Here is a 72,089-nt window from a genome sequence, read left to right as displayed (position 1 = left end):
CGGGGTTGTCTGAACCCGTTTCTACGAGGAAGTACGGCGAGGCAGCATGGCTATCCGAAACCAGTTTGTCGAGCATGCACAGTGAGGCAGCAGGGCTTCCCCGAAGCCAAGTTTTGAGCACGCACAGCAAGGCAGCAGGGCTGTCCGAACCCAGTTTGTGGAGCACGCTCGGCGTGGCAGCTGGGCTGTCCGAACCCAGTTTGTCGAGCACGCACGGTGAGGCAGCAGGGTTGTCGAAAACCCAGTTTGTCGAGCACAGACGGTGAGGCAGCAGGGCTGTCCGAACCCAGTTTGTCGAGCACGCACAGTGAGGCAGCAGCGCTTTCACGAACCCAGGATCTCGAGCATGCACGGCGAAGTAGCAGGGCTGTCCGAACACAGTTTATAGAGCACGCACGGCGAGGCAGCAGGGCTGTTCGAACCCAGTTTGTACAGCACGCACGGCAAGGCAGCCGGGCTGTCCGAACCCAATTCCTCGAACACTCATGGCGAGGCAGCAGGGTTGTCCACACCTAGTGCTCGAAACTTGGGTTTGGGGAAACCCTGCTGCCTCACTGTGCATGCTCGACATACCGGAAAGCCCTGCTGCCTCGCCTGTCTTAACCCAGTTTGTCGAGCACGCACAGTGAGGCAGTAGGGCTTTCCCGAACCCAGGTTGTCGAGCACACACGGCGAGGTAGCATGGCTGTCCGAACGCAGTTTGTCAAGCACGCACGGCGAGGCAGCAGGCTGTCCGAACCCAGTTTGTCGAGCATGCACAGCGAGGCAGCAGGGCTTTCCCGAACACAGGTTGTCGAACACGCACGGCGAGGCAGCAGGGCTGTCCTAACCCAGTTTGTCAAGCACGCACAGCGAGACAGCAGGGCTGTCCGAACCCATTTCTACGAGCATGCACGGCGAGGCAGCAGGGGTGTACGAACCCGGTTCGACGAGCACGCACGCTGAGGCAGCGGGTCTGTCTGATCCCAGTCTGACGAGCACGCACAGCGAGGCAGCAGGGCTAACCGAACCCAGTTCAATGAGCAAGCACAGCGAGGCAGCAGGGCTGTCTGAACCTGGTTCGACGAACACGCACGGCGAGGCAGCGGGGCTGTCTGAACCCATTTATAAGAGCATGCACGGCGGGGCAGCAGAGCGGTCCGAACCTGGTTCGACGAGTACGCACGGTGGCGTTGCAGGGCTGTCCGATGCTGGTTCGATGAGCAGGCAGAGCGAGGTTGCAGGGCTGTCCGAACCTGGTTTGATGAGAATGCATGGCAAGGCAGCAGGGCAGTCCGATACCAGTTTTTCGCAAGGCGAGGCAGCATGGCTGTCCGAACCCAGTATGTCGAGCACGCAATGTGAGGCAGCAGGGCTGTCCGAACCCAGTTTGTCCAGCACGCACGGCGAGGCAACAGGGCTGTCCAAACCCAGTTTGTCGACCACGCACAGTGAGGCAGCAGGGCTGTCCGAAACTAGTTTGTGAAGCACGCTCGCCGAGGCAGCAAGGTGTCCCAACCCAGTTTGTCGAGCACGCACAGTGAGGCAAGAGGGCTTTCCCGAACCCAGGTTGTCGAACACGTACGGCGGTTCAGCAGGGCTGTCCGAACCCGGTTCGACGAGCACGCAGAGAGAGGTAGCAGGGATGTCCGAACCCGGTTCGAAGAGCACGCATGGCGAGGCAGCAGGGCTGTCCGAACCCAGTTTGTCGAGCACTCCCGGCGAAGCAGCAGGGCTTTCCGAACCAGTTTGACGAGCACGCACAGTGAGGCAGCAGTGCTGTCCGAACCCGGTTTGATGCATAGCACAGTGAGGCAGCAGGGCTGCCCGAACCTGGTTCGACGAACAGACACGGCGTGGCAGCGGGGCTGTCTGAACTCAGTTTGTCGAGCACGCACGGTGAGGCAGAAGGGCTGTCCAAATTCAGTTCGACGAGCACGCACGGTGAGGCAGCAGGGCTGTCTGAACCCGGTTCGATGAGTATGCACTGCGAGGCAGCAGTACTGTCCGAACCCGGTCCGACGAGTACGCAGGACGAGGCAGCAGGCCTGTCTGAACCTAGTTTGTCGAGCACGCACGGCGAGGCAGCAGGGCTGTTCGAACCCAGTTCGATAAGCAAGCACTGCGAGGCAGCAGGGCTGTCCGAACCTGGTTTGATGAACACGCACGGCGAGGCAGCAGGGCTGTCTGAACCTGGTTGGAGGTGCACGCACGGCGAGGCAGTAGGGCTGTCCAAACCCGTTTCTACGAGCATGGATGGCGACGCACCAGGGATGTCCGGACCCGCTTCGACGAGCATGCATGGCGAGACAGCAGGGCTGTCCGAACCTGGTTCAATGAGCACGCAGTGCGAGGTAGCAGGGCTTTCCGAACCCAGTTCGATAAGCACGCATGGTAAGGCAGCAGGGCTGTCCGAACCGAGTGTGTCGAGCACGCACTGCAAGGCAGCAGGGCAGTCCAAACCCAGTTCGACGAGCAATTACGGCGAGGCAGCAGGGCTGTCCGAACCGAGTTTGAAGAGCATGCACGGCAAGGCAGCAAGGCTTTACAAACCCGGTTCGACGATCACGCACGGCGAGGCAGCAGGGCTGTCCGGATCCAGTTTGTCGAGCACGGCACCAGGTCGAAATGGAGTGCCTGCTCATCCCATCAAGTGTGGTGGAGCTGATAAAAACCTCTCTGCACGCTATAATGAGTTTAATTCTGTCCGGCCGATCTGCATAGGAGCCATACGTGGAGAGTTGAGGAGTGACGCTGGTGTCGCCACTTAATATTGGTTCTTGAGACTGTGTAAGTGCGCTTTCGGGGATAATTTGCGTTTCTCTTCATGAGTCTGACAGATCATGCTTTGCAGCATCTCCGTAACGCTCTTCAAATGGTCAAAGAAACATGTCAGCATTCATGGTATTCTATTTATGGTATTCTTGTTTTATAATAGTTTTGTATCCCTGCCAGTTCTATATGGTATGGATTCCGTATTCGCTAGCAATATTTTTGGTAGGGCTAGAGTTTTGTAATCTCCTTTTTAGGCTCGCTGCAGCTCAGTGTTTTCACTATTTCTGTGGCGCTCACCTGTGAATCAGATAAACTTGAGACCATTCATGCTACACGTTCTGTATACGTTCAGTATCCACTGCTAGTCCTATCTGATACGGGGCAGTTGAATCAGTAACAGCTTGCACTATACGTGCCTGAACATTGTTCTGCAAAATGATGGTCAGATCCAGCAGAACGTGTCATCACTTCTGTCTGTCTGCTGTTCATTTTCAGAACACAACCCACGACGAGCTTATAGACAGAAGTGATGACACTTCCTGCAGGATCTGACCGTCATTTTGCAGGACAATGCTGAAACACGTGCAGTTCAAGCTCGTAAGTTCAACTCGATTTCTAAACTGAAGACAATGTTGGTGACTACTTTGACGGTCAGTAAAACCTTGAAACACGTATCTATTTTGTACGAGCTGTAAATAAATAGTTGCCACTATTGAAGTAACAATCCTCGTAGATAACTGCATCAGCTCCAAAATTTTGAGTTTATTACACCGCCCAACAAAATTAAAGGATAACGTTTTCGAAATCCCTTAATTCCCACCCTTTGCGACGCATGAGTTTGAAGTTTGGATCAAAGGTAGGTGCAATCTTCCTCTGTAATGGTGCAGAAGCTTGGCGCCCTGAGACGTAACCCTCGGGATGGACGCCGCCGCTAATTTCTGGGTATCGAGACATGCAGAAAAAAAGGCCGCAGCTCAAAAGTTCATGTGAGTTATAACTTGGTGCAAAGGTGTCATATTTGCATCAAATTTCAGCGCAGTTCTCCCCAATGCCACCGTGGACGTGTCACATGATGGGAAGGAAGTCACAGCCAATCTTACGCGCATTTCACCCCACCTTCTGACGTCTCTGCGGTGGAGGTTAGAACCGCGACGTCCAGCGCTGAAAGCACGCTGTTTTCTTATGAGTGCCGAGGAAAACGTAACAGGCACACCGCCGCTCCAAATAGGCAGGAAAAGGCCTCAGGGATCGGCATAAAGGGCGTGAATGAAACCAATCGTTTCCCATGGGCGTTGATTTCGATATATTTCGCGGTGAAAACTACAGTCCACAGCGCGGTGAGCAATAGTAAGACTTTTTGACCGCCTTTCAGACTGCTGTCAGCCTTCTCTAGGCACCTTGTGAGGCTGCATGCCATTTAAATGTGATCGGACCGCTTTGGAGGGAAGCGAAACAGCAAATTTTGGTCTCGTGTTCACTTTTGAAGAACGGGGTACCGTTCAAAACCAATCGATAACATCTGAAGGAGATCCGTGGTAGCAAAGGTTACTTATGCATTTTCGTTCCTCATTTTTCGCACCCCCCCTTATGCCGCGATCTCCGACGGGGTTCAACATTAGGATGTGGATGAATAAAATGTCAAAGGTTCCACTCCCCCCCACCCTCCTGCATTCCCCCTCGCAGTTCTGGAACCCGATGTGTACTACAAACGTGTGAGTACGTTGTAAATGTAATTGATGCCGTATTCCTGGACTTCAGGAAGGCATTTGATACGGTTCCGCACTTACGTTTAGTGAAAAAAATACGAGCTTACGGAATATCGGACCAGGTTTGTGATTGGATTCAGGATTTCCTAGAAGAAAGAACACAACATGTCATTCTTAACGGTTCAAAATCTGCAGATGTAGAGGTAATTTCGGGAGTACCGCAAGGAAGCGTGATAGGACCTTTATTGTTTACAATATACATAAATGACTTAGTTGACAACATCGGTAGCTCCGTGAGGCTATTTGCAGATGACACGGTTGTCTACAAGAAAGTAGCAACATCAGAAGACTCGTACGTACTCCAGGAAGACCTGCAGAGGATTAATGAATGGTGCGACAGCTGGCAGCTTTCCCTAAACGTAGATAAATGTAATATAATGCGCATACATAGGGGCAGAAATCCATTCCAGTACGATTATGCCATAGGTGGTAAATCATTGGAAGCGGTAACGACCGTAAAATACTTAGGAGTTACTATCCGGAGCGATCTGAAGTGGAATGATCACATAAAACAAATAGTGGGAAAAGCAGGCGCCAGGTTGAGATTCATAGGAAGAATTCTAAGAAAATGTGACTCATCGACGAAAGAAGTAGCTTACAAAACGCTTGTTCGTCCGATTCTTGAGTATTGCTCATCAGTATGGGACCCTTACCAGGTTGGATTAATAGAAGAGATAGACATGATCCAGCGAAAAGCAGCGCGATTCGTCATGGGGACATTTAGTCAGCGCGAGAGCGTTACGGAGATGCTGAACAAGCTCCAGTGGCGGACACTTCAAGAAAGGCGTTACGCAATACGGAGAGGTTTATTATCGAAATTACGAGAGAGCACATTCCGGGAAGAGATGGGCAACATATTACTACCGCCCACATATATCTCGCGTAATGATCACAACGAAAAGATCCGAGAAATTAGAGCAAATACGGAGACTTACAAGCAGTCGTTCTTCCCACGCACAATTCGTGAATGGAACAGGGAAGGGGGGATCAGATAGTGGTACAATAAGTACCCTCCGCCACACACCGTAAGGTGGCTCGCGGAGTAAAGATGTAGATGTAGATGTAGACTGAAACTTCGATACGCACTAAGCCTCATGGCTGCTCTAGCGCTTGAGGATTAAGCAACACCTTCGACACCTCTGAGGCGGTGTTTGCCTACCTTCAGGCGCTAGAGCTAGAGAATGTGTGCCGATGTTTCACACAGGTACGTTTGTAGCGTTCTCACCTCAGGTGTGTGGGTGGTACGCAGGCTGTACCGAATTTATTGTGAGCTTATTAAACATCTCTATTAAGTAAGCATTTTTCTGTCACAGGCTGATGCCTAGTGAAGAAATTCTGTTCAGCATTTTATTTTATTTCCTTAGTCAGTTATTGAGATCTGGAGCCCCAGTCCCTTTCATATTCCAAGTCCTTGTGTATTCATCTGTATGAAATGAGAGCATATCGACTTATTTGTAAATTAGAGCCAGTGCTCTCCTTTTCTCTTTGTCTGGAACCGAGGAAAAATTCTTTGGTTTTCTTTAAAACTGGCTCGGGGTGGAAGCTTTTACAGCAAGAGCATGCCTTCCCGCCAAGTCTTTGGTCGTTCCTTTGGGATCACGTGTAGTACCTTTGTGGTACATTCTGGAACTTTTTATCTGCTCTGAAACAACTGACGCAAACAATCGACCACACTTTTTCAGTCCCTGTGGCTGGCGTAGCTCATCACACGCTACTTAGTGGGCGTAGGCGACTGGTCGGAGGCCACCCGCCCTCCCCCCCCCCATAAAGAACCCGATATGAACGCAGCATGCGGAGGAGGTTTGTGAGTCTCGTTGAGAGAAGACTCTGGCTCCAGAAATCAGTGAGTAAATTTGCTAGAACGCAATATTAGATGTTAACTTGGGTTGAAATAGATAAATTGGACCTGGTAAAAAAAGACGCACGAATGGGCCGGAAGTCGGTAGATGTGACGCACATGTTCAAACAAGTGATCACTATTTCAGGAAAATTGGATGATTTATTCAACAGAAATAGCTCACGAATTGAGCAAGTCAATAACGCGTCGATCCACCTTCGGCACTTATGCAAGCAGTTATTCGGTTTGGGACTGTCTGACAGTTGTTGAATGTCCTTCTGAGGGATATGATGCAAAAGTCTGCCCTACTGGCGCGTTCTATCGTCAAAATTCCGAGCTGGTTGGGGGGAGGGCGGGGGTTGCCCATAATGCTCCAAACCTTCTCGATTAGGGAGAGATCCGGCGGTCTTACTGGCCAAAGCGGGGTTCGACAAGCACAAACACGAGCAACAAAAACTCTACTCGTGTGTGGTCGCGCATTATTTTACTGAAATGTAAGCCCAGTATGGTTTGCCACGAAGAGCAACAAGACGGGGCGTAGAATACCGTCCACGTACCTCTGTGCTGTGTGGGTGCCAAGGATCCCAGTGTAAAGGGTCCTGCTATGAAATGCAGTGGCACCCGAGATCATCCCTCCTGGTTATTGGGCAATACTTTTTGTACATTTTGCCTTTGTTATTTAGAGGTATGGGTTGTACATACACGAATAAGGTCGGAGGACGACAATATTGCAATTGGACAGATGAACAGCTATGCCTAGCATTGGAGGAAATAATGAATAGGAAGATTTCCATTAGAGAAGCTGCTAAAGATGAGTTCAGACAACATCTTAATTTCATTTTTTCATTGGAGCCCATGTTACGAGGGTTGTCCAGAAAGTAAGTTCCGATTGGTCTCGAAATGGTCACCACAGTGAAAAGACGATGAAGGTTTGCACAGATGTGTTGAGTAGTGTCTCCAGTATGACCGTCGGTCGCATCAAGACGCTCTATTCAGCTGTGCGCGCACTGTGCGAGTAAAGTTGCCTAGATCAACGCCCCCCCCCCCCCTCCAAGTAGGAGGGACGGCTGAGAGGCTTCACCTTAATGAATGCAGCCCACCTAACACAACTGCCACGCACTTCCTTCTTCATGGCAATTCTCATCCGCACACTGCAGGGGCAGTGAATACGGTCCTGCAGCCTTTTCGATGGGAAGTGTTCGATCACCCACAACACAGCACTACTTGGCTCGTCCTGAGTATCATCTCTGTTCACATGAAACGCTGGATACGAAGACAACACTTGGGCGCAGGCTACGTGCTATAGACAAGCGTAGAGAATTATTGGAAAGTACAGACAGCTGCCTTCTATGACGATAGTGTTCGAAATTTGGTATAACGCTCCGACAAATGTCTACGTCGGAGAGGCGACTATGTAGAGAAGTATCTGGGAAGTGTTGCTAACTCCTGCAAATAAAATGTTCCTGATTTTCACTGTGGTTTCCATTTAGCGACCGATCGGAACTTTCTTTCTGGACAACCTTCGTATTTTTGAAACATGCTACCTATGTTAGGTGGTACCTAGTTTCTTAGATGACAGGCAATATAAGCTCTTTCATCTTAAGATTTGCTACAAGACGCCTATTGTTACTGACAGAAATGATTGTTATGAGTGTTGCAGGTATGGCATGCGTCGCAGCACCCTTAACATCAAAGTAAAAGTGTGTTACTCTGAATTTCACTACTGACAATTTCTGTACCTAGTATTACACGAGCTCCACTGCGTTGTTGGATTGCTTCAGATTTTGGGATACTCTTGCGAATGTTTCGGAAATTGATCATTTGATAGATTCATCTGTGAGGATCATTTCTTTGGGTTTTGTTTTAATACTTCTAGGTCTCCTGCAGCTATAATGGATGGAGGGTCAGGTAATATAAGAAAACCTTATGTGCACTTCACACGCAGCCACCTGCGGAGCAACCTTAGACGTATCCTGTAGACATGACCCATGTAGAAAAGGAGAGCGGGGAGGGGGAATGAAATGCTACTGATTTCTGTACGCTAAGGTTTAAGTCCTGCAAGTCAGCCTAGCTTCTCACAAAACTTTCGAAGTCTCTGGTTAAAGCTTTCTACTCGGCTCATTATCAGAGGGCCGCCATCAGTTTCGAGGACAATGCTGGAAATTGCATCGAAACTTCATAAGCGAGGCTGATCCTCTCTTCCCTCTATCAATCGCTGGAATGATTCAAGTATGATCTCGAACCTGAGATGACATACTTCTTTTATTCCAAGATGAGTCATAATCCCCAGCTGCTTACGGACATCAACACACTCCTACCCTGCCTGTCAGCAACATTTGCAGTGAGGCTGCATGTGAATGGTGCAATGTTTTGTAGAGAAATAAACAAAACATTACCTTTAGACTCAGCTTGAAGTTCTCTTAATTTCTAGATCTGTAATATTTCTAGTTTTTTTAAACAAAACTTACAATTCTGAAATACATTTAGTATGTGCAATAATGTCTTTAATTTTATTGTTGACAGTAAAGCATGGCCCTGAACTATCACTCTGTTGTGTTCCTTCGTTAAAAAAAAAAAAAAAAAAGAAAAAAAATTAAAGAAAATAAGACTTGAGTTCAATTCTGTTTCACTCTTCGTTTTCTCGCCTTCTTCACGTAATCGATCTATCCAGTTGCTCTAACCTATCTTTAGGTCCTCAAATATGTGGTTGCTAAATAATAGTATTCCTGAGAAAACGCTTTGCGTCAGCATGCATTGTGAACCTGATTCTTTATATATATATAGCACTAACAACGAAATACTATGAAACTCCAATGTTTCCTTATCGTTTGTTAAACTGTATTTTTTGTACAGTAGTATCTTTTGCTGAATGTTAGAAACACATTTCGTACGAATATCGGGTACGATATGGAAATTTAATCCTGGTTCAGTCCTCTTTCTGGTACAAACGCTCGACACACGCGTGGATTGACACGGTTATTCCACGAGGCCGCCACGCAGCCAACCATGGCTTCCCAGCCAAACACTGCTTTACCACTGATTTCATGAGAACCGTTGGCTTGCATGACATTCCACCATTTTCTGCGCCTGAAAATCGGAGGATTTCACAATGCCATAAAAATCTTATGACTTTTAAATTTCAGTGCGCATGAATAAAACATCGTGGGAGTAGAAAAGCTAGCATATATTAATGTAACGAGAGCGAACAATAACCCCGACGCAGTTGATGGGCGCCATTGTCCACGCTGCTCTCTTCTACACCGCATTATAATGATATGTTAGTTATCAGTAAGATAGCTGCCAAATTTTTCGTTCACAATGCTTGCGGTTCTAGCAGTGTGTGAAGAGAATTTCAGTATGCTATCATACAGTCGTGGACAAAACGAGCGAGACCCCTCGCCTTTTCGTTATGCTGATCCTCACAGCTTTATAGTCTGCTACACAACGTAACAGGCAAGGTGACGAAGTGCTACCAACACACTATGCACAGGCGTGAAATTGACAAACTATCCGAACTTTGTCAGACTACAATAATACTGATTAGTGTGTTAAACACAAAACATAAATACACTCCTGGAAATGGAAAAAAGAACACATTGACACCGGTGTGTCAGACCCACCATACTTGCTCCGGACACTGCGAGAGGGCTGTACAAGCAATGATCACACGCACGGCACAGCGGACACACCAGGAACCGCGGTGTTGGCCGTCGAATGGCGCTAGCTGCGCAGCATTTGTGCACCGCCGCCGTCAGTGTCAGCCAGTTTGCCGTGGTATACGGAGCTCCATCGCAGTCTTTAACACTGGTAGCATGCCGCGACAGCGTGGACGTGAACCGTATGTGCAGTTGACGGACTTTGAGCGAGGGCGTATAGTGGGCATGCGGGAGGCCGGGTGGACGTACCGCCGAATTGCTCAACACGTGGGGCGTGAGGTCTCCACAGTACATCGATGTTGTCGCCAGTGGTCGGCGGAAGGTGCACGTGCCCGTCGACCTGGGACCGGACCGCAGCGACGCACGGATGCACGCCAAGACCGTAGGATCCTACGCAGTGCCGTAGGGGACCGCACCGCCACTTCCCAGCAAATTAGGGACACTGTTGCTCCTGGGGTATCGGCGAGGACCATTCGCAACCGTCTCCATGAAGCTGGGCTACGGTCCCGCACACCGTTAGGCCGTCTTCCGCTCACGCCCCAACATCGTGCAGCCCGCCTCCAGTGGTGTCGCGACAGGCGTGAATGGAGGGACGAATGGAGACGTGTCGTCTTCAGCGATGAGAGTCGCTTCTGCCTTGGTGCCAATGATGGTCGTATGCGTGTTTGGCGCCGTGCAGGTGAGCGCCACAATCAGGACTGCATACGACCGAGGCACACAGGGCCAACACCCGGCATCATGGTGTGGGGAGCGATCTCCTACACTGGCCGTACACCACTGGTGATCGTCGAGGGGACACTGAATAGTGCACGGTACATCCAAACCGTCATCGAACCCATCGTTCTACCATTCCTAGACCGGCAAGGGAACTTGCTGTTCCAACAGGACAGTGCACGTCCGCATGTATCCCGTGCCACCCAACGTGCTCTAGAAGGTGTAAGTCAACTACCCTGGCCAGCAAGATCTCCGGATCTGTCCCCCATTGAGCATGTTTGGGACTGGATGAAGCGTCGTCTCACGCGGTCTGCACGTCCAGCACGAACGCTGGTCCAACTGAGGCGGCAGGTGGAAATGGCATGGCAAGCCGTTCCACAGGACTACATCCAGCATCTCTACGATCGTCTCCATGGGAGAACAGAAGCCTGCATTGCTGCGAAAGGTGGATATACACTGTACTAGTGCCTAAATTGTGCATGCTCTGTTGCCTGTGTCTATGTGCCTGTGGTTCTGTCAGTGTGATCATGTGATGTATCTGACCCCAGGAATGTGTCAATAAAGTTTCCCCTTCCTGGGACAATGAATTCACGGTGTTCTTATTTCAATTTCCAGGAGTGTATAAGATATAAATGAAAGCAGAAACGCTAAGTATGAATTGTACTAATAAAAATGAATTTCAGCTTATCGAGATAACATAACTGTTTTATTAAGACAAAATACCCCAGATCGTTACGAATTAGCAAAATATTTTGCGCATTCAGCCGCGAAACGGTCTGTGTCAACGTTCAGACCAGTCATACTGGATTACCGTTGTTGACCTACCATGAAGGTGTGCAAATTTAGCAATGCGTGAAGATTCATAACGAGATTCAGTTAAAAATCATTCAGTGCCATACTTAAGTCAATTCAATTATTGACAGAAATGGAAAAGGTAGGTAGTAACAAGTATGATATTCTAAAAGATTTTCATGTTTACATCCACAGGGCTCCGGTACAGAGTAAAAGTAGGAATAAAACGTATTAGGGGAGCGAGAATTTCTTAAAATTGATTTACTGATAGTCTATCTGCCTCCATCGAGATTAGAACCGAAAACAAAGCAGACCTCCCTTGCAGCAGCAAACAGGTTTCACTACGCTAGCAGACAACCCAGGCAAACAGCTCTCTATTATTACCACAAACATAAATAAGCCGGCAATTTCGCAATGAAAATGGCAAAATGATCTGCAGTTTTTGTTTAATAGAGTTTCCTGGGCTGAAAAACACGAGTTTTCTACCTTTATGTCACCGCTTATGAAACAATCATTCGGGATGTTTATCGAAATAACAAAATACTGTTATTAGCGAGTAGGATAACTCTGCACCTCCCCAGGAAAAAACCGGCTACGCAGCTGCCAAACGTATTCTACAAAGTTTAGAATTCTCCATTAGACTCGCCTCAGCCAAAAAACGTTCATTAGCCGAAGTGTTTCTTAAGCTAACTAGGAATGGGAATGCTCGCAGTTCCAAAACGCGGTGGCATTAATACTGGGATCTGAATTACCACGTGTATAGCTAAATAGATTTTATTTGCATTCCTGTAAACGTGATTTGGATCGAAAGCGTGGCTACGAGTAATATGCTGATGTATCGACTGCAACTATAAGATTTCGAATAAAGAGTAGGGGGAATTATTTATGCGGCCATCATCTTTAGTAACTGTCGTAGCTGTTTTCGTTGTTAGGATTTCGTCACCTAAATCAGTAAAAATGGCACCCTACTAGTCTCACTTTCTTGACCGTCTATCTGTCCACCCAGCCCTTAAAACCCGTTTACCTCGAGTACGGGTAAACATAATAAGCGGAAATGTATCGGATCAGCATAACAAAAGGCGAGGGGTTTCGCTCGTTTTGTCCACGACTGTACATGCATGTATATGCAATAAGCTTAATAAGTTTTTACGAGAATATGCAGCTGTCAATGGCAGTTGCTGTACATCCAGATATCATTATTTGTTGGATCATAGATCAAACGAAATACTGGAAAACACGTACATACAGTATCTATCAACTTAGAACTCTGTTGCTCATTGATGAATAAGGCACATAATCTATTATGTGGGTGGCCGCTGCGGAACGGTCTCACTTTATGAGATTCGTAAACTTTGGTTTTCTTTACACTGAAACGCTGATCGTACTCACTGAATACGATAAGGCTGTGATCATTTAGATTTAATGTACGAACATTACTAAAGACATTTGGGCCTCTTCTGGATAGCAGACTATCGTGGGCTGAACACGTCAATATTATTACGCAAGTAGAAAAAGCTCTACATATCTTACGTGCTCTAAGTCATGTGTGGTGGGGCTCCAAACCGGACATCCTCAACATCTTGTGATATTGGAAACCCGGTCTGTATTGGCCTACAGAAGTTTTCAATTTGAAAATGTCGCACAATATGTACCACAAAAACTAAATGTACTTGAATTTCGGGATATTAGGCAGGAGCAGGAGTAATGAAGTCGTCGTCAACTAATGCACTCCTAATAGAAGCCAAAGAAATGCCTCTTGACATCCGCAGAAAACCACTTTCTAAGAAGTTTCTGTTTCAAAGATCCATAATAATTAATCGTCCAGTCATTGCTAAAGCTAAGCTTTTAGCTATGTCTCAGATTCATGTTGCCTTCGACATGAAAGGGCACAATATTACCAGTATTTAAGAAAGAATATTAAACATCTGTCAGTCAACCTCAAGTCTTTTATCTACCAGTCATAATGGGGGGGGGGGGAGGGGGTGATGAATTTGAAGCTAATAATGACGTACAATAATATAATAAGTTACCCAGAATGTGAACGGCCATATATATATATATATATATATATATATATATAATAGCTGAAAAGTGTTCATTAGCACAATTAAGTAGCATTCACACTACAAATGTAGCCGAAATTAGAGGAGCAATTAAATTTGGAACTGAAACAGGGAACAAAAGAAATTAATTCTAACTGATTCTAGAAGTTCTCTGGAGCAATGAGAGCATCGAAAGTGGAAAGCTGATAAAGGCGTACTTATGATTTAGTGGAATTAATAATGAAAACAAATAAAGAAAACAAATCCTTTCGTCTAGTGTGTCTGAAGGTGCATACTAGCATTCGGCATAATGAAGTAGTAGATGGTCTTGAAAAAGATGGCATCAAAAAAGGTGGCCCACTGTTTACACAACTTCCATATTCCAACTGTTTCCACGTTTCGAGAAAAGAGATGTACGATTATTGGAAATGCTGTGGAAACTATCGCAGCAGAGAAAGCACTTTTCGTTTGTTTCAGTGAAGCGCAATTTTCCAGCAAAATTTTGGCATGGCCACAAAAATTTCCAGAGGAAATAAGTTCCATTAACTATTAGAATAACATTGGGACGCGCATGTTTGCTTGTACACCTCTGTAGGGATTATGTGATAGACCCTCCCACACGCAGCAAACAGCCAGAAGACGTCGCAGATCCAAACCATATATTTTGGGACGTACTAAATATCATCCAGATCAAAATAAACTGTGGGGAAATCTTGCAAAAGTGTTGGTTCCCTTCCTAATTAATTTTAAAACTGATGACTGAGACTTATGTCGATGACATGCCTCGCTCAGGCCGTCCAAGGGCTACTACTGCAGTGGACGACCGCTATCTACGAATTATGGCTCGGAGGAACCCTGACGGCAACGCCACCAAGTTGGATAATGCTTTTCGTGCAGCCACAGGGCGTCGTGTTACGACTCAGACTGTGCGCAATAGGCTACTTGATGCGCAATTTCACTCCCGACGTCCATGACGAGGTCCATATTTGTAACCACGACACCATGCAGCGTGGTACAGATGAATCCAGTAACATGGAGAATGGACCACTCAGGATTGGCATCACGCCGGCCGCAGTGGCCGAGCGGTTCTAGGCGATTCAGTCCGGAGCCGCGCTGCTGCTACGGTCGCAGGTTCGAATCCTGCCTCGGTCATGGATGTGTGTGATGTCCTTAGGTTAGTTAGGTCTAAGTAGTTCTAAGTCTAGGGGACTGATGACCTCAGATGTTAAGTCACATAGTGCTTGGAGCCATTTGAACCATTTTGATTGTCAACACGTTCACTGATGTGTGATGCATGTGCTTTCAACCAGACAATCGTCGGAGACGTGTTTTGAGGCAATCTGGTCAGGCTGAACGCCTTAGACACACTGTCCAGCGAGTGCAGCGAGGTGGAGGTTCCCTGCTGTTTTGGGGTGGCATTATGTGGGGCCGACATACACAGCTGGTGGTCATGGAAGGCGTCGTAACGGTTGTACGATAAGTGAATGCCATCCTCCGACCGATAGTGCAACCATATCGGCAGCATGGACGACAATTCTGGCCTCCATCGTGCACATCAAGTGAATGACATCCTTCAGCAGAACGACATCGCTCGGCTAGAGTGGCCAGCATGTTCTCCAGACATGAACCCTATCGCACACGTCTGGGATAGATTGAAAAGGGCTGTTTATGGATGGGGCGACCCACCAACCACTCTGAGGGATCCACCCCAAATCGCCGTTGAAGAGTGGGACAATCTATGCCAACGGTGCCTTGATGAACTTGTGTATAGTATGCCACAATGAATACAGGTATGCATCAATGCAAGAGGACGTGCTACTTGGTATTAGAGGTACCGGTGTGTACAGAAATCTCGACCACCACCTCTGAAGGTCTCGCTGTATGGTGGTACAACATGCAATGTGTGGTTTTTATGAGCAATAAAAATGGCGGAAATGATGTTTATGTTGATGTCTATTCAAACTTTCTGTACAGGTTCCCCAACTCTCGGAACTCAGGTGATACAAAACGTTTTTGATCTACATCTACATCTACACCCATACTCCGCAAGCCACCTGACGGTCTGTGGCGGAGGGTACCTTGAGTACCTCTATCGGTTCTCCCTTCTGTTCCAGTCTCGTATTGTTCGTGGAAAGAAGGATTGTCGGTATGCCTCTGTGTGGGCTCTAATCTCAATGATTTTATCCTCATGGTCGCTTCGCGAGATGTACGTAGGAGGGAACAATATATTGCTTGACTCCTCGGTGAAGGTATGTTCTCAAAACTTCAACAAAAGCCCGTACCGAGCTACCGAGCGTCTTTCCTGCAGAGCTTCCACTGGAGTTTATCTACCATCTCCGTAAAACTTTAGCGATTACTAAATGATCCTGTAACGAAGCGCGCTGCTCTCCGTTGGATCTTCTCTATCTCTTCTATCAACCCTATCTGGTACGGATCCCACACTGCTGAGCAGAATTCAAGGAGTGGGCGAACAAGTGTACTGTAACCTACTTCCTTTGTTTTCGGATTGCATTTCCTTAGGATTCTTCCAATAAATCTCAGTCTGGCATGTGCTTTACCGACGATCAACTTTATATGATGATTCCATTTTAAATCACTCCTAATGCGTACTCCCAGATAATTTATGGAATTAACTGCTTCCAGTTGCTGACCTGCCATATTGTAGCTAAATGGTAAGGGATCTTTCTTTCTATGTATTCGCAGCACATTACACTTGTCTACATTGAGATCCAATTGCCATTCCCTGCACCATGCGTCAATTCGCTGCAGATCCTCCTGCATTTCAGTACAATTTTCCATTGTTATAACCTCTCGATATACCACAGCATCTTCCGCAAAAAGCCTCATTGAACTTCCGATGTCATCCACAAGGTCATTTATGTATATTGTGAATAGCATCGGTCCTATGACACTACCCTGCGGGACACCTGAAATCACTCTTACTTTGGAAGACTTCTCTCCATTGAGAATGACATGCTGCGTTCTGTTATCTAGGAACTCTTCAATCCAATCACACAATTGGTCTGATAGTCCATTTGCTCTTACTTTGTTCATTAAACGACTGTGGGGAACTGTATCGAACGCTTTGCGGAAGTCAAGAAACACGGCATCTACATGGGAACCCGTGTCTATGGCCCTCTGAGTCTCGTGGACTAATAGCGCGAGGTGGGTTTCACACGATCGTCTTTTTCGAAACCCATGCTGATTCCTGCAGAGGAGATTTCTACTCTCCAGAAAAGTCATTATACTCGAACATAATACGTGTTCCAAAATTCTACAACTGATAGACGTTAGAGATATAAGTCTATAATTCTGCACATCTGTTCGACATCCCTTCTTGAAAACGGGGATGACCTGTGCCCTTTTCCAATCCTTTGTAACGCTACGCTCTTCTAGAGACCTACTGTACACCGCTGCAAGAAGGGGGGCAAGTTCCTTCGCGTACTCTGTGTAAAATCGAACTGGTATCCCGTCAAGTCCAGCGGCCTTTCCTCTTTTGAGCGATTTTAATTGTTTCTCTATCCCTATGTCGTCTATTTAGATATCTAGCATTTTGTCATCTGTGCGACAATCTAGAGAAGGAACTACAGCGCAGTCTTCCTCTGTGAAACATATTTGGAAAAAGACATTTAGTATTTCGGCTTTTGTCATCCTCTGTTTCAGTACCATTTTGGTCACTGAGTGTCTGGACATTTTGTTTTGATCCACCTAACGCTTTGACATAAGACCAAAATTTCTTAGGATTTTCTGCCAAGTCAGTACATAGAACTTTACTCGCATAGCCCTCCTCACACTACATTTCACTTCGCGTAATTTTTGTTTGTCTGCAAGGCTTTGGCTATGTTCATGTTTGCTGAAAAGTTCCCTTTGCTTCCGCAGCAGTTTTCTAACTCGGTTGTTGTACCACGGTGGCTCTTTTCCATCTCTTACGATCTTGCTTGGCACACACTCATCTAACGCATGTTGTACATTTTGATCTTTGTCCACTGATCCTCAACACTATCTTTCCTTGAGACAAAACTTGTGTTGAGCCATCAAGTACTCTGAAATCTGCTTTTTGTCACTTTTGCTAAACAGAAAAATCTTCCTACCTTTTTTAATGTTTCTATATACGGCTGGAATCATCGATGCAGTAACCGCTTTATGATCGCTGATTCCCTGTTCTGCGTTAACTGTTTCAAATAGTTCGGGTCTGTTTGTCACCAGAAGGTCTAACATGTTATCACCACCGGTCGGTTCTCTGTTTAACTACTCAAGGTAGTTTTCAGATGAAGCACTTAAAAAAAATTTCACTGGATTCTTTGTCCCTGCCACCCGTTATGAACGTTTGAGTCTCCCAGTCTATATCCGGCAAATTAAAATCTCCACACAGAACTATAACATGGTGGGGAAATCTACTCGAAGTATTTTCCAAATTATGCTTCAGGTGCTCAGCTACAACAGCTGCTGAGCCAGGGTGCCTATAGAGACATCCAATTACCATGTCTGAGCCTGCTTTAACCGTGACTTTCACCCAAATTGTTTTACCTTTCGGATCTCCGTCAATTTCCTTCGATACTATTGCGCTTCTTATCGCTATAAACACGCCTCCCCCTTCACTTCCAGCATGTCTCTGCTGTATACATTCCAATCTGAGTTTAGGATTTCATTACTGTTTACATCTGGTTTCAGCCAACTTTCTGTCCCTAGTACTATGTGGGCATTGTGACCGTTTATTAATGAGAGCAATTCTGGGACCTTTCTATAGACACTCCTACAGTTTACTATTAGCAGATTAATATTGTTATTCCCTGTTGCATTTCGCCTACTCCTACCTTGCCGCGTCTCAGGAGGCGTCTTGTCGGGCCTAGGGAGAGATTTTCTCTAACCTAAAAAACCCACATGTGCACTCCACACGTACTCCGCTACCCTTGTAGCCGCTTCCTGCGTGTAGTGCACGCCTGGCCTATTCAGGGGGACCCTACGTTTCTCCACCCGATATCGGAGGTCGAGAAATTTGCACCCCAGATCTCCGCAGAATCGTCTCTGGTTTAAGCCTTCCACTCGGCTCCAAACCAGAGGACCGCGATCGGTTCTGGGAACGATACTACAAATAGTTAGCTCAGATTCCACCCCGCGAGCGAGGCTTTCCGCCTTCACCAACTTGGTCAACCGCCTGTATGAACTGAGGATGACTTCTGAACCCAGACGGCAGGGGTCATTGGTGCCGACATGAGCAACAATTTTGCAGTCGGGTGCACCCAGTGCTCTCTATCGCCGCCGGCAGGGCCTCCTCCACATCTCGGATGAGACCGCCCGGCAAGCAGACAGAGTGAACACTGGCCTTCTTCCCCGACCTTTCCGCTAATTCCCTGAGGGGCTCCATCACCCGCCTAACGTTGGAGCTCCCAATCACTAATAAACCCCTCCCCCCGTGTGCCTGCTCCGACCTTGCTGAAGGTGCGGCCAAATGTACACTCACAGACAGAGCGGACGATGCCACACGGCCAGGCTCCACATTGACCCTCCGCCTCGTGCCCCGCGAACGCCGCTGAACCCGCCACTCCCCTTGGGGAGAGGGTGGCCCAACCGCGCCCAGTACCCGCGAAGATGTCTCGACAGCAGGGAAAGTGAGTGAAGCATGTAACACCTGGGGTGTACCATGCGACACACCAGACTCCCCACTGCCGCTACAACCCAAGGCAGCAGCCTGAAGACAGCTGACCGCGGCCATCAACACGCTCAGCTGTTCGGGAACATTGGCCAGCTCCTCCTGCGTCCGTACACAGCAGTCACACATCCTATCCATCCTAAGGAATAAATTTACTGTAGAGAGTTAATCAACTTTTAACTAGACTGCTAATTCACTAAAGGCGGCTGATAGTTGACTAAACTGTGGTTAATAGACACTTCGTAATGATGTGGAACGTGTCAGGTTAATAAATGATGTCTGTACAAGATATTACATTACACAAAATATTGCATGTTTTTTCCCCCTTAATTTATATCTAAAAATTCAGCCAATGAGTAGAAGGAGTTGTCATCTAGAAATTCTTTTAATTTATTTTTAAATGTTAATTGGCTATCTGTCAGGCTTTTGATGCTGTTTGGTAGGTGACCAAAGACGTTTGTGGCAGCATAATTTACCCCTTTCTGTGCCAAAGTCAGATTTAACCCTGCATAGTGAAGATCATCGTTTCTCCTGGTGTTATAGCTATGCACACTGCTATTACTTTTGAACTGGGTTGGATTATTAACAACAAATTTCATAAGTGAATATATATACTGTGAGGTTACTGTGAGGATCCCTAGATCCTTAAATAGATGTCTGCAGGATGACTGTGGGTGGGCTCCAGCAATTATTCTGATTACACATTTTGAGCAATGAATACTTTTCTACTCAACGATGAATTACCCCAGAATATGATGCCATACGAAAGCAGTGAATGAAAGTAGGCATAGTAAGCTAATTTACTGAGATTCTTATCACCAAAATTTGCTATAATCCTAATAGCATACGTAGCTGAACTCAGACGTTTCAGCAGACCATCAATGTGTTGCTTCCAGTTTAACCTCTCATCAATGGACACACCTAAAAATTTTGAAAATTCTACCTTAGCTACAGACTTCTGTTCAAAGTCTATATTTATTACTGGAGTTGTGCCATTTACTGTACGGAACTGTATGTACTGTGTTTTATCAAAATTTAAAGAGAGTCCGTTTGCTGAGAACCACTTAATAATTTTGTGAAAAACATCATTTACAATTACATCACTTAGTTCTTGGTTTTTGGATGTTGTTACTAAACTTGTATCATCAGCAAAAAGAACTAACTTTGCATCTTCACCAATGTGGAATGGTAAGTCATTAATGTATATCAAGAACAGTAAAGGACCTAAGACCGAACCCTGTGGGACCCCGTATTTGATAGCCACCCAGTTTGAGGAATCAGCTGTTGTTTTAACATTACATGAACCACTTATTTCAACTTTCTGCTTTCTTCCAGTTAAGTATGAATTAAACCATTTGTGCACTGCCCCTCTCAAACCATAATGATCCAGCTTATCCAAAAGGTTTTTGTCCTATGACAACCATAGCAGATAGTCTTCTATAAAACAATAAAAAGTTCTTGTGGTATGTAGAGTCTATTAGTGACAGCACAGTTGGTCTCCAAAACCTCAAGAATGAGACATAGACCTAAACTGAGGGTAGCAAAACAAAAGCGGAAATTCTCAACACGTTTTCCTAATGTCCTATTACAGAAGAAGATCAAGGAGTACTGCTTCACACTAAGGTTCGGTATATTGCGGTTAACAGAGGGGCTAAACCTGCAGCAGTTTCCTATTCCCATGAAATAAAATGCCTATCGAGCCCTATAGCGTTGTTCAGCTTTTGGTGTTTCAGCTGGTTATCAACATTAGTGACACTAATACCTGTATCATTTCAGCTTTGTAGTGATATGAGAATTGAAGCAGTATTCCTTGACCTTCCTTTGTGATGGAAAATTTGGAATATCAACGTGACTGCTTTTTTGTGCTATCTTTAGTTGCACTTTTTGTCTCATCCATGAGGTTTTGAACTCTAACTGTGTTCCCACTAACAGCCACTTCAAACGATAATAATTTCTTATGGTTTTGTAAGACAGAATCTGCTACTGTAGTCACTGAAGCCTTTACGTCTTTCCTTCTTGTAATCCAAACGCGTTTCATTCAGTACCTCTCCATCTATGGCCCTACGCTTTTCTTTGCAAGTTATTGTACAGTGACTGTACACCATTGACAGTTCCTGTCGTCACGAGCTCGTCTACTAGATACCTACCTACCTAGTCCATGGTCACCCATTCTTTTAAACTTAAACCACAGCTCCTCTACTTGCTCGTGTTCAGTGCTAATAGCTCAAGTACCTCAATCAAATGTAACGTTAAAATCCCTTCATTTAGTTTTCTGAACATATTGGAAACTAGTCGCGTGTTTACTGTTGTGGGATCCTTAACTGATGCGCAAGTTAGCGGGCAGAATCATGGTGTTATGCAGACCTCACCTGAGTGAGTTTGTATTGAATCAAGTCAAGGTGTGTAACCCAATCTAATAGGCGTCCTGATATAAATCCTAAGTGGAGTGACGTTTCTCATGTAATTTATTCATTAAATTAATTTGATCAAAGCCCCCTTCCCAATATGATGATGGAAACGGATTCTGATGGGTGTGACTGTTTAACAGATAAATTCCGTCCTAAAAATTACTGTTACTGAAATCTGCTTTCGCAGGACAGAGCGGATCAGGTTGTGGGAAGGGGCCCAAATCAGTTGCTGTTAGTTGCACAAACATACAAACTTTATTTTGCTAAAACACTTAACCACACATGGTCTAAAGGGACGCAAAACATTACGGCTGAAACCCCGAACACAAGTTATTAAAATTTCTTTAAGGAATACACGCGGCTGAAGGCCCTACTTAAAAATGTTTTACGTAAAAGCTCGGATAAAGGCCCCATACTGAACTTAGAACAACTCAAGGCTTAAGGCCTTTCCAATAGAGCAAAATTCCTATTTCTTTTTTTAAGCGAAATTAGTTTAAACAACAATCTTCAAAGTTTTAATGTAAGACAGCTGAAGGCCTTATCCTAAAAACATTTCACATAGAAGCTCGGCTGAAGGCCATTGAACAACTCAAGGCTTGAGGCCTGAATAACAAAGATTTAAAATGGAGTGAAAACTCTTTTTTAAAATAGTTTTAAACAAATCAATCTTGAACCTTAGTTTAAGTCGCCTGAAGGCCTTGTTTTAAAATTAAAACAAACGAAACTAATAGACCGCTGAAGGCCTCGTACAGTACTTCAGACTAAAAGAAAATCACAATCTAAAACCAACAGAACGGTGGTGCTCCAAAGATCGGCCTGAGGAGGTAACTCTAACGTAAAGTTAGGTGTGATAGGCAGCCAAAAGTAAGATTAAATAATCGGATGCCAACCAGACCCAGGGACGGCTGACGGACCGACCTAATCAATTCCCTTCCGTCCGACCAACGGCACGACAACGGAAAATGTCAGAGAGGACGAAGATATAAGCAACACTACGTCTTCAAATGATGACGTCTAAATACAGCCAAAGCGCAATAACCACTCAAAAATATGAAAACATCAAAGGCTGCCGAACTACACGCCGTGCCGAACTCTGTCCCAATCGACGGGCTGACAACTCCAGTTCGCAGGCAGCATTACCATAACTGCTCAGTCGAAATGACACAAGCTAGACACAGTTGCACGAAAACACTTCCACAAGAACTCGAACAATCCTAAAAGCAATCACTGTGGAACAACAAGGACGAATCACAAGTCGAGAGATACAGAGAACCCATAAGCGGTCGGTGACTAAATACACGTCATCCGATGTGAGGACTGATCGAACGACCAAACAAGGTCGTCCCCACTCAAGTCATGTGTGTTGGCAACGGCCGAGTCATGGCTGTCCGAATCTCACTGCAGTCCATCCCGACTCCCTCATGTCTGTTCGAAACTCGGAGACACAACGACCCGGACACACTGGCTTGGACCCAACCATTCTGAGGGACCAATTGCCCATTGGCCACCCGACATATCTGCACAAGGAAGGAACCGACCCACGTCCGGCAAGATGACCAACTGAGGAGGCCCAGAAACGGTCAAAAGACCAAATACACAACGCCCGATGATACGAGCGACCGAACGACCAACCAACGGTCGTTACCACTCCAGTCTCCTTCCGTCGGATAGTGCATGTGTGTCGCCAGTGGTCGGCGAGTACTGGTTGTGCGGACCTCACTGGTGCTCCATCCCGACCCAACTCGGACAGACGACGACCCGGAGACACTGGCTCGGACCCAACCATGCACAGGGAACACTGGCCCAATGGCCACCCGACGCCTCTGCACAATGAAGGAACCGACCCAAGTTCCGCGAGATGATCAATTGAAGGGGCCGAGCAGCGATCGGAAGACCAAATACAGGTCGCCCGATGAGACGACCGACCGAACGACCAACCAACGGTCGTCCTGGCTCAAGTCTCCTTCCGTTGAACAGTGCATGTGTGTCCCCAGCGGTCGGGCGAGTACTGGCTGTGCAGACCTCACTGGCGCTTCGTCCCAACTGAACTGCCGACAGACCACGACCCGGAAATACTAGCGGTCGCTCCAGAGATAGTACGACAGTGCACTGCCACTCACGGGCAAGCAAACCAGCAACTTAGTGACGCCAGTGAATCGAATAAAAAAAAAGGAGGCGGTGACGCAGCAAAGACAAGCTGTCAAGCAATAAACGACACGAGCGCGAGCCGCGCCCGACTCAATTACATTTATTATCTTTAAACGAAACACAAAACTGATCACAAATTTGTACAAGAAGCAATCATGTAAACCAGGCATGTAAGAAACAGTCATTTGTATGAACATATACCAAACATGCAAACAGTCCTTACCTGACTGAGGTGCTGACAAGACCCTTGTACAACCGACACGGCATGAAATCTAGTGGGTGAGAGAGAAAAAAAAAGAAGAGAAATGTACAATATCGATAGTGGGTTATCGGACGCAGTGCCACAATATCACCGAAGCAGGCAAAGTGGTTCTGCGGATCCCACCGTTGAGAAACCTCAACTCGAATTTTAGACGATTGAAAAAGGAACTGCAATCGCACAGGCCGGAGCTGCTAGTATTACCGAGAGTACGGCGCAAGGCGGCGTACTGACGGCGGCTGCTAATAATGGTTGGCTACGCTACATGGATATGGGCTCTGCCATGAAGACCGATCGAAGCGTGAGCGCGAATAAGACTAAGTGTTTGTCCAGGTGGCCGGGCATGTGAAGGTACGAATGCAATTACTCTGCAACAAGGGCGGGAAAGTACGCGACCGACTCCTTCGGCGGCCAGAAACCAAAAAATTCTCGTCCACCCTGCTGCCAGAGAGCGACCGCTCCACTGCGCCAGAACTCAGCCAGTTATCGCCGATAAACAAAGATTTCGCCAGTTATGGCCTTACAACAAATTCGTCTAGACTCCCACTACGGTAATCCGCCAACCTCGATGCCAGTACCATTCCTTCCCGTCAGTTTCCGATGGTGACTGCAAATGTGTGTTGTAAGAGTTGAGCAGCTTATCACAGCCTCTGCCAAAATTTTGCACGGGAAGCTTTCTGGCGACGGGTGCAAAAGTAATATGATAATTGGAGTGCGGTTTGTGCCGTCGTTCGTTCGGCTACGCCTTGGAGCTCGGAGACCATTTCTCAGAAATATCCCAAATAATGGCACAGCCGTGGCCAGAAGCTGGTGCATTCCTGCCCAAAACATGAGGCTTTCGCGAGAACAATGAACCAGCCACTGTAAAAGTAGTGTGTGCCCATCGCTCTGGCCCCTGAGACCCAACATCAAAAGAGAAAGCCGCCAGCCATTGGCAGGTCGGGACATCGTGCGTAATTCCCAGTGACCGGTGTTTCCTCCGCCTTCTGCCCGATCGCTATTATTGTGAGGGGTAGGCCTCCCCACAGGCCAAAAGTACCCTCTCGTCTCCAACGAGAAATGAACAGAATTACGATATGCAAATATCCTAATCCCGATCATATACATACCGGTACATAGCATCTGATCACCTACTTTGCGTGACGATGTAACATGGTAGCGAAATGACATTAATTTCCATGTATATGTAAAATCAGATTTTATAAATGCAAAATAGGCTAGTTTGACGGTGTTTGAAAAGGGCAGATGGTCTACTGTCTTGCATTCATATCCACCATTCTTTAGTTCATCACCAAGTTGCGTCAGGTTGTGTTGTATCAACCGATCACTTCTTTTGCAAAAGTTTTGTCACTAATATTTGTCCTCTTCAGTTTAAATCAGGACCTCTTCATTAGGTATATGGGCTACGCATCTAAACTTCAGTAGCACCACATTTTGGAAGCTTCTGTTCTTTTCTTATGTGTACTATTCATCGTTCCACCTCCGTTCAAGGATACAATCCAAATACCTTAAGAAAAAAGTTTGTAAGGCTAAATTTTCAACATTAATGTATTTATCATTTCTAGAAGGGTTTCCTTGGCGTTACCAACCTGCATATTGTGTTCACTTTACTTCTGCTATAGTCAATTATCTGGCTGCCCAATTAGAAAACTCCATGTACACTGCTGGCAACTGAAGCTGTATCCCAGGAAGGATATCAAATACCGAAATTTTACTTAATGTGTGCATGTACTGTAGTGGTAACAATGTGCCATTAAATTTGTAGGTGACTATGGGGTTTACGAGCCGCAAAATATAGTACACAGGGTTGCTGACTTTGACAACAACTGCTGTGCCTTGGCTAGGTACAGAGTCGAATTGAGTTTGGATTACAACCAGTTCTGAGGATTGGAGTTAATATCCTTGGTGTTTTTGCAAATGAAACGAAGCATATCAGTTACTTGGCAAACCATGACCAGATGTTTTCAGTGCGTGAGAGAAGGTGGTGGCCACACCAACAGTTGAACCCCTCTGTATAGTCGCAGGTCGGGACAGAAGGTAAAAAATTTGATCTTGTGTTGTATTGTTGGAAAAGAATGCCGATTTAACGCTTTTACAAGCCGTAGGATCATCTACGAGGTATCAGTCGGCCTAGGCATACGAGTAAATTGAAAATAACAGCAACTAATTTCAACAGCAGAGATTCTAAAGTCGAGAAACAAGGTATTGTGACCTGAGGTATAAATACATAAATATAATAATTTGAAAGTCGATGATGAAGAGCCATTAAGAGTTTACTGAAGATCATGGTATTATCAGTCCTGTATGTCAACAATCTCTTTGTTATCAACCAGTATGAGCTTTGGGGTGGACTATCATCAACAGATGTTCAAAATGTTCAAATGTTTGTGAAATCTTATGGGACTTAACTGCTAAGGTCATTAGTCCCTAAGCTTACACACTACTTAACCTAAATTATCCTAAAATTAAACACACACACTCATGCCCGAGGGAGGACTCGAACCTCCGCCGGGACCAGCCGCACAGTCCACGACTGCAGCTCCTGAGACCGCTCGGCTGATCCCGCGCGGCCATCAACAGATCATCACAAATAATGTACTGTACGATCACTGTCTCTCCAACATGTATCATGTACAAGGGTGTCAGTCGAAAATGTAGTTTAGAAAACAAAGTTGATATTTACAACCTCTGTAAAGAGTCTCTAAAGAGCACTCTATAAAATTTTTCTCACCCGTCTCAGAAAAGTGCACAGTTTGAACAACCTGTCTCTTAAATCCTATTTAAGAATTTTCGTGATTCTTCCTTCTGCGCCATTAAATATTGGCTTACATGAACATTCAACAGTAAAGTTCTTCTGATCAGTTCGGTACTAGTTATATCGAGACAAATACTTTAATAATTAATACCAAAAACATCATAAATAAAAAAAACAATTTTAATAGGGAGTACATGCATCAAAAGAAGATATGTAAATCCAAGATGCTATGACACATATATTTACATGGACACACACATATATACATACTTACGAACACACACACACACACACACACACACACACACACACACACACACACACAAACACAAACACAAATTTTCTCTTGGGGCATGGACAACATTAACCCACAAATAAAGTAAATAATTATTTACATGAAAATAATTTTTTAAGGTAACGCGCTTTTAAGTCAGACTGAAAAGTATAAAGTAATTTCTCTTAGCCCCATACAAATTCCTTAGCCCATCCAGATAGTCCTAGAAATTTGTGCTTATGAATTTGTAATACTTCGACAACACTTGAAAGATAAAAAAAAGTGAGGTTCATGCAACACATGAATAATATATGAATAGTTCACCTTCTGTTATTTACTGCGTGCAGCCCATGGTTTTATTTATAAATCTTACAAGCATTGTCATAGCTATCAAAGCTTCTCAAGCACAATTCCTCGGAATTATCTGTATGGGGTTAGGAGTGTATATGGGGCGAGGAGAAATAATTTTACTTGGCCCGATTTGAAAACGTGCTGTATGAAAATTTTATTTTTAGTTAATTATGTTTCGCTTTTCAGAGTTGCGTGTGTGAAATTTCTCCATGGGTTTTAAATATTCTGATGAGATTATATTTTTTGTTTAAATAATTGTTTTTGTGTATACTATCATTTTACTCTTGCTTTTGCCTGTGTACACATGTAACTTATATTGCACAGGTTTCCTTTTCTCCTCCCTATGTCTGTCTTCTGTTTCCCCCTCTCTCTGCATAGCATTGCCCATTTGCTCGCATACAGCCACGAACTCATTATGATGCTACACGTACAACATGCTGCTCCTGTAGGGCCGCCGAGATGTCAGGCGTCACCAATATTTTTCACGTACATCCCGCCACCTACCCAACAGATCGACAAGAAAGCAAGTTCACATTGCATTGTCGCCCATTTCTGAGGTAAGCTTAAAATTTTAAATCTTTAGCTCATTGGGAAGTGCGATTAAAATCAATTGTCAAATTTATGCTGAACAAACACGCAAGAAAGCGATCTAGTAGAAACTTGTTGACATACGTCCAATCTTCGTGTTCCGACCAAAATTTTCAGGAGGACTGCATTGGTCATCAGTTGTGCGCCAGAACTAGTAACACTGTCTCACTTATGCTCTACTAGAAACCCCTTTGCTCCACTGCCAGCCTACAAGGATATGTGGCTGAAAAGAGCAAATATCTATAGTTGGCCGCTCTGCTATCGTGAATAGGGAACGGAAGATCTAGAACAATAAATAAAGTCGAAAATAAAAAAGCAGAACGTTTGGTAGCCAGTCCTTCGCAACTTTCGTATTATGGAGTGGCATTTTAGTACGTCAGTGAGAGAGACACTCGTTTCCGCAGGGGCGTGTACATTAACGCGAACATAAATATTTTTGTCAAGAGAAGAGTAATAACGCGGGGCAAACATATATCTTTCGTGAGCTAATTTATTTATTCTGTTACTCTCACCACGGAATGAAATTCGTGTGTTTTGTTCTGCGCAATGCGTGACTAAAAAATAATGAACTGTTGTCACTTGGGACAGCACCCAAATTACACCATATTTGCGCGCGCAGGGAAAAATGCAATTAGCGCTGGTAAGGGAGAGAAACAGATTAATTGTTTTATTCCCACGGGTGTTGGCAGCACGAATTTAGGGGGAAAAACATGGTTGCTTTGTTAATTGACTTTAAAATCCCTCAACACAATATTTTTAAAAATATTATTCTGGTTGGAACATCATTCATTTCATTTACTGTAACTGTACTTAATTTACATTACAGTACTCAGTAACGGGCTACGTGTAATGTACGTACATGCTACAAAAAGCGACCTGTCTTCTGCGAATCTCGACATACAGTTTCTGCAAACGCAAATATTAGGTGTGGGCAACTTAACGCTATTAAAACATGTTTATCTTAGGATTCAGAAAGTTTCTAATTTTGTTTAATGGGCATTGTTTTATGTAAAATACACACTGCGACAAAAAAGCAAGTTACGCATTGTAGCCTAAAGAAAGAAGTCGGTTTCAGACTCGTCACTGGCTTCACAGCCATACCACCTGACTGATTTCGAAGTGACACAGAGGCCTAAGTGCAATATCTTAAGCTCCGATAGTTAAAATATACACTACTGGCCATTAAAATTGCTACACCACGAAGGTGACGTGCTACAGACGTGAAATGTAACTGACAGGAAGAAAATGCTGTGATATGCAAATGATTAGCTTTTCTGAGCATTTATACAAGGTTGGCACCGGTGGCGACACCTACAACGTGCTGACATGAGGAAAGTTTCCAACCGATTTCTCATACACAAACAGCAGTTGACCGGCGTTGCCTGGTGAAACGTTGTTGTGATGCCTCGTGTAAGGAGGAGAAATGCGTACCAACACGTTTACGACTTTAATAAAGGTCGGGATGTACCCTATCGTGATTGCGGTTTATCGTATCGCGACATTGCTGCTCGCGTTGGTAGAGATCCCATGACTGTTAGCAGAATATGGAATCAGTGGGTTCAGGAGGGTAATACGGGACGCCGTGCTGGATCCTAACGGCCTCGTATCACTGGCAGTCGAGATGACAGGCATCTTATCCGCATGGCTGTAACGGATCGTGCAGCCACATCTCGATCCCTGAGTCAACAGATGGGGACGTTTGCAAGACAACAACCATCTGCACGAACAGTTCGACGACGTTTGCAGCAGCATGGCCTATCAGCTCGGAGACCACGGCTGCGGTTACCCTTGACGCTGCATCACAGACGGGAGGGCCTGCGATGGTGTACTCAACGACGAACCTGGGTGCACGAATGGCAAAACGTCATTTTTTCGGATGAATCCAGGTTCTGTTTACAGTATCATGATGGTCGCATCCGTGTTTGGTGACATCGCGGTGAACGCACATTGGAAGCGTGTATTCGTCATCGCCATACTGGCATATCACCCGGCGTGATGGTATGGGGTGCCATTGGTTACACGTTTCGGTCACCTCTTGTTCAAACTGACGGCACTTTGAACAGTGGACGTTACATTTCAGATGTGTTACGACCCGTGGCTCTACCCTTCATTCGATCCCTGCGAAACCCTACATTTCAGCAGGATAATGCACGATCGCATGTTGCAAGTCCTGTGCGGGCCTTTCTGGATACAGAAGATGATCGACTGCTGCCCTGGCCAGCACATTCTCCAGATTTCTCACCAATTGAAAACGTCAGGTCAATGGTGGACGAGCAACTGGCTCGTCACAATACGCCAGTCACTACTCTTGATGAACTGTGATATCGTGTTGAAGCTGCATGGGCAGCTGTACCTGTACACGCCATCCAAGCTCTGTTTGACTCAATGCCCAGGCGTATTAAGGCTGTTATTACGGCCAGAGGTGGTTTTTCTGGGTACTGATTTCTCAGGATCTATGCACCCAAACTGCGTGAAAATGTAATCACATGTCAGTTCTAGTATAATATATTTGTCCAATGAATACCCGTTTATCATCTGCATTTCTTGTTGGTGTAGCAATTTTAATGGACAGTAGTGTGCTCTCACACAAAATCAAACGACGTACCATGAAGGAATTATCCGAATGGGACTGCAGTCCCTAGATGCGACGTACACGTACAGAGAAAAAAATAGTTATATTTTCAGAAAAATTGGGTGATTTTTTCAGGGGAAAGAAATTCACAAATTAAACAAGTCAATAACGCGTTGGTCCACCTCAGCCCCCAGTTATTCGGTCTGGCATTGATTGATAGGATTGTTAGACGTCCTCGTGAGGAGAGTCATGTCAAATTATATGCAATTCACGAGTTAGACCGCCGAAATTCCGAGCTGGCTGGAGGGCTCTGCCCATAACGCTCCAAACGTTCCCAACTGGAGAGAGATCTGGCGATCTTGCTAGCCAAGGTAGGGTTTGCAAACAGGAAGATCAAACTGTAGAAACTGTCGCCATGTTTAGGCGGGCATTATCTTGCTAAAGAGTAAGCTCAAGATAGCCTGCCATGAAGGGTATACAAACAGGACGTAGGATATCGTCGACGTACCGCTGCGCTGTAAGGATGTCACGGATGACAACAAAAGGTGTCCTCCTATGAAAAAATAATGGCATCCCAGACCATTACTTCCAGTTGTCAGGCCGTATGACGGATGGCGATGAGATGGTATGGCACAGGTCTCCGGTGGGCCTCTAGACACGTCTTCGCTGATCATCAGTGCCCAGCTTGAAGAGGGATCACTGAAGACAATTCTAATCCAGTCAGTGAGATTCCTGGCACCAATCTACGTCTACATCTACATCTACATACATACTCCGCAATCCACCATACGGTGCGTGGCGGACCACGTACCTCGTACCACAACTAGCATCTTCTCTCCTTGTTCCACTCCCAAATAGAACGAGCGAAAAATGACTGCCTATATGCCTCTGTACGAGCCCTAATCTCTCTTATCGTATCTTTCTGGTCTTTCCGCGAAATATAAGTTGGTGGCAGTAAAATTATACTGCAGCCAGCCTCAAATGCTGGTTCTCTAAATCTCCTCAGTAGCGATTCACGAAAAGAACGCCTCCTTTCCTCCAGAGACTCCCATCCGAGTTCCTGAAGCATTTCCGTAACACTCGCGTGATGATCAAACCTACCAGTAACAAATCTAGCAGCCCGCCTCTGAATTGATTCTATGTCCTCCCTCAATCCGACCTGATAGGGATCCCAAACGCTCGAGCAGTACTCGAGAATAGGTCGTATTAGTGATTTATAAGCGGTCTCCTTTACAGATGAACCACATCTTCCCAAAATTCTACCAATGAACCGAAGACGACTACCCGCCTTCCACACAACTGCCATTACATGCTTGTCCCACTTCATATCGCTCTGCAATGTTACGCCCAAATATTTAATCGACGTGACTGTGTCAAGCGCTACACTACTAATGGAGTTTTCAAACATTACGGGATTCTTTTTCCTATTTGTCTGCATTAATTTACATTTATCTTTATTTAGAGTTAGCTGCCATTCTTTACACCAATCACAAATCCTGTCCAAGTCATCTTGTATCCTCCTACAGTCACTCAACAACGACACCTTCCCGTACACCACAGCATCACAGCATCATCAGAAAACAGCCGCACATTGCTATCCACCCTATCAAAAAGATCATTTATGTAGATAGAAAATAACAGCGGACCTACCACACTTTCCTGGGGCACTCCAGATGATACCCTCACCTCCGATGAACACTCACCATCGAGGACAACGTACTGGGTTATATTACTTAAGAAGTCTTCGAGCCACTCACATATTTGGGAACCAATCCCATATGCTCGTACCTTAGTTAGGAGTCTGCAGTGGGGCACCGAGTCAAACGCTTTCCGGAAGTCAAAGAATATGGCATCCGTCTGATACCCTTCATCCACGGTTCGCAAGATATCATGTGAAAAAAGGGCGAGTTGCGTTTCGCAGGAGCGATGCTTTCTAAAGCCGTGCTGATGCATGGACAGCAACTTCTCTGTCTCAAGGAAATTCATTATATTCGAACTGAGAATGTGTTCGAGAATCCTGCAACAAACCGATGTTAAGGATATTGGACTGTAATTTTGAGGATCCGTCCTTCTACCCTTCTTATGTACCAATGACCAACGAGAATGTCTCCGGACACAGTTGTGGGATACCAACCTGACTGTCACCCGCCATATGGCCCGACAGCCAAGAGTGATGTTCTGGGAAGCCGTTTCATTCCATAGCAGAAACCCTATGGTTGCCGCACGCGGCTGCCTTATAGCACGGCGCTAGATCGACGATATTCTACGCTCCGGTTTGTTACCCTTCATGGCATGTCGTCCTGGGCTGCGAGGGTCCCTACTGCATGTCTTCCTGCTTGCAAAATCCTGCCTTGGCCACCAAGGTCACCGGACCTCTCCCTAACTGATAAAGTTTAGAGCATTATGGGCAGGACCCCAGAACCAGCTCTAGATTTCGAACATCTAACTCTGCAGTTGGACAGAATTTGGGACGATAGCCCACAGGAGGAAATTCGATAACTCAATCAAGTCGAGTAACTCTTTGCTTATTGGCCAGAGATGGACCAACGAGTTACTGAATTGCTCAATTTTTTAAGCTCTTTTCTTGAATAAATCATCCAATTTTTCTGAAATTGTAATCATTTCTTTATGTGTACATGTATGTTACAACTAACGGTTTCCGACCCCGCCGTGGTGTATCGCCTTTTCCTTTTTTGGTGTCTTAAGAGTGTATTTTGATCTTTGGATTAACTTTTTTTTTATAACTTTTCCAATAACCTAATCTGGAAATATGCTCTCACTCATCGAGCATGCTTTCAGACACTAGCGTGTACATAGTTCTATTTCTAGAATGAAAGAGAGGTATTCGCGCGTTTGGTGTCGTCTGTAAATAGTCTTGTTGGCGTTAATGAAATCTAACGGAATGCAAGGTCATAGGTGTAAAAGTAATGCTACTGCTTGATGTGTAATAAGCTGCACTTTCTTCGACAAATTCAGAAAAACTGATGAAAAATATTTCATTATCATTACACCGAATTTGTTAGTAGCATGCAGGACCGAGCGGCAATGAATACTGGACTGGCTCCTTTTCAGTGTCATAGAGGAGAGAGAGAGAGATAGAGAGAGAGAGAGAGAGAGAGAGAGAGAGAGAGAGTGAGAGAGAGGCAGTGGGAGTACGTTCTTTTGTTACTTAAGACATGTGAGTGGAACTGAGAGGATATTCGTCATAAAAGGAATTATTCTAGGCTGCAAACTGTGTTGTTTAAATAGTTCAAAAATTCATTTTTGCATATGTCTTACTGAGAGAAGTGTTTTACAGTGGCTTTACTCTCATGGCTCGCGGGTCTAGCTTATTCAAGAGGCAGTGGCATTATCACAAACTGTTCCAATTGCTCCATCTGTATTGGCTCGTAGGCATCAGAGACGTTCTCTGTTACATTACCCGGTTCGCTTGCTTAGTTAGAATATAACCAACTCACTGTATCCACTTATTTATTCATGTTTGTCAGAGGTTAGTACAATATCTTTACAGACACACACACACAAACGCGCGCGCGCGCTCGCGCGCGCGCACGCACGCACGCTAGTGGAGGCAACTGCAGACAACTCTTTTTTTACTATTATCTTGCATATAGACAACGACACCCAAGGTTTGCATTGCTCCATAGTTATTCAAGTCAGTTCCTCTCTGTCTCCTCACAGATTGCTTACTGATGCCTGGCACTCAGTACTGTAATGTCGAGGCTTCGTTGGTGAAATGCGAGACGTCCAAGTATGCGTTTTCTGGTACCGCTCGCCTCGGAATTTGGATCCGCGCCAGACGTCATGGATGTCGAAGACCCCTAGAGGTCTCTCCACCATCGCGTCGTAAGCTGTGGCTGCGCGCGCCTCCTGGCCCGCTTTTAGTGTGAGAGCGCCACAGCAGAACACGTGGTTCCAGCGTCCAATAGCGGCGCCCCCGACAGAGTACTTAAGCGCCTGCCTCTCGCTCAGCCAGCCAGTCTAATCTCGCGTACGTCTGTGGATACGTCACCTCGCGTTAGACAGCTCGGTCAGTGTACGAGTGGACATGTTTTTTAGGTTTCCTTGTGACTCCGTTGTTCGATCTTGTTGTTGTTCGTTCCGTTCTTCGTTGGTCGTGTCCGTCCTCTCCCGTTGTTGTTCGCGGGCCTCTCCGCAGGTCCCGCCGCGCTTTCCGTCATTTTAACCACGCAACCGTCCCGATCGCAGTTACAACACCTTTAGACTTCGACTGTTCCTGCACAGCAACGGCTACAGTGCTACAGGTCACACGACAATATAGATTTTGATGCGATGACGGCATATGCCACCTGGAGAACAGTAGATGTACTGACCACTGTTTCACAGTTGTCCGCCAAAAAATAGAGTAGAGGCACAACTACCTGAGCATCATCTGTGTCTACACTTAAATAGGGAATGATCACAGCCATAAAGCTCAGTGTGGTGGAAACTTGTGAAGCAAGCAGCAGGCAACCATGCCACGGAGACGACTTCGCGCTTCCTAAAGTCAACTGAGTGAGTTTCAAAAGTGGCGGGATGGTCCTTTCAGAGAACTGTCACACAAGTTGGACGTGCTGCGTCAGTCGTGCAACGATGTTGGTATCATTTGTCACGTGAACATTCCTATATCGGTAGGCGAGGTCCTAGACGTCCAAGCGGCACACACTCCCACCAGGATCGTCGTATTGCAAGAGCAGCAGTGGCAGATCGTACTGCTACCGCAGCACAGAACAGATGCTTGTGAGTCCAAACGTGCTAACACGAAGTGTTGCGAACCGATTATTAGCAGCAGAACTACGCGTACGTATGCCTCTACCTCGCCTTCCACTCACGCTACAGCATCTACGTGTACGGATCGACTGGTGCCATCAGAGGATCACATGGAAGGTGGAACGGCGCGCTGTGGTCTTCAGCGATGAAAGGAGAGTCTGCCTGCACTCAAATATGGATAGTTTGTGAATACGACACATGCCTGGTGAGCGCTGTCTCGTAAATTCATTCTCCCAGGACATATCCCAGGTCTTGTTGTCTAGGATACGATAAGCAAGCTACAACTCTCGTTCACCTGTGGTATTTCAGCGCTCAGTACTTTCAGAATGTTACTAGACCCGTTTTTCTTCGTTCTTGCAACAAGAAGGTGATGTGTTGTTTCAACAGGATAATGCTCGCCCACACACACTGCCTGTGAAAGTCAATGAGCTCTGCAAGATGTGCAGCAATTTCCCTGGCCAGCACGATCTCCGGACTTGTCTCTAATCGATCTCTTGAGGGATTCGATGGAACAAGAAGTGACTCGTGCGACTCGTCAGTCAACAACAGAACTACGTGGACAGGTCAAGCAGGTGAGGTGTAACGGGTCCCAGGACAGTATTCGCCATCTATATCTCGATTGGATGCCAGAGTCAGCGCCCGCAATGCCGCTCCTGGACGCTACACTACGTGCTGACACAGGCATTTTACCAAGGTTCGATACCTTGTGTCTCAGAACCCCTTGTTTAATGACCTGTAAATGTAATCATTTCATGTACTCTATACGTGCTGTTGCAAAAATAAATCTTAAATGAACTGGAAACCTCTAAAAGGGTGTACTAATTCTTTTTTCTTCTGGCAGTGTATGTGCGGCGTTTCTGGCATGTCCGTGATTCATTTATTTACCACGCCGTCCGCCTGCTTCCAAGAGACATGCTATGGCAGTGCAGCGTTCTTCTTGCTGAGCCCTTGGGCACACCACTTCCCACTTTGCGTGACAAAACCGCTACATTTTCTGGCCTGAAATACTTTGTGTTGGTGCTGTACAACGTGCATGGAAGGGTACATTCCACACGTCAGTACATGCGTTCTCTTATATTTAACATTAATGAAATTCGATAAACATGGCAGTTTGCACTATTATCTGTGTGTACCCAGCTACTGCTATACAAGCAACAGGTATGAGAGACTGCTACAATAATGAAGACAGGACGGGTTTTATTTTATTTCATAACATATAGCATATCTCCCACCCAACGTAAACCATGGACCTTTCCGTCAGCGTGTTGGCTTGCGTGCCTCAACATTACAGATAGCCGTATCGTAGTTGCACCCACAATGGAGGGGTATCTGTTGAGATGCCAGACAAACGTGTGGTTCCTGAAGAAGGGTAGCAGTCTTTTCAGTAGCTGCAGGGGCAACAGTCTGGATGATTGACTGATCTGGTCTTGTAACATCAAACAAAACGGACTTACTGTGCTGAAAGCAAGGGGAAACTACAGCCGTAATTTTTACCACGGACATTCAGCTCTGTTGTATGATTAAATGATGTTGGTGCCAATCTCGGTAAAAATATTTCCGAGGTAAAATAGTTCTCACTCGGATCTCCGTGTGGGACTTCTCAGGGTGATGTCCTCATCAGGAGAAACAAAACTGGAGTTCTATGAACTGGTGCAGGGGATATCAGACCCCTTAATCGAGCAGGAAGACTAGAAAATTTGAAAAGAGAAATTGATAGGCAGAGGGAGGATGTCGTCATCAGGAGAAACAAATCTGGCATTCTACGAATTGGAGTGTGGAATGTTAGATCACTTAATGAGACAAGAAGATTAGAAAATTTAAAAAGGGAAATTGATAGGTTGAAGTTAGATATAATGGGAAATAGTAAAGTTCGGTGGCAGGAGGAACAGGACTTCTGGTCAGATGAATACAGTGTTATAGATACGAGTCTGTTTAATAATGAATAAGAAAACAGGAATGTGGTTAAGTTATTATGAACAGAGGGAGACGAAGGCCACGCTTACCACAATAGTACAAGTTTGTATGCCAACTAGCTCCGCAAATGATGAAGAGTGAAGAGGTAAAAGAAATTTTTAGATAGTAGAAGGAGACGAAAATTAAATTGTGATAGGGGACTGGAATTCGATAGTAGGAAAAGGAAGAGAAAAAAAATAGTAGGTGAATATGGACACGGGGAAAGGAATGAAAGAGGATTGTAGAATTTTGCACAGAAGATAATTTAATCATCGCTAACACTTGGTTTAAGAATCATGAAAGAAGGCTGTGTACGCGGAAGAGACCTAGAGACACCGGACGATTTCAGACTGATTATATATTGGTAAGTCAGAGATTTTTGAACCAGGTTTTAAATTGCAAGACATTCCCAGGGGCAAATGTGAACTCTGACTACAATTTATTGCTTATGAACTGTAAATTAAAACTGAAGAAATTGTGAAAAGGTAGAAAATGAAGGAAAAGGGATCTGGATAAATGGAGAGAACCAGAGGTTAATATGAAACTTCGTGGCAGATTAAAACTGTGTGCTGGACCGAGACTCAAACTCAGGAGGTCCGGCACACAGTTTTAATCTGCCAGTAAGTTTCATATCAGCGCACACTTCGCAGCAGAGTGAAAATTCCATTCTGGAGAACCAAAGGTTTCTGAGAGTTTCGGAGGGAGCATTAGGCAACGTTTGACTAGAGCAGCGGGTAGGAATACCGCAGAAGATGAATTTGTTGCTTTAAAATATGAAATACTGAAAGCAGCAAAGGACCGAATAGGTAAAAAGACAATCCCTAGTGCCAATCCTTGGATGACGCAAGACATATTGAATTCAACTGATGAAAGGAGAAAATATAAAAATGGAGAAAATTAAGCATGCGAAATGGAATACAAACATTAAAGAAGTCAGATAGAAAGGACGTGGGAAATGGCAAAGCAGGAATGGATATAGGACAAATGTAAGAATTTAGAAGCATATTTCGCTAGGGGAATGACGCTTGCCGCCTACACCGAGCGAGGTGGCGCAGTGGTTAGCACACTGGACTCGCATTCGGGAGGACGACGGTTCAATCCCGTCTCCGGCCATCCTGATTTAGGTTTTCCGTGATTTCCCTAAATCGTTTCAGGCAAATGCCGGGATGGTTCCTTTGAAAGGGCACGGCCGATTTCCTTCCCAATCCTTCCCTAACCCGAGCTTGCGCTCCGTCTCTAATGACCTCGTTGTCGACGGGACGTTAAACACTAACCACCACCACCACCACCGCTTGCCGCCTACAAGAAAACTAAAGAAGCTTTTTGTATAAAGAGAAGCAGCTGTAAGAATATTAAGAGCTCAGATCGAAAACCACCCCTAAGCAAAGAAGGGAAAGCTGAAAGATGGAAGAAGCGTGTAGAAGGTCTATATAAGGAGGATGAACTTGAAAGCAATATTATAGGAAGGGAAGTGGACGTTTACGAAGATGAGATGGGAGATATCACTCTGTGAGAAGAATTTGAGAAAGCTGAAAGATCTAAGCTGAAACAAGGACCCGTGAGCAGACTACATTCTGTCAGAGATATTGATAGCCTTCGAAGAGCCAGCAAGATGTATGAGAAGGCGAAATACCCTCAAACTTCAAGGCGAATGTGATAATCCAATTCCAAAGAAAGCAGGTGCTGATTGTTGTGAATAATATCGAACTATCAGTTTAATAAGTCATGGTTGAAAAACACTAACACGAATTCTTTATAGTGAATGGAAAAATTGGCAGAAACGGACCTCGGGAAAGATCAATTTTGATTTCGGAGAAATGTAGGAATACGCGAGGCAATACTGACCCTACGACTTATCTTAAAAGATAGGTTAAGGAAAGACAAATCTTCCTGTATATTAGTTATAGACTTAGAAAAAGCTTTTGACGATGCTGGCTGGAAAACTATCTTTGAAATTTTGAAGGTACGGAGAGCAAAAGGCTATTTACAACGTGTATTGTAATCGTACGGCATTTATAAGAGTCCAGGGACGTGAAAGGGAAGCAGCGGTTGAGAAGCGAATGAGACAGGTTTGTAGGCTATCGCCGATGTTATCGAATCTGTACATTGAGTAAACAGTAAAGGAAACAAAAGAAAAATTTAGATTTGGAATTAAAGTTCATAGAGAATGAGCATAAAACTTTTAGGTCTACCGGTGGCACCGTAATTCTGTCAGAGACAGCAAAGGACTTGGAAAAGCAGTTGAACAGAGTGAACAGTGTATTGAAAGGAGGATGTATGATGAACATCAGCAAAAGCAAAACAAGGATAATAGAGTGTAGTCGAATGAAATCAGGTGATACTGAGGGAATTACATTAGCAAACAAGACGCTAAAAGTATTAGAAGAGTTTTGCTATTTGGGCAGCGGATTAACAGATGGTGGTGGATGTAGAGAGGATATAAAACGTAGACTGGCAATGGAACGAAAAGCGCTTCTGAAGAAAAGAAATTTGTTACCATCGAATATGGATTTAAGTGTTAGGAAATCTTCTCTGAAACTATTTGTATGAAGTGTTGTCATGCATGGAAATTAGAATGTGTTTTATTCAATGGTTTATTCGTTATTTCTCTTCCACATATCCTTAAAAATGTTTCATGATGCTACGATCATTCGTTTTTCATGAGTGCCCTATCAGGTAGCGAAAGTTTGATTATAGCCACTCGTAAGGTACCCACACAGGAAAAATTACTGCCAGTGCCTTAATTTTGCGAATACAGTGATCCTGCAGATAAATGACAGGTAGAGAGAGAGGGGAGCAGTAGTTGGCATAAGTGAAGCTGTGAGGGCGGATCGTGAGTTGTTCTGGATAGCGAAAGTGAAGAATCGAGTTCGAGCTCCGCTTCGGCACAGAAATTAAACCTACCATAAAATGTCTATACAGCGCATACTCAGCTGCAGCATGAAGTATTCAGTCTGCACGTAGATGTAGTTAGGAAAATAGTAGTATGTACAGTCATGTACAACAAATCATTGCTTCTGCAGACCATCTGCGAATAAAACGGAAGAGACGTTAATACACGGCACACTGAAGAGCCAAAGAGAGTGGTACAGCTGCGTAATATCGTATAGGGCTCAGCGAGCACGTAGAAGTGGCGCATCACGACGTGGCATGGACTCGACTAATGTATGACGTAGTGCTGGAGGGAAGTGTCAACTCGAATCCTACAGGGCTGCACATAAATCCGTAAGATCACGATGGGGTGGAGATCTCTTCCGCACAGCACGTTGCAAGGCATCCCAGATGTGCTCAATAATGTTCATGTATGGCCAGTTTAAACTCAGAAGAGTCTTTCTGATCTGTAGAAATTCTGAATGTGTGGGGTGTCACATTGTCCTGCTGGAATGCACAATCGACATGAATGGATGCAGGTGATCAGACAGGATGATTACGTATGTGTCACTGTCAGAGTCGTATCTAGACGTAGCAGGAGTCTCACTCCAACTGCACACGTCCCATATGATTACAGAGTCTCCACTAGCTTGAACACTCCGCTGTTGAATTGCAGGTTCCATAGAATCATGGGGTTGTCTCCATACCCGTACACGTCCATCTCTTCGATACAACTTGGAATGAGTCTCGTCCGACGAGGCAACACGTTTTCACTCACCGACAATCCAATGTCATTGTTGATGTGCCCAGGTGAGGCGTAAAGCTTTTTATCGTGCAATCATCAAGGGTATGCGAGTGGGTCTTCAGCACGGAAAATCCATATCGATGATGTTTTGTTAAATGGTTCGCTTGTTGACGCTGGTTGATAGTCCAGCACTGAAATCTGCAGCAATTTCCGGAACGGTTGCACTTCTATCACGTTGAACGATTCTCTTCAGTCGTCGTTTATCCCGTTCTTGCAGGATCTTTTTCCGGCCGCAGCGATGTCGGAGATTTGATGCTTTACCGGATTCCTGATATTCACTGTAGGCTCATGAAATGGTCGTACGGGAAAATCTCCACTTTATCGCTACCACGGAGATGCTCTGTCCCCTCGCTCGTGCGCTTACTATAGCAGCACGTTCAGACTCAATTAAATCTTGATGACCTGCCATTGCTGCAGCAGTAACCTATCTAACAACTGCCCCAAATACTTGTTGTCTTATATAGGCGCTGCCGACCGCAGCACCGTGTTCTGCCAGTTTACATATCTCCGTATTTGAGTACGAATGCCTATACCAGTTTCTTTGGCGCTTCAGCGTGGAACGTAATGCGGAAAACTGCTCTAAGTTTTACCTTGGTGATTTAAAACAAGCAGGCTATAATCTCCTTACCACTACCAAAAGCAGTAAATCATCTCCTGCTGCAGGCTTAGTTGTCCTTGGTGTCGTGATTTATCGCAGTGATGGTGACCAACCACGATTAAAATTGAGGACAGGAGGGTGCTGCAGGTTTTTATTTCAATTCGAGTACAGACTCAATTAAACAAATATATTTTGCCATAGAGACGCATAAATACATTTCCAAGAAAGTTGAGAATTTTGAGAAATTCGAAAGCAAAAAAATGAGTGGCAAAAGAAGTGTTACTGTAGAAAATTAATGGAAAAATGTTCGGCAGAGCTTAAAATTAATAAGAAGAAAGCCACCTCTATTACTAAACAGCGAAGACAGCCATTCCGTCACCCGTTCCCAGTTGCAGGTTACATGCCAAAAAAATTATTTTCAGTTTTCATATACTTACTGACAGAATTTAAAAATTTAAAATCATGTCTTTATCTGCTCTTTAAAAGATATAATCTTACGCTGAGAGTTTAATTGAAAAAGTCAAGTATCAGAGTGAGAAATATGGTACGTATCTTGAGACAGTGTGTCTCATGGAGCACAAATTACCCAGGCCCTTATTTGATAAGGAAAGCACTTAAGTGACTTCCAACAAACTTTACACAAAATTTCAAACCTTTTCGACTATTTGTCTTGTTGACACTCTCCACAAAATAATGAAAGGTTGGTTCAAATGGCTCTGAGCACTATGGGACTCAACTGCTGAGGTCATTAGTCCCCTAGAACTTAGAACTAGTTAAACCTAACTAACCTAAGGACATCACAAACATCCATGCCCGAGGCAGGATTCGAACCTGCGACCGTAGCGATAATGAAAGGAAAAACTTATATTACTTACTAAGTTTTAGCAGTTAGTAAGACAGGACGCTTTCACTAGTTACGTCTTTGCTACTAATTCTATCCGCAATATATTTTGCAGACAGAATGGACATGTAGAACTGAATGTACCTAAAAAAATGTGTGATTGTACGACGCACAGTTCAGGAGATTGGCGTCATAAATATGAGAAGCGTGAAAAACTTTGTTTTGACCTTTTCATTAATGTATCTTTGAATAATCCTGAACTAATGAAACCTACATGATGAGGAAATGTAGATTTCGTGCCTTCAGGTATAAAGGTTACACACACTTAATAGCGAATATTTAACACATACCAAGTGGGTTGAGGCGTGAATAGTAATTTGGATTGTGGCGGGAGGCGTGATGTACTAGTCTGTGCAATGATGCGAATACACTTTGCCATCATGGCGTAATGGTTAGCACATCTGCCTCGTGAGCAGGACACCTGGTTTCGAATCCAAGCCTTGGTATAAATTTTCATTCGTTGCTTCAGTCTACATACATAAATCACTGATGTTTGAGAGTTGAAAAGGTCTCTGGAACCATATAGTTTCATTTTATTAACAACTAATAATACTTTTGAAGATATTTTATGTACGGATGTTGTCTTCTTTAAGAAATCATGGTGGGGTGGGGAGACGCGGAAGTTTTCCTAGTAGACAACAAGCCCTGTAACATACAGCAAAATAGAAATTAGGGACAGCAAGAGAAATTTTGTGCAGTGATGCTACACGGTACGACTGCCTTTGCGACTGTGTAGGGACTTTTGTGGTACAGATGAGGTCGTATTTGCAAGATGTCATTGTAATTACAATGTGCCTAACTGTCGAAATTAGCTAACAAGAAGATTGTAGTCAGTTTTACTCGACAAAATAGGTGGTCCTCCTAGAACCTCTCAGGCCTCAGGCACGTAGGTAAGCTACTGCGACATGGTGCTTCAGCTGTAGATCCATATGGCGTGGAGGCTGACTGTAGCGGAAAGTGTTGTACCTGTGCGGTTGTGTACCTAGGAACACACGATGTTTTTTCGTCGACAGTTCAGTCTAGTTACTGATTGTAGAATCACATGAAGAAAAGCGCAACAGAAATCGCCATATGCAGCACCATTTTCTACAGCTTCTATTGTTGTTAGACACGAGATTGCGTTTGCGCACATTTATAAATATTGCTAGTTCTACACGTTTGAGTGCAGCGTAGTATATTAAAGCTATTTGGTATATACTGTTAATTCTACAGTGTGTGGTTCAAATGGCTCTGAGCACTATGGGACTTAACATCTGTGGTCATCAGTCCCCTAGAACTTAGAACTACTTAAACCTAACTAACCTATGTACATCGCACACATCCATGCCCGAGGCAGGATTCGAACCTGCGACCGTAGCGGACACGCGGTTCCAGACTGAAGCGCCCAGAACCGCACGGCCACACCGGCCGGCTTTACAGTGTGTAAATTGCTATATATTTTTAGAACTATTTATATAACATGTCGGCAGTTAAGCCACATTTTCTCGGTCGCGCAGTATCTTGTACGACGGACGTTCAGTAAGTATAGTCCGTGAGACGAGTGATTGGTACTGACAGTTCCGGCGGGCAGACGGCGCTGTTGCCGAACGTGGCTCACAGCACGCGACGCCCTGTCTGCTACACGCATTCTCTAGCAGCAGAAATAAAAGCGAGACAAAATACAAGTCGTATTGGTACGCGTGAATTTATATAAAGTTGATGCTTGAAATATATTAACTCGAAAACTGATAAGAGCTATTTAGTACAAGTATCTAAGATGCTGAAACATAATAAAGTTATTTGTTAAACTTCACAACCGAAATGAAAACTATTTTCGCAAGTTGTTGAACATTAGCAGTTTTGGTTTCCATTGTTAAGTATTAGCATTATTAATTTGTTCTACTACAAGCTACAGAATAATTGGTCAGTGTATTAAGAGTTATAATCTGAAGAAAGTACTCACAATATGATGATCTGGTTGTAGATCGATAGCAAACTCTCTCCTTACATTCCTGAATACGTTGTAGTTACTGTAATGGAAAAACACCACTCACATCACTGTCAGAATCTGATTTGACATTGTCTTCCTCAGCACTACTCGAACTATCACTGCTCTCTCCCAGATGGATAGTTAAATTTTCGATGCATTCTTCCACAACCCCTTCGGTTTTGGCCGCCTCTCTGATGGCACTTGCAGTGCTGTTTACAATTTTAGCCCACGTCTCGCTTGTCACTTTATTGATAGCTGCTGGAAGGAGAGTTTCCACTTCACAGATCGTGAATTTTTTATTGTTTGCAGCAATGTAATTTTTTATCTGCGCCCACACTCCTTCAATTGCATTGAAGTGACAGTGGTATGGAGGAAGCCGAACGATTTCATGCCCGTGCCTTTTAGCAATCTCGTCAATTACATATGTTGGAAATTGGGGTTTCTTTTGTGCCACAATTTCGAGCAGTTCCGCCTTCCTTAAATCTTCTCTGAAATATACTTTTCGCCGTTTCAACCACTGAATGATTTCGTCTTTTTTTGTTGCCAAGGTTGGTGCCTTATCGTGAACAACGGAATGATAAGGCGCATTGTCCATAACAATCACTGATGGACTTGTCAGATTCGTCATAAGCGATGTCTGGAACCATTCTTGAAATACTACACTGTTCATTTCTTCATGGTAATCTCCCGTCTTTTCTGACCGAAACATTTTCAAGCAGTTTGGCACAAAACCTTTCGATGTTCCTGCATGTAAGACAATAATACGCCCTCCTTCGCCAACAGGCACTGCCATTTTCCCCTCGGGCGTTCCATCATTCCAGCCTCTACGTAAAGAATGGCTGGCATTGACCCAAGTTTCATCTAACCAAACTATACTTTCGAATTCCACACCCATGATCCTGAGCAGAAATCTGCACCGCCATACAACTACATCTGTCCTTTCCTTTAATATTTTGCGTCCGTTAAACAGTGAATAGCTGAAGCCTATGTCTTTCAACACTGTACGCAATGAAAATTTGCTCCCTTTAAAAAGATCGTCTTTCTGAAGCGACACCAGTAATTTAGATAAGAGTGGGATGTTCCCTTCTCTTATAATAGCTGTATATATGACGACGAATAGCATCTTTCTGAATATCGTCCAAAGCTGTCACCTGCTTATTTCTCGGTCGCTTCTTTCCTGGTGTGTGCAGCTTTGTTGTGCCACTCTCGTCACAATCTACACTATACTGTTCTTTCCCTATCTTTACAACAGTGTTCTTAGTTATTTTCAATGCTGCTGCAGTTCTCTTCACAACCTGAACAACAGGAATTAAGGGCCCACCTTTGTCCTTTTCTTTCTCAAAGTAATCCCTCACAGAGCACACGAATTCACGGGCCTGGGTGTGTAGCACACTTCTCTTCCTCCGTTTCACTTCTTGTGTTGGGCTGGTACTACCCGCCGCACTAGACATTGTTTACAACGAAACATAAACAAAGAAACACTAAAAACAACGAAAACGAAATAAACTGCGAATTCAACTTCAGACAAACGACGAACGACCGCACCGCCTGCACGCTAGACACTGGTAAGTTTCATAAGCGCGCGCGACCGGGTTTCAGAGCGGCAACGTGGCCCTTGCTACCCGCTCAAAGTCAGGCCGTCATTGGCTGCCTGCCTGCGGTCGCTAGGCAACGGAAAGACGCTACCGAGCTGTCAATACCAAAGACTCGTCTCCCAGACTATAATTCAACACATTTTTTCTCGGCCAGCATCGGCTGAAAGAACGTGGAAACTGATGTGAGACATAGTGGAATATTCCCGCTTAAGCCCTGTAGTTTCATGAAGTTCCAATAGGTGGCGGTGCTATACCTAGCCTTCAAAATGGCGTCTGTAACACCTCGCTGCACAACTGGACACGTATGTTGGCAGTGCTGACACACTGGTCCACCAGCTGGGGTAGTCAAAGGTGTGTGCGTGGTGGGTTCCTTGCCATGTAATAGAAGACCATAAACAGCAACGAAGGACCATCTGTGCGCAACTGCTTGCGCGTTACGACGCTGATGGTGACATTTTTTTGTCGAACATCGTCACAGGCGATGAAACGTGGGGTCATAACCTCGAACCGGAAACAAAATGCGAGTCCATGGTGTGGCGCCACAAAACCTCTCCTCAGAAGAAAAAGTTCAAAGCCACAGTCGGAAAAGTTATGGCAACGGTCTTCCTGAGCTCTGAAGGGGTTGCTCTGTTTGATGTCCTACATCATGGTGCAACAATCAGTTCTGAAGTGCGTTTTGCTACCGTCAGGAAACTGTAAAAAATGACTTTACCGTATTCGTCGCCACTAAAGTGTAAACGAACTTCTCCTTCTCCATGACAATGCAAGGCTTCAGACAAGTCGATGCACACGAGATAAACTAAAAAAAATTCATTGAACTGTTCTTCCTTAATCACCCTACATCCCGGATCTCGGATTTTTCGACTTCTGTCTGTTTGGTCCAATGAGGGATGCACTCCTCTGGAAGCAGTACGTGAATGATGAGGAGGTTATTAATGCAGCGAGAAGTTGGTTCCAACCTCTACGTCCAAAGCTAGTGGTCAAGTGGCTAGCGTTAGTGCCTCCGGATCATGGGGTCCCGGGTTCGATTCCCGATCGGGTTGGGGATTTTCTCTGCCCGGGGACTGAGTGTTTGTGTTGTCCTCATCATTTCATCATCATCATCACCATTCGTGACAGTGGCTAGATTGGATTGTGTAAAAATTGAACTGTGTAAAATTTGGGACTCTGTACGGGCGCTGATGACCGCGCAGTTGAGCGGCCCACAAACCAAACATCATCCGACGTAGACCAGTAGAATGGTGCGATGCGGGCATACAGGCCCTCTCAGTAAAGTGGCATAAGGTCTTCGCGTTGAGCGGAGATTATATTGAAAAACAGGGTTTCGTAGCCAATAGAGAAGGGAATAATATTGCGTATTGGAATCCTGAATAAAATCAATATGCTTTCGGAAAAAAAAGTGTTGCACTACTTATTGAACGCCTCTCGTACTTTGAAACAGAATATCTTTTACCATGGAACACGCGATATTGCAAATGAACTGAGTTTTTTTAACTTCTTAACAATTATAATTGTTCAGAAAATGGAAATTTTAGTTTCCAATAGCTTCTATTTTAAAATGTATTTAACTTTTAACTGGTTTTTGACAGTACTTTTGCTTAATATGATTTCACTTACTGATTACTGGTGTATAGTGGAGTAATAATGTAACAGATAGACTGTTGTATACAGTACTAACAAGATTTTAACACTTTTATAATCATAATCAAATGTTTGTTCGTAGTTACATGACGATATTGTACCTTGGAACATGTCATCACGTTTGGAGAAATCTTAATTTCCGGAGCAATTTTTGGAAAAAAAACTTGTAGCCCTTAAAAAAGTGGATGCCGTCAGTTAAAAATGGAATAAAAAAAATACTGAACTTTCATTATAGGCCTGTTTAGAGGCGAAAGTCTAAAAACACTGTCCCCTGCTAACAGCGGAAGGCGCGTGTTGCCTCTAAAGGATCAAACCAGCAAATGAGAACCACTGCTGCCTTTGGATGGACTGGGCACTCCAAGAAAAAAGTCGAGTGTCCAGAGTGTAGTCACTTAATTCAGCCAACGTAACTTAAATTATCACAGTTTTAGGATAGCTACTTGGACGTGCTAAGTTTCCCAAACACTGACATCTTCCAAATACCGTAGCCGTCTCTCTGTTGTATGCATCCTCGAAGAACTGTTAAAGTTGCCACAAGAGCATAATTTTAACAGGAAACGCCAGTTATCGAAAATACGGACTTCTTAATGAGATGTTACAACGATCCGCAAAAATTATGGGAAAACACATCTACGCCTATGCATGATCACCTATTAATTACGAGACCGTGCCGAAACGCAAGACTTCCGAAATTTTTATGCGAAAACTCTGAAAGCTGTTTAAATAAAACAAACGTTACTAGCTTTCTACACCTTCACTCTTCCTGTCTGCATATTTGCAGCCCTCTGGGGCTCGAGGGCTTCGAATTGTAGAGTGTAACATGGCTGTGCGTAACGCAACTACACTGAAGTGACAAAACTCATGTGGTACCTCCTATTACCGTGTTGGCCCTTCTTTTGCCAGTCGTAGTGCAGTAACTCGACATGGTATATGGACTCAACAAGTCGCTGGAAGTCTGCTGCAGAAATTTTCAGCCACGCTGTCTCTTTAGCCGACCATAATTACGAAAGTGTTGCCGGTGCAGGATCTTGTGCACCATCTGACCTGTCGATTATGTTCCATAAATGTTCGTTGAGATACATGTCAGGTGGTCTGAGTTGCCAAATCATTCGCTCCAACTCTCCAGGATGTTCTTCAAAGCAATCAGGACAGTTCTGGGCCGTTGGCATGGGGCATTGTCATTAATAAAAATTGCATCGTTGTCTGTGAGCTTTAAGTACGTAAATGACTGTAAAGCGCCTCCAAGTAGCCGAGAAAACAATTTCCAATCAATTATCCCTGTAAATACAGCCCGCGCTCTATGGAGCCACCACCAGCTTGCATAGTGCCCTTCTGACAACTTCAGTCGATGATTTCGGTGGACCTGTGCCACACTCGATCCCTGCCATCAGCTCTCACCAACTGAAATCGGGACTCACCTGACCAGGTCACGGCTGTACACTTGTCTAGGGTCTAACCTATATGGTCACGAGCCCAGAACAGGCGCTCTTCCATGCTCTTAGCAAAGGCACTCGCGTAGGTCGCCTGATGCCGTAGTCCACTAACGCCATATTTCGTCACACTGTCCTAACGGATTGGTTCGTCTTAGTCCCACGTTGATTTTTGCGATAATATCGTGTCGTGTTGCTTGTCCATTAGCACTGACAACTTCATGCAAACGCTTCTGCTCTCGGTCGTTAATGAACGCCGACGACCACTGCGTTGTCTGTGATAAGAGGGGAAAATTGAGATCCCTAAGGATTTCCGAAATGGGCATCCCACGCGTCTAGCTTCAAGTACAATTTTGCTTTCAGAGTCTGTTGGTTCCCATTGTGTCTTCATAATCATGTAGGAAACTTTATCACATAAATCACCCGAGTACAAATGACAGATACACCAATGTGTTGCCTTTTTGTACCTTGGTTACGCGATACTACCGCTCTCTGTTGTTGTTGTTGTTGTGGTCATCAGTCCTGAGACTGGTTTGATGCAGCTCTCCATGCTGCTGTATCCTGTGCAGGTTTCTACATCTCCCAGTACTTACTGCAACCTACATCCTTCTGAATCTGCTCGGTGTATTCATCCCTTGGTCTCCCTCTACGATATTTACCCTCCACGCCGCCCTCAAATAACAAACTAGTGATCCCTTGATGCCTCAGAACATGTCCCACCAATGGCTCTGAGCACTATGCGACTTAAATTCTGTGGTCATCAGTCGCCTAGAACTTAGAACTAATTAAACCTAAGTAACCTAAGGACATCACACACATCCATGCCCGAGGCAGGATTCGAACCTGCGACCGTAGCAGTCGCTCGGTTCCAGACTGGAGCGCCTAGAACCGCACGGCCACTCCGCTCGGCAACCGATCCTTTCTTCTAGTCAAGTGCCACAAACTCCTCTTCTCCCCAATTCTACTCAATACCTACTCATTAGTTATGTGATCTACCCATCTAACCTTCAGCATTCTTCTGTAGCACCACATTTCGAAAGCTTCTATTCTCTTCTTGTCCAAACTATTTATCGTCCATGTTCCACTTCCATACGTGGCTACACTCCATACTAATACTTTCAGAAACGGCTTCCTGACACTTAAATCTATACTCGATGTTAACAAATTTCTCTTCTTCAGAAACGCTTTCCTTGCCATTGCCAGTCTACGTTTTATATCCTTTCTAATTCGACCATCATCAGTTATTTTCCTTCCCAAATAGCAAAACTCCTTTACTACTTTAAGTGTCTCATTTCCTAATCTAATTCCCTCAGCATCACCCGACTTAATCCGACTACATTTCATTGTCCTTGTTTTGCTTTTGTTGATGTTCATCTTATACCCTCCTTTCAATACACTGTCCATTCCGTTCAACTGCTCTTCCAAGTCCTTTGCTGTCTCTGATAGAATTACAATGTCATCGGCGAACCTCAAAGTTTTTATTTCTCCTCCATGGATTTTAATACCTACTCCGAATTTTTCTTTTGTTTCCTTTACTGGCTGCTCAATATACAGATTGAATAACATCGGGGAGAGGCTACAACCCTGTCTCACTCCCTTCCCAACCACTGCTTCCCTTTCATGTCCATCTGGTTTATGTACAAATTGTAAATAGCCTTTCACTCCCTGTATTTTACCCATGCCACCTTCATAATTTGAAAGAGAGTATTCCAGTCAACATTGTCAAAAGCTTTCTCTAAGTTTACAAATGCTAGAAACGTAGGTTTACGTTTCCTTAATCTATTTTCTAAGATAAGTCGTAGGGCAGTATTGCCTCACGTGTTCCAACATTTCTACGGAATCCCCGAGGTCGGCTTCTACCAGTTTTTCCATTCGTTTGCAAAGAATTCGCTTTAGTATTTTGCAGCCGTGACTTATGAAACTGATAGTTCGGTAATTTTCATATCTGTCAACACCTGCTTTCTTTGGGATTGGAATTATTGTATTCTTCTTGACGTCTGAGGGTATTTCACCTGTCGCATACATCTTGCTCACCAGATGGTAGAGTTTTGTCAGGACTGGCACTCCCAAAGCTGTCAGTAATTCTAATGGAATATTGTCTATTCCCGGCGCCTTGTTTCGACTCAGGTCTTTCAGTGATCTGTCAAACTCTTCACGCAGTATCGTATCTCCCATTTCATCTTCATCTACATCCTCTTCCATTCCCGTAATATTGATCTGAAGTACATCGCCCTTGTATAGACCCTCTATATATTCCTTCCACCCTCTATATTACTCTTATTAAGTGCACATCGCTATCCCATGACGTTTGTCACCTCGATGTACGTCGCTGCTAGAGAAACAGCTTCTATAATCGAGTTTCCAACCGCAGAGGAGTTCGTCGACACATTGAGCCCCATGTTGTTCAGTATGACAATGCCAGATCATACACGAGCGCTGCAACATCAACAACAAACCGACACCTTGGGTTCACTATCATGGATTGTCGTCCATACACTCCCGACTTTACCCCATCCGATTTTTATCTATTTGCAAAATTTAACGAATGCCTTCAAGGACTTCACTTTGGTAGTGATGAAGCAGTGCAATCGAAGGTGAGGTTGTGGCTCCGTCAACAGCTCCGAACATTCTACAATGGTTCTATCAACAACCTGGTCTCTGGTTGGGTTGATTGTATTCGTAAATAGATTGAGATGAAGAATAAATATGCAGAATATTAGTAACGTTTGTTTTAGTTAAACAGCTTTAAGAGTTTTCACATAGAATATCCCAAGGCATCGCTTTTCAACACGCTTTCGTAGTATCTTTCGCCAGCCCTCGTACCTCGTGTTACACCTCAGATAAATAATAAATTTTAAGCACTCATTAGTAAATTCGACTTCTACGTTCTTTCTGGCATGAAAGCGTTTCTGTGCTCTAATTTTCCTAATTATCGAAACCCGCCTCCCCTACAGAGTGTGACATCACAATATCCTCTGCCAAGCGCTTTATTATGAACATGAGCGTATAGATGCAGATGTTGGTTGGTGTCTAATCACATCCATAAAACATTCCGTATCTCTCTGGTCACCTGCTAGATAATGTGCACGTAGTAACAGACTCGGCGTTGTAGATGGGCAATGCATCCGCCGTAATGGGACGGACGTGCAGAACGGAGCGTTTAGTCCGCAAGTTGACCCGCTGCCGTGCCTGCTAAGTGCATTGGCACGCGAGTAATTCAGCCGTCACCCCTCATTACATAGAGCTAATTAACTTCCCGCCGTGCGCGCTCCGCCGCGGTTAACCAAGCCCCGGCGCTGCGAGCGTTCACAGCTACGACAGAAACTGCAAGCGGCATGCTTTGGCCCAAGTAATGGCTCAGACTAAATATTAGGTAATTCTAGAAAAATATCCAGGCTCTGCAGCTATGTAAACTCCATACATGTCATAAAAATAGATATACGCTATGCGATCAAAACTATCCGGACACGCCCAAAAACATACGTTTTCATATTAGGTTAATTGTGCTGCCACCTACTACCAGGTACTCCACATCAGCGACCTCAGTAGTCATTAGACATCATGAGAAAGCAGAATGGGCGGTCCGTGAAACTCAGGGGCTTCGAACATGCTGAGGTCATTGGGTGTCACTTGTGTCAAACGTCTGTACGCGTGATTTCCACACTCCTAAACATCCCTAGGTCCACTGTTTCCGATGTGATAGTAAAGTGGAAACGTAAAGGGACACGTAGAGCACAAAAGCCTGCAGGCTGACCTCATCTCTTGACTGACAGAGACCGCCGACAGTTGCCGGCCAAAGTGACCGTGCGGTTCTAAGCGCCGCAGTTTGGAACCGCGAGACCGCTACGGTCGCAGGTTCGAATCCTGCCTCGGGCATGGATGTGTGTGATGTCCTTAGGTTAGTTAGGATTAACTAGTTCTAAGTTCTAGGGGACTAATGACCTCAGAAGTTGAGTCCCATAGTGCTCAGAGCCATTTGAACCATTTATGAACCGCCGACAGTTGAAAGGGGCGTAATGTGTAAAAGGCAGACTTCTATCCAGACCATCACACAGAAATTGCAAACTACATCAGGATTCACTGCAGATATCATGACAGTTAGGCGGCAAGTGAGAAAACTTGAATTTCATGGTCGAGCGGCTGCCCATAAGCCACACATCACGCCAGTAAAGGCCAAACGACGCCTCGCTTGGTGTAGGGAGCGTGAACATTGGATGATCTAACAGTGGAAAAACGGTGGTTGGAGTGATGAATCACGGTACAGAATGTGGCGATTCGATGGCAGGATGTGGGTATGGCGAATGCCCTGTGAACGTTATCTGCCAGCGTGTGTTGTGCCAACAGTAAAATTCGGAGGCGGTGGTGTTATGGTGTGGTCATGTTTTTCCTGGAGGGGACTTGCACCTCTTGTTGTTTTGCTTGGCACTATCACAGCACAGGCCTGCATTGATGTTTAAGGCACCCTCTTGCTTTGCACTGCTGAAGAGCGATTCGGGGATGGCGACTGCATCTTTCAACACGATCTACCACCTGTTCACAATGCACGGCCTGTGGCGGAGCGCTTACGCGACAGTAAAATCCTTGTAATGGACTGGCCTGCACAGTCCTGACCTGAACCATATAGGGATGTTTTGGAACGCCTCGGGCCAGGCCTCACCGACCGACATTGATACCTCTCCTCAGTGCAGCACTCCGTGAGGAATGGACTGCCATTCCCCAAGAAACCTTTCAGCACCGGATTGAACGTATTCCTGCGAGAGTGGAAGCTGTCATCGAATCTAAGGGTGTGCCAACATCATATTGAATTCCAGCATTACCGTGGAGGGCGCCACGAACCTGTATGTCATTTTCAGCCAGGTTCCGAATACTTTTGATCACATAGTGTATGTCTTTATGTATATATGTACGTATGTATGTATATGTATGTGTGTGTGTTCCACATGTCCTCCTAAACCACTGGACCTATTTCAATCAAACTTGGTATACTTATTCGTTCATTTCAGGCAACTATCACTGTCGGGTTACTGTCCACCACCCTATCATTGTTCAGGTGATACGATGTCATAAACACTGAGATGCGTGAATGCGTGAAAAACTGACGCATCATGCATGACTTTTAAATTTATTGTTTCTTTGCTACTAAATGTATTCCTTACGTACGTCGTTGACAGAATCCACATATACCACTGATTGTTCCTACAAAAATACATCATTTACGACACATAGTTTAAGGGATATGACGTTATAAACATCGAGATGCGTGAAAAATGCCGCTCCTTGCATGAAGTTTTAATACATTTATTCTTTACTATTGAGAGACTCCTACAGGAGAGTCGACTTAAGAAAATCCTGACACCTTGTAGCGCTTTTGATAGCTTTCAACTGCGGCTGTGGTCCAAATCAATAGCCGTCTATACAGCTATGAAGAGGCGTTGTCATAAAGACGCTTACAACATCGCGTTGTAGACACGCGAAGCAGCTAGGCTTACACATTTGCACAGTGTGCGTGTATCTTTGTACAAATAATTCATAATTTCAAAGGTATTTTCATGAATACATGGAAATAAAATATTTTTCGATATTACACTACAAAGACAGTTTATTCTTTTGTTTCCGTTTCTAATAGAAAATCAGCCAAATGAATAGCTGGGCAACACTAGGTTTTCAGGTAGTTTAATAATAAAATAATTCATGGAACAGTAGAGCATCTGGTGTAATTTGACACGCAAACGGTCTGTCATCACATCTTATACATTGTCTGATTGAAAGTATCCCGCCCTACAGTTATTAGTGGAAATCAGTATGGGGTGTGTCCACATTCCGCCTTTGTTATGACTTGAACTCTGCTCAGCACAGTTTCAATAACGTGTCTGAATTTCTGTGGAAGAATGACAGACAATTCTTCCACAAGAGCTGAAACCAGAGACGGTGGCGAGGTTGGACGTTGGGATCTGCAGCGGAGTCGCTCTAACTGATCCCAAACGTGTTCCTTAGAGTCAATGTCGGAGGTCTGGGCAGGACAGTCCATTTCAGGAAAGTTGTTATCCACAAACCATTGCCTCACAGAGGCTGCTTTGTGATAGCTTGCATTGTCATGCTGATGTAAACTGTTGAACCTGTTTAATAAGCGGAGATGGTGCAATGACCAAAGCTCCAATCCACTCAGCGGGCACAGCCCCGTTGGTCAACTTACGAACGAACAAGGGGACCTACGAACTTCCTCTAACAAAGGAATCACCTTCAAATGAGGTCAGGTATGCAAGTAGTGAAGGAATTAACGTATTTTATCAAAATATAAGAAGTATTAGAGATAAAATTATTGAACTGTTTATAGATGTTGACTCTGACATCATTGGTACATCGGAGGACCACTTAAATAATTTGACAATTCAGAGGCTTCCTTTACCAGGAAACAGACTAGCTGGCTGTTTTTCTAAGAGTTCTTTGCAGAGTGCGGGGGTGGCCATTTTCGTAAAAAACAGTAATCCATTTGAGTCCAAAGACGTAACAAGGCACTGCACTAAATAGGTGTTTGAATGTTGTGCAGGGGCAGCTGAATTTAATAAAACTAAACTTCTAATTGTTGTTGTTTGTAAATCTTTGAACTCTGACTTTAGAGCATTTCTGTTCAAGCTAGAGAGAGTTCTTGATTCATTTTATAGGAAGTACCAAAAATTAGTTATATGTGTTGACTTCAATATTAATTTTGTACGTGATTGTGCAAAAAAAGATCTCCTAAATTATCTGATGCAGACTGTGATTTATCCAACTAGGGTGCAAGGAAACAGTAGCACAGCCATAGACAATATTTTTATTCATTCATAATTTTTAGATGGGCATTCTGTTATTAAAAGGGTGAATCGTTTTTCAGATCATGATGAACAAATTTTAACACTAAAAGGTTTTTGTACTCAAACAAATGTTACATGTAATTACAAACTATATAGAAAAGCTAATCCAATGGAAATAGAGAATTCTTTAAATCTCGTTTAGAAACAAGAGTGGCAGGATGTTTACAGCGCCGATAACACAGATGACAAATATAATGATTTCTTTAATACATTTCTTATGCTCTTTGAAAGTACTTTCTATTAGAACATTCTAAACAGGGTACTGCGAGTAAAAGGCAGCCTAGGAGCCTGACTAGAAGTAGTCGCAATCAAGCTACAGTAGCCCATTACAAACAGTAAGAAGGTGCTTAAAAATGTTATTAGGAAGGCAAATAGTATGTGATACGCAAATAGAGTAGCTGATTCACAGGATAAAATTAAAACCATATCGTCAGTCGTGAAGAAAGTAATCTGATTAGCAGCACAAGGTTGACGATATAAAGTCAATTCGTAGTAAAAATATTTCTGTTACTGATAAGTCAGATAAATGTACAGTATTTAACAACCACTTTCTGAGCACTGCTGGTGAATTTAAATAAAACCTTACTTTCTGCGGGGAATCATATAACTCTCTTGGAAACTGCCTTTCCGAGACACACGTCTGAAATACTCCTCTGTGATACTAATAAGGGGGAGATTGAGTCAATAATTATATCACTGAAGACTAAGGACTCTCATGGATGTGATGGAGTATCTAGCTGAATATTAGAGTACTGTGCTGTACATGTTAAAGTACTTAGCCATATTGTAATTTTACCTTTAAGACTGGTGAGTTTCCTGAACGATTGAAGCACTCAGTAGTACTGCCGCTTTATAAAAAGGGAGAATGGGGTAATGTAGACAATTTTAGATATATTTATATGCCATCAGTGTTTGCTAAAGTTTTTGAAAAGGATGTGTATGTAAGGGTAATTGATCATTTCATTTCACATAATTTGCTATCAAATGTACAGTTCGATCTTTTTTGATTTAACAAAGGTGTTCGATTGTGTTGATCCCAAAATATCACTCCAGAAGTTGGGCCATTCCGGCATACGGGGAGTAACTCACAGTTGGTTCACCTTTTACTTTAACAATAGACAGCAAAAGCTCATTATTCAGAATGTTGAGAATTGATATAATGTGGGGCATAGTCAAATGGGTGGTGCCCCAGGGATAAGTGCAGGGGCCACTCCTGTTCCTTATTTATATAAATTATATGCCCTCTAGTATTACGCATAATTCTAAAATATTTCCGTTTGCCGATGACACTAGCTTGGTAGTAAACGGTGTTGTGTGCAACATTGGCTATGTTTCAAATGACATAAGTTCATGGCTTGTAGAAAAGAAACTAACACTAAATCACAGAACATTCAGTTTTTATAGTTTCTAACACACAGTTCAGTTCAGATTTCTAGGTGTTCAGATAGATAGTTAACTGTCATGGAAAGCCTAAGTTCAGAGCCTTGTTCAAAGACATAATGTTCCCATTTTTTCTATTCGAACGGTACCTGAAGTAAGTGATAGTTCGAAGCGAAAAGTAGTCATCATCATCATCATCATCATCATTTAAGACTGATTATGCCTTTCAGCGTTCAGTCTGGAGCATAGCCCACTTATAAAATTCCTCGATGATCCCCTATTCAGTGCTAACATTGGTGCCTCTTCTGATGTTAAGCCTATTACTTCAAAATCATTCTTAACCGAATCCAGGTACCTTCTCCTTGGTCTACCCCGACTCTTCCTACCCTCTACTGCTGAACCCATGAGTCTCTTGGGTAACCTTGCTTCTCCCATGCGTGTAACATGACCCCACCATCTACGTCTGTTCGCCCTGACTGCTACATCTGTAGAGTTTATTCCCAGTTTTTCTTTGATTTCCTCATTGTGGACACCCTCCTGCCATTGTTCCCATCTACTAGTACCTGCAATCATCCTAGCTACTTTCATATCCGTAACCTCAACCTTATTGATAAGGTAACCTGAATCCACCCAGCTTTCGCTCCCATACAACAAAGTTGGTCGAAAGATTGAACGGTGCACAGATAACTTGGTACTGACTTCCTTCTTGCAGAAGAGAGTAGATCGTAGCTGAGCGCTCACTGCATTAGCTTTGCTACAACTCGCTTCCAGTTCTTTCACTATGTTGCCATCCTGTGAGAATATGCGTCCTAAGTACTTGAAACCGTCCACCTGTTCTAACTTTGTTCCTCCTATTTGGCACTCAATCCGTTTATCTCTCTTTCCCACTGCCATTACTTTCGTTTTGGAAATGTTATTCATACCATAGTCCTTACATTTCTGATCTAGCTCTGAAATATTACTTTGCAAACTTTCAATCGAATCTGCCATCACAACTAAGTCACCCGCATATGCGAGACTGCTTATTTTGTGTTCACATATCTTAATCTCACCCAGCCAGTTTATTGTTTTCAACATATGATACATAAATAATATGAACAACAGTGGAGACAGGTTGCAGCCTTGTCTTACCCCTGAAACTACTCTGAACCATGAACTCAATTTACCGTCAACTCTAACTGCTGCCTGACTATGTAAAGACCTTTAATTGCTTGCAAAAGTTTGCCTCCTATTCCATAATCTCGTAGAACAGACAATAACTTCCTCCTAGGAACCCGGTCATATGCCTGTTCTAGATCTATAAAGCATAGATACAATTCCCTGTTCCACTCGTAACACTTCTCCATTATTTGCCGTAAGCTAAAGATCTGGTCCTGACAACCTCTAAGAGGCCTAAACCCACACTGATATTCATCCAATTTGTCCTCAACTAATACTCGCACTTTCCTTTCAACAATACCTGAGAAGATTTTACCCACAACGCTGATTAGAGAGATACCTCTGTAGTTGTTGCAATCTTTCCTGTTTCCATGTTTAAAGATTGGTGTGATTACTGCTTTCGTCCAGTCTGATGGAACCTGTCCCGACTCCCAGGCCATTTCAATTATCCTGTGTAGCCATTTAAGACCTGACATTCCACTGGATGAGTTCCGACTTAATTTCATCCACCTCAGCCGCTTTATTGGACTGCAATCTATTGACAATTTTCTCCACTTCCTCAAATGTGATCTCATTTCCATCATCATTCCCATCATCATCGAAATCTGAAACATTACTCATCGTATTTTCACCTACATTGAGCAACTCTTCAAAATATTTCCTCCATCTGCCCAAGGCATCAACAGGATTCACCAGCAGTTTTCCTGACCTGTCCATAATACTTGTCATTTCCTTCTTACCCCCCTTTCGAAGACTGCTAATTACACTCCAGAATGGTTTTCCAGCAGCTTGACCCAAAGTCTCCAACCTGTTTTCAAAGTCTTCCCAAGATTTCTTCTTGGATGCTGCAATTATCTGTTTGGCTTTGTTTCTTTCTTCAATATACCTTTCTCTGTCTACCTGAGTTCTAGTATGTAGCCATTTTTGATACGCCATCTTTTTCCTTTTACAGGCTGCCTTCACTGTGTCATTCCAAGCTGTTTGCTTCATCCTACCTTTACACACTACCGTTCCAAGACATTCTTTAGCCACTTCTAGTACTGTGTCCCTGTACCTTGTCCATTCCTTTTCCAATGACTGTAATTGCCTACATTCAACTAACTGGTACCTTTCTGAGATCACTGTTATGTACTTGTGCCTGTTTTCCTGATCCTGAAGTTTCTCCACTCTTATCCTCCTACATATGGACCTGACCTCCTGCACTTTCGGCCTCACAATACCAATTTCACTGCAGATTAAATAGTGATCAGTGTCATCAAAGAATCCCCTGAATACACGTGTGTCCCTCACAGCCTTTCTGAATTTCTGATCTGTTATTATGTAGTCAATGACAGGTCTGGTTCCCCTGCCTTCCCAAGTATACCGGTGAATGTTCTTATGTTTAAAAAATGAGTTTGTGATTACTAAGCCCATACTGGCACAGAAATCCAAGAGTTGTTTCCCGTTCCTGTTGGCCTCCATATCCTCTCCAAATTTACCCATAACCTTTTCATACCATTCTGTTCGATTTCCAATCGTGGCATTAAAATCACCCATGAGCAGAATACTGTCCTTGTCCTTTACTCTAACAACTATGTCACTGAGTGCGTTATAAAAACTATCCATCTATCTTGATCTGCCGATTCACAATGCGAATATACTGACACAATCCTAATTTTCTTGTTAGACACTGTAAAATCTATCCACATCAGTCGTTCGTTTACGTATCTTACTGCAACTACGCTGGATTCCATTTCCTTCCTGATGTAAAGCCCTGCACCCCATTGTGCTATTCCTGCTTTGACTCCTGACAGGTAAACCTTGTATTCTCCCTCTTCTTTCTCACCCCTTACCCGAATGTCACTAACAGCTAAAACGTCCAAACCCATCTTACTTGCAGCCTCTGCCAACTCTACCTTCTTCCCAGAGTAGCCCCCATTGATATCAATAGCTCCCCATCTCGTCACCATTCGTTTGCCCAGTCGTATCTTAAGAGTCCCTGGTTTGTCAATTGGAGGTGGGGCTCCGTCACCTCCAAAGGTCCGATGCATTTTGCTCTGATTGTTGCCAGCGTCATATTTAACGTACCAGAGAAAAAGGTTGCTAGCCTTATTTGCCCCGGGTCCCATTGGGTTTTACCCCTAACGGTTGGGGGACTAACCGGTGGATTTCGTAGTCTTTGCCGTCTGAGCACAAAGGTGACCACGACTCAGAATATGTCCGAGATGCCCAGCCTTATTCCAAAGTAACTGGTATCCTGACTGTCAGGAACACTTAACTTGGCCACTCATACGTTGCCCGTGGTTCATGAACTAGGACATGACAACAGGAACCCACACCATGAGCGAAAAGTAGTCTACTTCGCTAATTTTCATTCGCTTATGACGTATGGTATTATATTTTGGGGTAACTATTCCCATCCTCTGAGGATATTTTTGTCTCAGAAATGGGCGGTTCGTTCGCCAACCTCTTGTCGACCCCTATTCACTAGTCCGAGTATTCTGACATTGGCTTCTCAATATGTATATTTTTTTACTATCATTTCTATCTAACAATATCAGCTTATTCCCAAGAATTAATACTGGGCAGAAATTCAGTCTGCATTTGGATTGCACTTCCGTGACTCTTGCGCAGAAAGGTGTGCAGTATACTGCTGTATCCATTTACAATAAGCTACCACAAGAATTTAAAAAATCTTAGCTGTAATCCATGCGCTTTCAAACGGAACCTGAAGAGTTTCCTCCATCTATTCTGTCGAGGAGTACCCTGAAAAATTAAGCTGATTCCAGTGGTATGTTGTTGATTGCGTTTACATAAACTTATCGCTTGAATTCTTTTGAGTTCATAAACATTTTATTTTATCTGTTATTACTTTTATGTTGTAATTGCATGAAATGACACGTTCCATGACCCTGGAGAGTCGCTCCTCAATTTGGTCCCAAGGAATTAGACGTGTAAAATAAAAATAAAAAAAGATTTACTCATACTGATAGGTCGAGTAGAGCAAGACTGCGGCATATATAGTTAAGAAGACGCAACTCTGTGTAATTTTTGAGAAAATCAAGCTTAAAAGTTACAGGCATTCTTACATACTTTGTATGGTTTCTAGTAATGGAGGATTCAATAGCCGAGTGAGAAAGAGCTTCGTTCCATAAGCGAATCTCGCTGCCAGTAATTATTTTGTTTCCATTCCCACGATATTCTAAGACAACATTCATTATGATTATGAAAGTTCCTGTATTTAATAATTCATTTATTATTTTCATAACCTATATCATGAAGAGAGGAGAAAAAATTCTTTTCCGTAAAAAGATTGGAAATAAAGAAATTAATACACAAGAACTTTCAAACTAAGTATAGTCATTTGATTTATATTATAGTATCTATATTTATGACAAATACAATATGTAACCTGTGAATCACTGCACGAATCAGGATGATACTGATCGTGAAGCCACAGAAAAAAAATAATATTACGATATACAGCAAGTGTAATGATAGCTGATTTTTACCAAGTACATCGTTTCTCAATGTGTCTATTGCAAAACAAAATTAATTTGCATTCATAAACGGTTCTCGTTCATCACACAGCTACACTACTGGCCATTAAAATTGCTAAACCACGAAGATGACGTGCTGCAGACGTGAAATTTAACCGACAGGAAGAAGATGCTGTGATATGCAAATGATTAGCTTTTCAGAGCATTCACACGCGGTTGGCGCCCACGGGATGACATGAGGAAAGTTCCCAACCGATTTCTCATACACAAACAGCAGTTGACCGGCGTTGCCCGGTGAAACGTTGTTGTTATGCTTCGTGTAAGGAGGAGAAATGCGTACCATCACGTTTCCGACTTTGATAAAGGTCGGATTTTAGCCTATCGAGATTGATGTTTATCGTATCACGACTTTTCTGCTCGCGTTGGTCGAGATCCAATGACTGTTAGCAGAATATGGAATCAGTGGGTTCAGGAGGGTAATACGGAACGCCTTGCTGGATCCCAACGGCCTCGTATCACTAGCAGTCGAGATGACAGGCTGCATAACAGACAAGAGCGCCTGCGATGGTGTACTCAACGACGAACCTGGGTGCACGAATGGCAAAACGACATTTTTTCGGATGAATCCAGGTTCTGTTTAAGCATAATGATGGTCGCATCGGTGTTTGGCGACATCGCGGTGAACGCAGATTGGAAGCGTATATTCGTCATCGCCATACTGACGTATCACCCGGCGCACAGTGGGCCAGAATCTTGAAAACGTGGCCAAAAAGGAAAAAAAAAGTTTAAAGATGGGGATTTTGGACTATCAGGTTGGCAGCAGCAATGCTGGGACAACTCAATGCCGGCTGTGCGGACGACCAGATGTTCAATTGTTCGGTAATATCTCAGGTCAAATGCGGCAGTTCATTGTTAGGGTGCGCGCAGCTGGCCAGGCGACAAAAACAGTCGTGTTGTTGAAGGAAGTTATTTATGTTTTGTGCAAGTGAAACCAATACTTTCAATATGGAATGTATTCCAGGAGGTATGTACTAGTGAAAAAACACTTATATCACTATTAAATCATTAATTATGCACGTTTACATTTCAATTAACGTACTACAGGGAAATGAATGACAAAATCGTAAAATGCGCTTAAAAAATAGAGATAAGTTACGAATTCCACGACATTCCGCTTTCTTTTGCGCTGTGTACGCAAGTATATATTATTACCTTTGTAAATTAAGCTTCAAATCCTGCGACTAGTTGCGACTCTGGCTTTGAGCCACGTTTTAAGCTACACTTGCAAAATGTCATTGTTCAGACATCTTCAAAAATGACAGTAGAATCAATTAATTATGAGTTTTATTTGTACAATTTAAATTACAATCGACACGTAGAAGCATTGTAAAGTATAAAATAATTAGAAAAATGACGAAAAGTGTAACACAGATCTTTTTTTTTTTAATTTCAGTTTCATCTGATCCGGCGTATTCCAGAATCGGATTTTCGAGGAAAGATATTTTTCTAATAACAAAAGAGTATTTGTCAAATGATTTGGAAGGGGTCATAGAACATTTGGAAAGGTCGTTGACAGAAAAAAGTGGACATACAATTAAAATTCCCTATGATATGAGGTCTACCATTTCGATTTTGTTAACAAAGTTAAGAAGCAAGTATAAGGAAGCAACTCGGCGACAGGGATATTTTTTCAAGAAGAACGAAACCTGGTTAAATACAATAGTATATATTCCGATTGATTCGAAACCTGCAAGTGTGACTAAATCAACAGGCCGACCTGCCACAAAATGTGAAACATTATCTGATAGGTCTAAAAGAAGGAGAACTGAGGAGATTCGTACGAAGTTCAGTCCTGTCGAATTATCGTTCGCCGCGCAAATGAGTCTTCGATCTTCGGGGCACCCAGATGCTGCGAAGATTGTGAAAGACGTCAAGTCCATCAAAGGTGAAAAAATACAAGGCAGGCTTGCGATTTTCAACATCATCGCCATCCTCATATGATGCAAATGAAGGTCTAGCACTCCTTTTCGACTTGAAATTGTCAAAAGAATCTTACCAGCATTTGAGAAATGGGGCTAAAGGAAAAGGCTTAAACACACTATATCCACCGTATTCAGCTGTTTTGGTAGCAAAAAAAGCTTGCTGCCCTCCAGACGTAACCCTCACTTTTACCGAATCAAAAGCTGAGGTACGGTTCCAAGCTTTGTTAGACCACACTGTTCAACGTGTTCTACTGCTGAAACGAGACGATATTTTACATATGAGTGATTCGGAAATGTCTAATATGGCCCTTATTTGTAAGTGGGGCTTTGACGGAACCTCCGGGCAAAGCATGTATAAAATGAAGTTTTCAGATTCGAGTATTTCAGATGCAACTTTATTTTTCACTTCGCTTGTTCCACTGAAACTTGCTGGTGTAAATGAAGAAGCTAAAGAAGAAAAGATCTTGTGGATTAATCCGAAGCCGTCTTCAACCCTCTTTTGCAGACCACTGAAGTTAGAATTTACAAAGGAAACAGAGCAAACTTTAAATGAGAAAGCGTATTACGACAAACAGATCGAACAACTACAGTCATTCGAAACAGTTATTCATGGGAAAGACATTTCCATTAAATACAATTTAAGCATGACCATGGTAGATGGTAAAGTGTGCAATGCTATCACCAACACGAAATCTGCGCAACGGTGCTATCTCTGCAAGACTACGTCTGCCCAATTTAATAACATTGACGATGTTTTGAAAAAACAAGCTACCGCCGATTATCTGCAGTACGGACTATCGACTCTTCACGCCTGGTTTCGATGTTCTGAATGTTGTATTCATTTGGCATACCAAATGAAAACAAAAAAGTGGCAGGTACATAAAGCAGAAGATAAAGAGGAAAAAGCAATACTGAAAACCAACATTCAAAAAGCTTTCAAAGAGCAGCTTGGAATTGTAACTGACATGTCGAAACAAGGGTTTGACAGTACGAATGACGGAAACACCTCTCGACGTTTTTTAGAAAACACTCCAACATCAGCGCTGATAACTGGAGTTTCCGAAGAACTAATCCACCGTTTCCATATAATTTTGCAGACGATTTCGAGCGGACGTCAGATCGACGTTGAAAAGTTTCGAGCATACGCCTTAGCAACTGCCAGGCACTACGTGAAAGAATACCCGTGGTAGAACATGCCAACAGCAGTCCATAGATTGTTGATTCACGGTCCAGACATTATTTCTTCGGCCATTTTACCCATCGGTCAACTATCGGAGGATGCTCAGGAGAAATGGGGCTAAAGGAAATGGCTTAAACACACTATATCCACCGTATTGTTGATAAGTTTATAAAGCAATATCGCCTGAGTTTTTCTCGAAAGTTTTCAAGAGTTAAGACTATGGAAGACGTGTTCAGGAGATTGTTGGCAACGACAGACCCCTACGTTTCTTCCTTACGCAAATCTTCGCCGAAGAAACTGAAGAGTTTGTCGCCAGAAGCCGTTGCCCTCTTAGTTCATGTGGCGGAAGACTATGAAGATTCAGATGCAGATGCAGATAATGAGGAAACAGTGTTTGAGGATGATGACGATTCAGTTGAAGCAGAAGATGAAAAAGAATAAGAAAATGAAAACTTGTAAATTAAGTTATAAAAAATTTACAAAATAAATAATTGTAATTAAAATTAAATAATTTTTTCTAATATTTTACACCATCTTGTAACCTATATTTGGTCCTCTCTTCGAGTTTTCCACTTTTTTTATTTATTTTTTAAGCATTAACTACAATAACCCCTAAATACTGACTTTTGTATGAATAAAAATATATAAATATAAATAAATAAAAAGACATAGATTATGACCGCCATCTTGGATCCACCATTTTTAAATTTTTTGAACTCTGTCATCATCAGTAACCTCGATAATTCCCTAAAAATTACTTTTATACGTAAAAAATGATAGTAGTGTACATAGAGCCTGCCATCTTGGGTCCGCCATTTTGTTTTTTTTTCACTTTTTGATATCATATTCTTAATCAGAAACTCCGTAAACCCTTACATACTAAGTTTGGTACAAATTGAACAACTACTTATATTTTGACCAGCTTTTTGGGATTCTGACCCACTGTGCGGCGTGATGGTATGGGGTGCCATTGGTTACACGCGTCGGTCACCTCTTGTTCGCATCGATGGCACTTTGAACAGTGGATGTTACGTTTCAGATGTGTTACGACCCGTGGCTGTACCTTTCGTTCGATCCCTGCGAAACCCTACATTTCAGCAGGATAATGCACGACGGCATGTTGCAGGTCCTGTACGGGCGTTTCTGGATACAGAAAATGTTTGACTGCTGCCCTGGCCAGCACATTCTCCAGATCTCTCACCAATCGAAAACGTCTGGTCAATGGTGGCCGAGCAACTGGCTCGTCACAATACGCCAGTCACTACTGTTGATGAACTGTGGTATCTTGTTGAAGCTGCATGGGCAGCTGTACCTGTACACGCCATCCAAGCTCAATGCCCAGGCGTATCAAGGCCGTTATTACGACCAAGAGGTGGTTGTTCTGGGTACTGATTTCTCATGATCTATGGACCCAAACTGCGTGAAAATGTAATCACATGTCAGTTCTAGTATAATATATTTGTCCAATGAATACCCGTTTATCATCTGCATTTCTTCTTTGTGTAGCAATTTTAATGGCCAGTAGTGTAGTTAGAAAGACCCAACTCTGTCAATTTTGAGAAAATCGAGCTTGAAAATTACAAGCTATCTTACATACTTTGTATGGTTTCCAGCGATGAAGTATTCAATAGCCGATCGACAAAGAGGTTCGTTCCATAAACGAATCTCGCTGCCAGTAATTATTTTCTTTTCATTGGTTCAAATGGCTCTGAGCACTATGGGACTCAACATCTTAGGTCATAAGTCCCCTAGAACTTAGAACTACTTAAACCTAACTAACCTAAGGACATCACACACACCCATGCCCGAGGAAGGATTCGAACCTGCGACCGTAGCAGTCCCGCGGTTCCGGACTGCAGCGCCAGAACCGCTAGACTACCGCGGCCGGCGCTTTCTTTTCATTCCCACGTAATTCTAAGGCAACATTTATTATGATTATGCAAGTTCCAATATTTATTCATTTATTATTTTCATAACCTATATCATGAAGAGAGGAGAAAAAATTGTTTTCCGTAAAAAGATTGGGAATAAAGAAATTGGTACACAAGAACTTCCAAACTAAAGTATATAGTATCTATATTTAAGACAAATATAATATGTAACCTGTGAATCACTGCACGAATCAGGATGATACTGATCGTGAAGCCACAGAAAACAAAAAAAATATTAAGATATACAGCAAGTATAAGGAAGGGACCAATAGCCGCGCGGTCTAACGCGCTGCACTCATGGACTGTGCGGCTGGTCCCGGCGGAGGTTCGAGTCCTCCCTCGGGCATGGGTGTGTATGTTTGTCCTTAGGATAATTTAAGTTAAGTAGTTAGGTTAGGTTAGTGTTGTTTAACGTCCCGTCGACAACGAGGTCATTAGAGACGGAGCGCAAGCTCGGGTTAGGGAAGGATGGGGAAGGAAATCGGCCGTGCCCTTTCAAAGGAACCATCCCGGCATTTGCCTGAAACGATTTAGGGAAATCACGGAAAACCTAAATCAGGATGGCTGGAGACGGGATTGAACCGTCGTCCTCCCGAATGCGAGTCCAGTGTGCTAACCACTGCGCCACCTCGCTCGGTGCAGTTAAGTAGTGTGTAAGCTTAGGGACTGATGACCTTAGCAGTTAAGTCCCATAAGATTTCACACATTTTTGAAGGGATATATAATGACAACTGATTCTGCACAACTATTAGCAATGGAAAAGAAGTGGCTTTCAAATGGGAACCGCAAACGTTTCATTACAAGGCGACAAGTCAACCGAATCCTACACCGGAAAACACGTTTTGTGTGTGACAGTAGGTGTTTCATATGACAAGAATCTCTTACCGGCGCTCCTAAAATATACGCTTGGTAAGTGACATACGTCTCCTTGCCAGATTTGGGTGTTCGTATCAATGTGAATGTGATCACTCCTAAGGCAATGATGAAAACACAATAGTTTGACACATAAACTGCAAGAAATGAACGCAACAGATTCACAGTCACACAGTTTCTCTGTGCTCTGCCAAAACGTGTTTTTAACGTTTCTGCGTTCCATTTTGGATGTTTAGGCTCTCGAATTACTTTTTTGTAACAGTTCACAACCGTTCATTTGTTGTTTTCTTTTCCGTGAGATGACTGTGTGGTATCTCGCCTGCTCTCATTATTATCACGTTTTCTTGCGAAAGTAACGTAATGTTACTACACGACACGTATTCTATAACCAGTGTATAGTATGATTACTGCCTAGACTATAGAAAGAGAACAAACATTTCAATGACCGGATGGACAGTTCATAATACTGTAAAAACGAAAAGAACTAATGACACGAAGGAGTTTTGAACACAGTTTCGCAGCTTCACAGTCCAACACTTCACCACGATTCCGTCTCTGTTATTCTACGCTCAGTACTGCAGTTGTTAAGGTTGGAACGTTCACTGATTCTATTTTGCTTTTTTGTCACATTGCAATGCACCTTCTTTCTGTCTACATGCTTGATGTGTGATTAGTTTTTGATGGGCTAACCACTGCGCCATCTTACCACTAAATCTGAGAGGGGTGAGATGGGAAATTTCCCTTGTAAGCAACCCAGTCCGCTGTTATTGCTTCTCCAGTGGCAGTTCAACGATTCCCGCCTCCTTTTAAATGGCTGGAGGGACAAGCCTCTCGTGACATGTACTGGTCAATGGCGCATTACATAGCGGCTACCGAATACTTCTGATCAGACAGTACAGATGGCGAGGGTAGTACATGAATTGTCAATTTTACGAACTAGTAAAGTCATCAGAAGATCAAAACAAATTGCAAAACGGTTTAGAAAGGATACCTGTGTGGTACGAACTCGGTAATTGACCCTACATAATGAAAAGTGTGAGGTCGCTCACATGAGTGTTAAAAGGAATCCGTTAAACTTCGGTTACACAATAAATCACTCGAAACTACTGGCTGTGAATTCAGCTAAAATCTAGGAATTACAATTATGAAAAACTTTAATTGGAAAGAACACATAGAAAATTTCTGCGGAAGGCAAACCAACTCTGTGTTTTATTGGCAGAATGAGAAGGTAACAGACCTACTAAAGAGACTGCCTATACTACCCTTGTCCGCACTCTTTTGGCATTCTTACAAGATACGATTAATTCAGTACATCGACAAAGTTCAACGAAGAGCAGCGCGTTTTGTATTATCGCGAAATAGGGGAGAGAGTGTCACTGACATTATGCAAGATTTGGGGTGGACATCATTAAAACAAAGGCGTTTTTCATTGCGCAGGAACCTTCTCACGAAATTTCAATCAGCGACTTTATCCTCCGAATGCGAAAATATTTAGTTGACGCCGACCTACACAGGAAGAAACGATTGTTATTATTATTATTTATTTATTTATTTTATGGCCTTCAAGTCAAAAATACAAAGTTTTAAACAAGTTGTTACACAGGGACACAATTTGGTTCAACAATAACTTAATATGATATTTAGGTAATATAATTATTAGAGTCTATTCTTATATGAAAGATGTTTTGCTCTTCTGTCTGCCCAATATTTCTTCATTCTTTCAGATATTTTCTTTCTTTCTTCATCTGAGACAACTCTTCCTGTACTCCTTTCATTGATTTTCATTTGTAGTCTTGTTTGCGGGTCTTGCAGTATTCTGGTTTTCTCTGTCTTGTTTTTTAGGTCATCTACTGTTTTGAAGTTCTTTTATATATTCCTTAATTTCTGTGATCCATTTAATGTCGCTCTTGCTATTCCACAATTTTTGTATTATTTTTTTACTGATTCTGTTTTCTGGATGTCCAAAGAATGAGATGCGTTTCTTCATGATTGTGCTCATGACTGGTTCTATTTTCTTATATACTGTTTGATTTGACGCTATTCTCCAATGTCCATTTATTTTATACTGTTTATTTATACATGTCCTAATTATTCTTCTTTCTATTTTTAGTATTCTGTCAATTTCTGCTGTATTAGTTGTTTTGAAGATAGTTTCAGCTGCATACGTTATTTCTGGTTGTGTAACTGTTTTATAGTGTTTTAATTTTGCATCTATAGATAGGCTTTTTTGTTGTATGTAGTTTTGGTAATGTAATTTGCATAGTTGTTTTATTTATTCTATTCTGCCATGATGGCTCCTCATTTAGATTGTATGTTATTATTTCGCCTAAATATTTAAATTTATCAACAATTTTGATTTCCTGTTCTCCTATTGTAATTTTGTTTGCAAGTGGTGGATCAGTTAGCATAATCTCCGTTTTTTCAAATGATATTCTAAGGCCTACTTTCTCTACTATTTCTTGTAGTGATTTCACTTGTTGCCTGGCTTCTTGAACGGTGTTGGCTAGGAGAGCAAGATCATCAGCGAATCCCAAGCAGTTTAAGCTAATATCATCTTTTGCACTTCCAATTCTTAGGAAGAAACGATATTCATAATAAAATAAGGGAAATCACAGAGCTCGCACGGAAAGATATAGGTGTCCGTTTTTCCGAGCGCTATTCGAGACTGGAATAATTGAGAATTATTGAGAAGGTGGTTTGATGAACCCTCTGCCAGGCACTTAGGTGTGATTTGTGGGGTGTCCATGTAGATGTAGATGTTGATGTACTGGTTCATGAAACATATGATTCTTTATTAATTTGAAAACAATGGTATACTGCCTTCGAACTGATTATGGACAGACATTTCTGTGAGGATAGTGCCCTTGCATATTCTTTCGACAACACACAATTTCACTGCTGTACACCGTGTCTAGATATCGCGACGACTTATCAGCTTTTTTCGACGAAGCTACAGTTGTGATTAACTGAAAAAAATCTGTGTTCTGCGTGTGGGAGGTTTCCATCCGCAGAGACATATCCGATGGTTTTTTTATTTTTGATACGCATATCACAGCATTCACGTCCTGCAATATCTACCTCTTCCGGTCGCAGCATCTCCCTCTTCTCCACAGATACAGACCAGCCAACAGAAACAGGACAAAACGTTTCTTTCCGATACCTTGAATGCGACTGGAGAATGCTCTGACATTGGCTGTGTCGCTCTTCGGCTGATCCAGTAAGGCTTAATGAAGCGTGTAGAGCGAGATACGATTCGTTGTGAGTAGCGGTGATACATTGAAACTATTCTTGCAGGGTGAAGCACGAGAGGCTTAGCGCTGTATCACTTTGAGGCTATTTTCTTATCGCTCGAATTTTGCAACTGTGTTCTGTGGGAAGAGGTAAATCCAGACAAGCGTTACGATGGGGAGGTGACGTTTAGTTGATAGTTATTCACCACGTAATGGAAACGAACATCTCTATAATGTAGCTATGAGGGAACAGATATTCATAAATCAGGGACATACACTGCTTAGACCTCGTTAAAATACCGTTGGTCCTTTATTATTGTTCCCTTGTCAATGTTATCCTTTTGCTTGGATCTATTTAACAAGAAAATGACGTGTGCAGAATGAAAATTACAACACAGCACTGCACGCCCTTATCCTCGAGAACGCTGCCGTGTTGCCGTATCTCTATCACCATATCCCATCCTCCTCACATTTCCACACAATCATGGATCTTTCCCAGGGTAATTTGCATCTCATCTCCCTTCCAAGTCATAACCTCTTGCCTCAGATTCACCCACGTTACCGAGGATAACGCACGCTACCATTTCCTTTCCAAATGGAGGCTCAGTCTCATCCTGTCCCAGTATAACTGCAATCCTATCCGCTTCCTACCATCCATGTTGTGACTCTTTCCAGTACTCATTCCACATCCTGTCTCTAACCTCTTCCTCAGTAGTCTCAGCTACACCCAAATTCATCACTATGGAAACATGGGAAGGAGCACATAGCAGCTTCGTTCTAAAGGTCTTATAAGAAAACGAGTCGGTCGATCTAATTTGTTAATAGTAGAATTGAACGTATATGAAACTTATCGTCGGCCACTGTGGTCGGGCGGTTCTAGGCGCTTCAGTCCGGAACCGCGCTGCTGCTACGGTCGCAGGTTCGAA

The sequence above is a fragment of the Schistocerca nitens genome, chromosome 9, assembly GCF_023898315.1.
Source record: "Schistocerca nitens isolate TAMUIC-IGC-003100 chromosome 9, iqSchNite1.1, whole genome shotgun sequence".
NCBI lineage: Eukaryota > Metazoa > Arthropoda > Insecta > Orthoptera > Acrididae > Schistocerca > Schistocerca nitens.
Note: the sequence above shows the minus strand (reverse complement) of the source record.